Source organism: Mus caroli, chromosome 12, assembly GCF_900094665.2.
Source record: "Mus caroli chromosome 12, CAROLI_EIJ_v1.1, whole genome shotgun sequence".
In the NCBI taxonomy this organism is placed as follows: Eukaryota; Metazoa; Chordata; class Mammalia; order Rodentia; family Muridae; genus Mus; species Mus caroli.
Genome location: NC_034581.1, coordinates 99,789,148 through 99,858,369, shown reverse-complemented (window position 1 = coordinate 99,858,369; position 69,222 = coordinate 99,789,148). Strand labels below are relative to the sequence as shown.

Here is a 69,222-nt window from a genome sequence, read left to right as displayed (position 1 = left end):
CAAGGTGCAGCCCTGCCTGGGGATCCCCCCCCCCGGGACCTACTTTGCTAAAGCCACCAGGGTTGTGGGAGAGAGGGAAGAGGGAAGAAGTTCCCAACACTGACCAGAGTGCGCAGCAGAACTTGAAGGAGCAGAGCAGAGACTCTATGGTTTTAGAGCTTTATTATAGAAATGCAGGGGAGAGAGAGAAGGTAGAAAGGAGGAAGAGAGAGAGAGAGAGAGAGAGAGAGAGAGAGAGAGAGAGAGAGAGAAAAGAAGACAAAGAGAAAGGGAAGAGGAGAGAGAAGTAAGAGAGAGGTGAGAGGACAAAAGAATAAGAGAGCAAGGTGCGGGCTTAGCACCCCTTTTTATGGTCTTCACTATTGCTAGGTACACTGGGGAGGAGTTTAGCCTGAAGATCAGAAGCTTGGGTCATTGGTTACATGACTACTGACCATGCTCCTCTTGTGGGGGCTGTGGGAGGTGGTACCTTAGGCAGGGGCCGGTGTTCCAGGAGCATGAGGGAACACCTACTGTGTCATGTAGGTGAATTATGACCAGCAGGGTTCAGACCTCAGCTCGACTGGAGACCAGCCTGCAATTCCCCATACACCACCACCACCATCACCACCTCACCACCACCACCACCAACATCACCACCACCACCATCACCACCACCATCACCAACATCACCATCACCACCATCACCACCATCACCACCATCACTATAACCCCATAGCCTATTCTCTGCTTTCCCTGTGATAGCGGAGAAGGTACTACAGTGATCGAGTATCATCAGGGACCCCAGTCACTTCCCTCCAAAACACTTCAGGTGGTGAGATGAACACACCACACATCTAACTACGATCTCACACATTTTGACCATTTTGACTACATGAAGTGAAGTTCCATAGGGAAGGAGACCAGGCTGAGCCTCTACATGGACCCTTCGTGCTGGACTGTGTGTATCTTTGGGTCGATGCAGCTGGGTTCTTGCCTCTTCTCCAGCCTCCAAAGGTTAATAACTTGTAAGAAGAGACAAGTGAGTTATGTTTGGTGGCAGCAGCTCTCTGTGGAGCTCAGCTCCACAACTCAGTAAGTACTTACTGTGCACCTACTATGTGTCACACCTACTGTGTGACAGATCTGGTCTGAGCAATGGGAACAGCAGAGCAGGCTTGGTTGGATATGTCCAGAGAGGTATAGTAGAAAAGATACTATTTGAATGTAGAGAGCTGAGCTCGTGGGTCTAGCTCTTTTTCAGAACCTTGCAAACTCGTGTTAAGTTATAGCTCCCTTCCTTCTGCCCTGACTTTTCTCCATTCCACATACTGTCCCCAGCTCCCTCCTTACCTTATCTGGCAGGTTGCACAGTCCCATGGGGGCAGGCAGTGCTCCATTCAGAATCATGGCTCATGGGCAGACATTTGGAGGAGTTTCTACACATCTGGGTTTGGGAACAGAAATGCTTGTTTATAACCTGACAGCCCGCATGGCAGCCTTGCAAAGCCAAGAAAAACTCTTCATTTGGACAAGATTCCCAGGGCAGAAAATCCAGTGGCTAGCGATTGACATAGAAGATCAACAGTCTGCTCCCTGGCAGGCAAGAGGGCCACTGTTGCAAGTGTGTCAGGAGGATGTGTCAGGTCTTCTTCCAATTAGCAGGCAACTGTGTCCTCTGCAGACTTGACTGTACCAGAGACAGAACTAGGCGCAGAGGCATTAGAGGTCCTCATGGGGATGGACTTCTGGGCTTATGACTTCCTGCGTGTAAAATGCCAGGGATGGGCTGGGGGATGCTGAAGAGGTCCTCACAGTAACTGCCTGCTAACCCACAGAGTCGGGCATTTGATAGGAGCGGTAACGATGCTAAATCCTTTGTGTCAGGTGATGCTGGCATGTCTGCGATCCTTTTTTGTGGTTTCTTCCTACAGGGATATTGAGTTAGGAATACATTCATTTACCTTGAGGTTTGCAAAGCACATTTATGTCATTCCCAGTTACCTTCAGTTATAGTTTAGCTGTCTCTAGCAGGAAAAGCTACCAGGAATATTGAGTCTCAGTTAACTGAGTGAGCCGGATGATTATGGACATGATAGATTCTCTGTCTCTCTCTGTCTCTCTGTCTCTCTGTCTCTGTCTCTCTCTCTGTCTGTCTCTCTCTCTCTGTCTCTCTCTGTCTCTCTCTCTGTCTGTCTCTGTCTCTGTCTCTCTCTGTCTCTCTTTGTGTGTGTGTGTGTGTGTGCTATGCACATGATTGTGTAATTTGGGTACATGCATATGTGGAGCCACCGGTTGACAATCTGATATATTTCTCAATGGCTCTCCAACTTGTTTTTGTTTTTGTTTTTTGAGGCAGGGTTTCTCGCTGAACTTGGAACTCACCAATTCAGCGACATCAGCTGGCCAGTGAGCTCCAGGCATCTCCCCATCTCTGTCTTTACTGGTGATGGGATTGCATATGTGCTGCTGTGCATGGCTTTTGCACGGGGCTTTGGTTGGGAATCCAAATTCAGGTCCTCATGGTTGCATAGCAAGTGTCTTTTCCCCACTGAGCTATTTCCTCAGCCACTGCAGATGTGTTCTTAGTAGGCACTTTGTCTGTGCCACCCAGATACCACAGGGCATGGGTGGGGAACAAGTTTGAGATGTGGAAGAAAGAACTTGGTGTGGAAAGCTGTTCTTTTAGGCATCCAGAGTTTCTCTCTCAGACAGTTTTAAACACACGTGAGACTCTGTATTTTTCTTTGTGGTTATAGGGTGCACAGAGAAGATATGCATGGCACACTGTGATATTGTTAAGCCTTGATTTCTCGGTGATGTAGCAAGTTGGAAGCCACAGCAAGGTGCAAGCATCTTTCTTCAGGACACGGGTGTGTATTTGGCATCTCCCTGACTGTGAAAGTAGCCTACATCTGATTGTTTGTCATTTGTGTGTCTCCCTTTGATTATATCCCTGTACTCATATCTGTTGGCAATGAAATATAAAGGGCCAGGTTTTTTTTTAATCACTGAGTTGTAATAATCCTTATATATTATGATTACAGGTCCTTCATTAGATTAACATATTGCAAATTTTTTTCAGTTCATGACTTGATTTTTCAGTTTTCTAATGGTGGTTTTGATAAGTACAAGAATTATTTTTCCTCTCCCTTTCTTTTTTTCTTTTTTCTTTTTTTTTCGAGACAGGGTTTCCCTGTGTAGCCCTGGCTGCCCTGAAACTCGCTCTGTAGACCAGGCTGGCCTCGAATGACCTCGAACTCAGAGATCCGCCTGCCTCTGCCTCCCAAGTGCTGGGATTAAAGGCGTGCGCCACCATGCCCGGCTTTCCTCTCCCTTTCTTTCCTGCTCATCCCTCCTCTTCTTCCTGTTCTTGTCTTGCTCTTCTTCCTTCCTTGTTCCTCCTCCCCTTTGCTCCTCCTCCCCTTGCTCCTCCTCCCTCTTGCTCCTCCTCCCTTGCTCCTCCTCCCCTTGCTCCTCCTTCTCCCTTGCTCCTCCTCCCTTGCTCCTCCTCCCCTTGCTCCTCCTCCCTTGCTCCTCCTCCCCTTGCTCCTCCTCCCCTTGCTCCTCCTTCTCCCTTGCTCCTCCTTCTCCCTTGCTCCTCCTCCCTTGCTCCTCCTCCCTCTTGCTCCTCTTTCTCCCTTGCTCCTCCTCCCTCTTGCTCCTCTTTCTCCCTTGCTCCTCCTCCCTTGCTCCTCTTTCTCCCTTGCTCCTCCTCCCTTGCTCCTCTTTCTCCCTTGCTCCTCCTCCCTTGCTCCTCTTTCTCCCTTGCTCCTCTTTCTCCCTTGCTCCTCCTCCCTTGCTCCTCTTTCTCCCTTGCTCCTCCTCCCTTGCTCCTCTTTCTCCCTTGCTCCTCCTCCCCTTGCTCCTCCTCCCTCTTGCTCCTTTTTCTCCTTTGGTCCTCCTCCTTCTTTCTTCTCATTTTCCTTCTCCTCTACATCCCCTCCTCCTCCCCCTTTCCTCTCCTCCTTAGCTCCAAGTGTCAAATCCAGGGCCTCTAATGTGCCAGGCAACTGTACTATCTCTAAGCTATGTGTCCAGCCTTAGAGAACAGCGGTTCTGAGTTTCATGATGTCTGGATTATCAGTTATCTGGTTTATGGTGAGCATTTCTGTGTCTTCTGTAGGAATTCCTTTCCTACCCCCAGGTTGGGTGGATGTTTCCTTGTGTTTTCTTACAGATTCACCTATGACCTGGTCTTTGTATTAATGTGCCCAGTGTGAGGAAGGGGACCAGGTTCACACATAGTCACCCACCTCGCTCAGTCGCTTCCGCTTTGTTGAAAAGGTTCTCACATCTCCATCATATTGCACTGGTACCTTAGTGAAGATCAATTGTTCTATTAGATATGGGTCTATTTTTAGATGTTCTTATTCTATTTCATCGATCTCTCTCTCTTTCCACCAAGCCCCAAACACCTTGTTTGTTGTATCTTGAGTCGTGAAATTAAATGGTGGAAGTCCCAGCACTGGTTTTCTCTGAACACCTCCCAGCTGGGTTGGAATTCCCACATACATTTTAGAATCCTCTTGTCAACTTCAACCCAGAGAGGCAGCTGAGGTTGGAAGGGGATTTTGCTGAATGCACGATTCAAATGTAGGGAAAATGAATGCTAACGGTAGCAAGTCATTTCCCCTGCAGGTCTGGAAATCCATTCCTCGCCTGGATCGTTTAGAGTCTTAGCTAAGGTCCCTCATTTTTATGCACAGGACTTATCTATATTTTAAAAATGTATTCTTAGTCAATTCATAATTTTATATTGGCATTCTGTTTCCAGCTTTAGGAGGGAAAAGATTTAAATTTTTATAATTAAGAAACTGTTTAAATATACTTTCTGCTTGTAGGTGTGCCTTGGGGTGTCTAAACTGTCCTATTAGGAGGAAATTTGATGCGATTTCTCAGAAGCTGAGATTGAATGCCAGGTGCTGCCAGTCCCTTTTCTGCACCTCGTGTGTGGCCTTCGTGTTCCCTTGCATTCTGTGAACGTGGTAGGCTACAGTGACCTTTCTTCAGTTGTTAAATCAACTTTGCATTTCTGAGAGGGACCTCATTTTGTCAAAATGTATTACATTGTAAATCATGATTTTCTAATTTTAAAGTGACTTTTGTATCTATGCCCATGATAGCTATTGGTGCGGTTGGGAAAATAAAATCATTATATATATATTTGTAATGGGGTAATATTGGCCGTGTGTAATGAGTTGATAATTGTTCCCAATTCCTTTGCTATCTGGGAGCTTTGATGGCCTGTTGGAGTTATTTCTGCTGCTCCAGAGACCCAGTGTGTGCTATGAGTTCTTCTGATGGCTGTCACTCCGCCTCTGTCCCTTCTTACAAAAGCATCTAGGTAAAGACATGAAGGGACAACTCAGCTGGTGGCACTGCCCCCATGCCTGATGACCTGAGGTGGACCCCAGAAACCACGAAGTGGAAGGAGACAACAGACACCCACAAGTTAGCTTCTTACCTCCTCACAGGGGCCATGGCACATGCATGTGTGTGTGTGTATGTGTGTGTAGATAAACAAACAAACAAGCAAATAAATGTTTTAATTTTTAAAGGTACCAGGCAGTGGAGGATCCGAACCCTGCCATAGAGCTCCGGAAGGATGTCTCCAATTTCTCCACCCACCTCACAAAGTCACTTCTGGAATAAGAGGGGGAACCATTCTGCAGAGTCCATCTCTGGAGAGGATTTCCAGCACCTCCACCCTGCAGTGTGATTCAGGGTACCCATACCTCTGCCAACCCCACAAATGTTCTATTTGTTTCCTTTGTGAGTGAGTAGAAGATTGAGCACAAACCCAAGTGTCTGCTGGAGAGCTCACCTCGCTCAGGCTCCCACATGAAGCTACCTCCACTGCCTTCAGACTTGGTGTTTCTATGGCTGACCTGGACAGCACCCCTCAGACTCTGTGTTTCTATGGCTGACTTGGACAGCACCCCTCAGACTCTGTGTTTCTATGGCTAACCTGGACACCATCCCAGGTACGATTCCACTCTTAGGAGACCACCTGTGGAGTTAGGCAGGTTGACCTATGTGGACTCCAGAAGTCAGCACACGCATGATAGCCTACTCCTGAACATGCAGCTGTGGGTGGGCACCCTGCCATCACCACCCGATTGGAAGTCCCAGGGACTAAGCGAAGATAGATAGTTCAGTAGATTCCATTCATGACTTGTCTGCAGGGACAGTCCTTCTGGACCATCCTTGGCTTTTTGTGAGGTGGCAATTCCCCACTCTCAATGAGGCGAGATGAAGAGCAAATAAAGAACTTTGAGATCTCCTCAGAACTAGGGCTGACTTGACTTTGTGCCTGTCCAATACTGACTCCTTAGCTCCTCAGCAGATAGATGCTACCCAACCCCACTGAGAGTCACTACTGCTGTTATTATTGATCTATAATGTTTAAGGCTATTCTGTCATTGGCCCTCTGTTTCCTGAACTAGCCTAAGCAGGACATAGAGTAGTGCTGGCCACCAGGGGAGCAGGCCCAACGGCAAGCTGATCACTCAGGAGTGAGGCCAACCCTCAGCCAGCCTCCAAGTGAGGTCTGCTTGCCTTTATAAAAGGCCTGCTCATCGAGAGGCCCCTTCCTGACTCCTCCATTCTTCTCGGAGGGATGTAGGGGAAAGAGATGTGCCTTTCAAAAGCCTTGAGAGAATTTACAGAGGCTGCATGGTTCTCTTTCTTAGGGCAAAACAGCTATCGTCTGGGAAAGCATGTGTAGATTTGTGTCAAATGTTTATGATCATAAAGTAAGAGGACTCTGTTCCTCCATCTGCTCTGCACTAGAGGCAAGCTCTGCTCCCTTCCATCCTGGTGGGAACGCCTTCCCAACCACATGGGGCTCTTCATGCAGGAATACCATGGCAGAGGCCCCATGGGTAGCAAGGCAGGGGCTCAGGGTATGCAAGGAAGATTTTTAGAACAGGAGTCAGTAACTTAGTCCCTGAGTTTTTCTCTTAGGATGTGGCAGGATCATTACTAGCCTGGGCTTCTGACGTGGCTGTTGGGGAAGCACTTGGATGGATTGTTTTCATGGAGAACAAAGAGGGAGGTGGGCGGGCTTTCCCCTGCTTGAAGGCAGAAGACAAAAAGAGCCAAGCCTAGGTGTTGGTTATATCTAACCTCTAGTCTGGGTTTTAGAGGCAAGGCAGACAGGAGGAGAATTTTATATATGTTGGAGAGAGAGAGCAAGAAGGAGAGTGTGAGAGCCACATGCATGCACTCACACATACATGCACTCACATTTGTATGCACACACATGCATGTACTTACACAATGCACTCATACACGCATACATTCACACATGCACTCACACATGCATGCACTCATACACAATACACCCACACACATGCACTCATGTGCATGGACTCACGCATGCACGTACTCACACATGGATGCATTTACACATGAATGCACTCACACACAATGTACTCACATGTATTTATACACACATGCACTCACACACATACACTAACAAATGCATGCACTCATACATACACTCACACACATACACTCATGTGCATGGACTCACACATGCACTCACACACATGTACTCACACATGCATGCACTCATATATATGCACTCACACACACACATGCACTCACACACATACACTCACACATGCATGCATTTACACATGAATGTACTCACACACAATGCACTCACATTTGCATGCACTCACACACATATACTTACACACACATGCACTCACACACATGCACTCTATGCACTCAGGCACACTCACATACACATGCAATCACACACGTGCACTCACAAACATACACTCACATATGCATGCACTTACACATGCAGGCACTCACACACACATGCACACATACATGCATGCACTCATATGCATGCACTCACACACACATACACTAAGACACATATACTCACACACACATGCACTGCTTTTGAGATTGTCTATGCTCCCCAGAAGGGAGCAGAAGGTGCTAGAGTCAGGCCGGGTGTTGGCTAAGGCTGGGCTAGGCTGACCTAACCGATGGTAAGAGAGGGCTGTGCAGCTCCTCTGGGTCCAATATCTTCCCCCACCCAAAAAGTCAGGTGATGGCTATAAATCTACCCAGTGTGTTTTTAATTTGTACTAAACAGCCAGAGTGGACACACAGGGACTGAGCTATGAAAAGAAAGGTCCCCACAGGTGTCAGCCGTGTGGAGGGCAGTTTTATTTCTAGGTGGTAGATTAGGGCCAGATAGAAGAATGGCCAAGAAATTGTGCAGAGGATGCAAAAGGTGATTTCCCCTCCTTCGCCGCCGCCCCCTCCTCCATAAATTTCTATTTAAAACCCCTGAAAGCCACTGGGGCTTGCCCAGTCCAAACCAGACAGAATTCTGTTTAAGAGAGTGACATTCAGTCAGGCTGTGATGGTCCATACCTGTGATCCCAGAACTTGGGAGGTGGAGGCACAAAGATCATGAATTTAAGGCCATTCTTGGCTACGTAACAAGTTCAAGACCAGCCTGAGCTACTTGAGACTCTGTCTCAAAGTAAATAAATTAGATAAAATACATACAGCCACGGTCAAGTTTTATTAAATCAAACAATTACACACAGGCTCATGAGGAAGTTGGCGACACCAATAGTTTCCCCCACTGCACCTTTATTGTTTGTTTAGTCCACTTTGCAGAATTACAGTTTGTCAAGAATCACACAGCCTGGTAGGTAGCGCTCGCTCCGGGGTGCCTCCCATCTTCCTAACCAGCCTTTCCCCTGTCTTTTATTTGTGTCAGTGTCCAAGGAGTTCTAAGGTTGTTTCCTGTTGTGTGGTGTGTGTGTGTGTGTGTGTGCGTGTGTGTGTGTGTGCTGGGTTGATCCTCAGCAAAGCGACAGGCTTTCCAGCCACAGTCACCATCCTCATCAGCATCCCACAACAGCATCCAAGTCCTCGCTGGGATAAGGAACTGGGCAGGTGAGGCTAGAATCTGACTCCATTGGGTGCCAGGAAACCTCAGGGAAGATTGCTGGTCTGAGCTGTCCTTTCTTCTTCCTTCCACCTCACAGGTGAGAGATAAAGACTCTCCCTCTCACCAGCAACTAAGAGAGCCTGGCTACTTGTGTACAAAGTATACGTCCTTCTGGTGGGGAAGAGGAGACATCTCTGGGCAGAGCCAGGTGCTCATGGGTATTTGATTTATAAAAGAGACTGGTCCCTTAGTGGAGCCCAAGAAATGACTCCTTCATGGTGCCATTTAAGGAAGGGGGCAAGCAGAGACATGCCCCTCCTTAGTGTCATCTGAATCCAAAGGGGGGGGGGTGCTGCCACTTCTGCCCTTGGCAGAATGAATACGGACCCTCTCCTTAAAGCTGTACACTGCATCCAGGTTGGGGCTGTGTTACGGAGCCAGAGAGCAGGGCAAACTTGTATTTATTCAACCATCCCTTCAGAGAAAAAAAAGAGCTTTGTGTGGGTGGAAAAACAGCTTTAAAATGTGCAGGGCTCCTTAACAGAGACCATTAAGTCCCCTCCCAATGCCCTTGAAGGGTCACTTGTCCCAGCAGTGTTTTTACAGCAGGAACTGTGTGTGCACTCTCACAGCGGGGAGGTCTCACTTCCCTCATATCCCACTGACTTCTGAAGAGATCCCACCCCACCCCCCACCTCCCCAGGCAGCTCACCAAGGAAGGGGTGGCTGGTGCACTGAACATTGAGCTCGCCCCGTTCCCATCTCTCACGGTCACAAAAATAAATAAATAAATAAATAAAAAATCAGAATCTGATAATCGGATGGTTACAGGAGCAAATGAGCAATACTGCACTTGAGCTGGTGACTGCTCTGTCCCAAGGGTGGCCTGCAGGCAGGGCTGCTCATCTTCCTCCTTGGTAGTCCCTTTAAAAACTGGAGACGCTGGCCTGCCACTCAGCCCTTGTTCATGCATAATTCTCAATAAAGACAGGGTGCATCTAAGGTCTGCATGCCCACAATCGTTTTATATCTCTGACAGAACAATGAAAAGCTGCTCAACAATCTTGAAGCACACACCAGCCAAGACCACAGCTGGTATTATGGGAAAATGTCCTCTAGACAAGAGGTGAGGAGGAGGGGAGAGAGGAGATGGGGGGGGGGAGGTGGGGAAGGATAGGGGAATTAAGAGATGGAAGGGAGAGACAGGGGAAAGAGAGAGGAGAGAAGGGAGGGGCAGGGATGGGAAGGAAGAAGAACCAGAGGGACAAGGCTTGAGATGAGCTGAGACAACTGGATGACTACAGACAAAAACATCTTGCAGCTGATGGAGCAAAAGCGATTAAAACCAAGAAGAGCTATGGGTCCAGAAGTGCTTCTCCAAATATTTGGTTCATGCTAAAAAATAGAGCACATTTATTAAAAATATAGATTTATAAACCTCGATATGAACAGATACACATATCAAGCCAATGAAAAAGGAAAAATAAGTTATCTCCCATATCAAACAGCTGGAAACATTTGATGAATGCAATGCCTGTCAACGAACCGCACCTAGAGCTTATTTATCTTGCCAGTCCTGGGAGGAGAGCAGCGGAGCTGCGACTCCCCCACGCATCCTCTTTCCAGTGTGAGATGTGGTCAGCACTCCAGGGTGAAGCACTTCCTCACCCTTGTGCTCACCACTGGTGCAGAAGGCTGGCCTTTCCAGCATCCTGCTGGGTCCCCTGTGGGAGTTCCTTGTGGCCTGAAGGAGTCCCACTGGATTCATTGTGCTTCAGAGTGTCTGCTCCTCACAGAAGGACAGGTTCATCAGGTGACCCGTCAGAAAGTTCGAAGGTGCATTGATGGAGCATTGTGTGGTCTTCAAACCTGCTGGCCCCCCCACAGTGTGTGGTCGCTGATATACGGATGCACAGGACCCTTGTCTCGTGGCCATCCTGAGGCCGCCGAGGTCTGAGTGGGGCCTTTCATAGAGTGGTATATATGTATACAAAGATGATAACGATCAGGTTCAGGATGGTCCCGATGATGCCCAGCATGGCCAACACGCTCTCCTCTTTGCTCTCTTTCTCTTGGCCTCCCCGGTCTTCGTCGTTTCCACTCGTGATTACCATCTTGGTTGCAAATGTCTTTATCTTCCTCTCCAGGCTAACCTGTAGTGAAGAGAGACAGAGCGAAAGACAGATCATTTCCCAGCATCCTCGCTGAGGCCAGGGGGGAGGGTGGGGTGACTCAGGACTACGTCATGGGTGGAAGTGACATCCACAGCATCTAACACAATCGTGGGAAACATCCCTCTTGGTCACTGAGAGATGGCAGAACATGGGGACCAGGGAGATGGCTCAGCCAGTCAAGTGCTTGGCTTGCGAGCTCAAGGACCTGAGGTAGATCGCCAGCCCCCATGAAGCGTGCACACGTGGTGGAACCCCAGTGTTGGGGTGTGTACTGGCTGGGTTTTGTGTGTGTGTGTGAACTGTGATACAAGCTGGAGCCATCACAGAGAAAGGAGCTTCCCTTGAGGGAATGCCTCCATGAGATCCAGCTATAAGGCATTTTCTCAATTAGTGATCAAGGATGGAGGGCCCATTGTGGGTGGTGCATCCCTGGGTTGGTGGTCCGGGGTTCTATAAGAAAGGAAGCTGAGCAAGCCAGGGGAAGCAAGCCAGAAAGCAGCATCCCTCCATAGCCTCTGCATCAGCTCCTGTTTCCTGATCTGCTTGAGTTCCAGTCCTGACTTCCTTTAGTGATGAATGGCTATGTGGAAGTGTGAGCTGAATAAACCCTTTCCTCCCCAACTTGCTTCTTGGTCATGATGTTTTGTGCAGGAATACAAACCCTGACTAAGACATGGAGGTAGACACAGGAGGATCCCTGGAGGCCCCTGGCCAGTCAGTCTCGCCTAATTGGTTAGCTTCAGGAAAATAAGAGATACAGTCTCATAGGAGGTGGAAAACCTTCCTCAGGATGACAGCCTGAGGGTGGCTGACCCTTGGCCTCAACGTATGCGCACACATATGCATGTGCACGCATGCATACACACACACACACACACACACAGACACACACACAGATCTAAGAACACAAGTTAAGGATTCCAGGGGTGAGATATTAATAACATAAAGACAATTCACCCTGACGTCAGCCATTGGGCCACCCACTCGGTGTAGCTTACTCTCTCCTTTCCTGGGAAGCAGGAACAGGTGTCTGGCTATTGCAGTCACAGTAAAACTAGTGGGTCAGTCACACCTAGGAGATGGGTCCTTCTCTGTGTTCAGGAAGGCACAGGGAGTATCCCAGTTACATGTGTTCTGAAGGTAGGAACAGGAATAGGCAGGCCAGAGGGAAGGTGATTCTGTTCCCAGAGAAGCTGTAAGCAATCACTGTGAGGTGTGAAGGAGGTGGCCCCACAAGAGACTCCCATGGTTGCTGGCAGGAATTCGTGTTGACACAAGTGCTCTGGAAGATCGCTTGACACTAGTTAGGAAAGCCAAGAGACACAGTGTACAGCTGGGCACCTGCTCTCCCAGCTGTGCACCTGGGGGGTGGGGGAGGCCAGCCTGTGTACCTGGAGACTGAGGCCACTTCAATTCTCCAGATGTAGAAGCAGCTGTCCCAGAAAAGGGCCGGAGGCTGCCCAGGTGTGCGTCAGTGCCCATGTGATACCAGAGCCACAAGGCTAGAATACTGCATGACAGTGAGGTGGCAGAGCTGCTGCAGCTGTCCCTAACAGCATGGAGCAAGCCCAGACACTGGAGGGAGAAAGCACCTCACACTAGCCTGTGTTTAGCCTGCCTCTATCTGTGAAGGCTCCAAACAGCACACTGTTGGACCTCGTGTGTTTTGAGTTCTGTTCCAAGCAAGGAGTTATGGCTGTGAAATTCATGGGTGTGCCTTCCTCAAGCCGTAGCAGTAAGGAACACCCAGGGGACACAGCAGCCTCCAGACATGCGGATCATTTTCTGCTGGGGGGTTTGCTAGTATCACTGTGAACGACAGGTGTATGTTTCTGCCATTCTTCTGTATGCCCTTGTGTATTTTTCGTGGGCAAGACTAATGTCTATACAGTAAGCTAGGTAGCTGGGTCACCCAGAGGTAGGGTCAGAGATTGAAGCCTCTACCCCAATTATACTTAAAATATGGTGACCTGTGGGGACTTAATGGGATGAGATCCGGGGACAGACCAGACTAGACTTCCTCCATGAGGAAACTGCATTTTTTTTTTTTTAGCAAAAGGCTTTCTGATACTTAGGGGTGGCATGGATAAATAATACATGTGCTGGTTGGTTTTGTCAATTGACCCAAACATGGACCTATCTGGGAAAAGAAGCCTGGCCTGAGAAGATGCTCCCAGCCAATGATCTGCAGGCAAATCTAAGGATCCTTTTCTTGATTAGTGACTGATGTGGGAGGGGCAGTGCTACCCCTGGGCAGTTGACTCTCGAGTTGTATAAGCAAGCTGCGGAGAACAAGCCAGTGAGCAGTGGTCTCTCAGGGCCTCTGCTTCAGTCCCTGCCTCCAGGTTCCTGCTCTGCTTTTCCACAATGGCAGACAATCCGCTGAAAGATGAAACAGGCCCTTTATTCCCCAAGCTGCTTTTGGTATTGTATTTATCACAGCAATGGGAATCCAACTAGGACAATTCATGTAGATAGACACATGTATGTTGCTATGTGTACAGACGTGCACACACCCACACACACATATACACACACTCACCACCCCCACACATGCTCACTCAAACATGCTTCCTCACACATCACTGGTTCTGTTTCTAGGGAGATTTCTAAGGTCAAATGATGTTCCAGGAAGTACATCCCAGGAGGATCACCTGGAAATCCAGGTGGTAGGAGTGAGGATCAACCACAAATGTCTTTCCACCTCTTCCATTGTGCATGTGATCCGGTGAATAGCCTGGGCCATACCTCACAGAGCAGTTCACTGTACTGAATACAATATACTGCCTTGGTGAAGGACAGAGCCCATCTGTGAGGCCTGCAGAGACAGGCACTGCGTGGGTGTGTGCAGACGTAAACAAATGACGTATTCCGAAGAAATGCTTTCTATTTTCTTCACAACTGTGGCTGGCTAGACTGGCTTTGAGTGGCCTCTGACCCCCAGAGTGGTAATGGGAAGTTTCTGTTTGGGCTTTCTTTTCTTTCTTCTATTTTCAATGTTGTATAAATGGAAACACTGTGTGTCTATGTGCATTGTGTGTGTGTGTGTGTGTGTGTGTGTGTGTGTGTGTGTGTGTGTGTGAGTGTGTAGCTTGATATACTCTTCAGTGCTAAGATTAAAAATGAGCCTTCTGCACCCCCAGGGGCCTCCCTTGGTGACCCGCTAAGTCACTGTCCTTTCCTCCCTCCTCTTGACAACTCTCCAGTGACTCTTAATGCTATGGGCAGCTTTGCTCAGTTTGGGAATTTTTACGAATGAAATCACACAGCATTCTCCCTTAGGAGATTGGCTTCTTCCCCTCGACATTGCTTCGTAAGACTCTGCCACGTGGCTGGCTGTAGCTCTAGCTCATGCGGTCCCACTTAGGAACAGAGGCCTTTTGGATCATGCAGGTGGTGGATGGCTCTCTTCTACTGCTGACAGGGATTCGAGAGGCGTTGGGTGTGGGACAATTGTGCATAGCACTGCCATGTGGCTATCCTTCCTGTGTTCCTTGTCTCCTGTGTCCTGCGTGCACACTTTGTAGGACAGCGATCTATGTTTAGCAAAGCTGAAGGGCTCTTCCAGTGAGCAGCCGCAAGCTCGCCTGCTCCTCCACTCCTGGGCCCTGGGTTGCCCTTGCTTCAATACACATCTCCCCACTCTTCATTTCAGACCATTTCAAAGCACACCGCAGATCTGAAGACTCTCCCGTTGGATGCTGCTGCATGCATGTTCCAATTAGATTCTCATATCCACTTACATTTTGTTCTGATGTAATGCGCACACGTGTAGTTTCTTCGTAGCTGCATATATTTGGCAGAGGAAAACATGCATGGGGTATGTGGGTGGAGGGCTCTGGAAGTACTGTCAAACAGATTTTCAACGCGGTGATATGAGTTTGCTCGTTGGCAAATGAGGGCGGACTCCCTTCCCCTTGATTTTGACCACTCTGTGGATCAGCCATTACATAAAACCTTTAAAAAATTACTCAGAAGCCACTCCTCATTCTGCTCTGGGTGGAGGGGTCTCCAAACACCAGTGCCGTCTTTACTGGGGTCTCTTGTTTCTTGTCTGTTTTCTTCTATGGGCTGAGAGTCCGGGAACAGGAGTGCTTAACCTGGTACTTTAAAGCACAGTGCCCAGTCATGCTGAGTGACCGAGCTGGTCCTGAGAGGGACCTGGCATCTCCCCATCTCTGCAGGGCGGGAGCTGAACAACCAAGCTGCTCTCAAGAGATGTGATTAGTGCTACCGTCATAACCAGAGTCCCCTCATCTCAGTCACTCAAGCACAACAGAGTGCCTGTCATCGAGGCTGGCTGCTTCGTTTCAAGGCTTAATTTAGCTCCTTCCCTGAGTTAACCCCAGATGGTTCTGACTCAGGAGGAATTGGAGGGCACAATCAGGTCGCCGGTGTTTACATCCCGAGGACTCTGCAGCTAACCAGAAAGGCCTTTCTGACCTACAGGAGAGCCGTAGCCTCAAAGTCCCCAGTTGCTGCTAGGATGTCAGCCCATACATACTTCCCCATAGAAACCACCTCAGGAGGGTGGCTAGACTCCTGGGAGCATAACCGAGGTTCTCACTGAAGGGAATGTGGAGGGCATTGTTAACTTAGGTAATACCTGGGCATAGGGCAGTGGGTGAGCAATGTGGACTGGAGAGCATGAGGGGCTGGAAGCTCAGCCTGGAAACAGGGGCAGCGACAGAAATGGAGTCAGGATAAACGCTTCCCGCCTCAGGCTGCTTCTTGACGTTTATCTGGCCCCCAGGAAGAGGTAAGTGATACACCACATTAAAAGTATGTGAAATTAGACCAGTAGCTCCTCAATTTCAGATGGAAAGCCAGGTGAGGGGATAGCATGAAAACTGGGATCTTTAAGAGTGCAGAGAAAGGAGTATGTTTGCGGTCACGGGGTAGAGGCAGCCGCCTTAAGACAGACAAGCTCAAGGGGGCTATGCCTGAAACCCTGACTATCAGATTACTTCCATAAAAATGAACAGTGGAAGTTGCAACCTAGGATGCATAGATATGGTCAGTGAATGATATATAGTGGTCTATGTTATATAACATACTATATATTTAACACACATTGCATATTAGTATTAAACCAGCAAGATAATGGTAAGCACACAATAGAAAAAAAAAAGTGAATAAAATCCTACCCAGGGACTTCTCTAGAGAGTAGCCACAGAGAAACTGAACAGTCATCAGAGAAATTAAAACAGCTAAGAGGCACCAGTCTGGCAAGGAAGACAGCTCCAGCCAAAGCATCAAAGACAGGGCTGTAGGAACACTAGGCTTCAGGGCCTGTCTGGCTGTAACCTTGGAAACCTGTATGTCACCTGGTAAAGCTGAGCACACTCAGTCCTGATGAGCTGCCATCTACCTCGTGTGACAAACCCTGAATACACCTGCGTATGCACGAGTCAGGGCGCATGGACAAGATCTTATGTTTATGGGCAGTAGATGTCCTCTTGGTGGAACGCTGGACACTGCAGATGGCCACAGGCCTTCATGATCCCTTATAGTGTATGTACAGTGCACACGATGTTGGGCTACCACAGGCACAATGTTGAGGGACAGAGCGTACAGCAGATAGAAGGCCACCATTTCTATAGGAAACCCAACACCACACTATTTGGAAGTATAAACCCGATGACTCCGCAAAAGAAAGCAATGGCGTGAACTCGCCAACACCGGGGCAGTGATTCCCACCAAGTACATGGGGTGGGTTGGTAGTGGAGGATGCTCTGAGGCTCTGGTTCTGTTTCTTAAGCCGCTGCCTGGCACACAGCACTTGTGTGTTGTAACATCATTTCCTGCATATGCCCCTTTTACTTATCCATGAACTAATAAACCAATTACAGATGTTCATAAGTGAACTGGTCAGTTAATAAACAATACCGAAGATAAAAATAAGACATTAATAGAAACAACTCTGTGGGTGTGTTTGCAAGTGGATGTTCATGAATGAATGGACAGGTGTAGGCATGGGGGTGTGTGCGTGTGTGCACATGGATGTGGGGGCCAGAGGTCAACCTCAGGTGTCAATCTTCAGCAGTCATCCACTTGTTTCTGGTGGTACTTAGACGCAGTGCTTGCCCATTAGGCTAGGCTGGCCGGCTAGGGAGCTCCAGCGATCCCTTATCTCTAGCTCCTGCACACCACTGAGATAATGCACACACTACCACGCTTAGCTTTTTACACGAATACTAGGAACCGCATTCAGCTCCTCATGGTTGCCTGGCAAGCTCTTTGCCAACTGAGTCAGCTCCCCAGGCTCCCAAGAGAAACAACACTTAAACAACCATACCATACCTAGTGTCACGTTAGCTGTCCAAGAAGCCCTTCCTTGCCACCAGAAAGAAGGTCATGATTGTGCAAAGACAGAATACTGTTCACAGCCTAGCATCCCTAAGGTGCAAAATTGATGGGCCCCTCACTTTGAGCAGACTCAGCAGACTGGTCCTCTGCTGGGCTGCTCCTGCTAAACACACTGGAGAGTTTTAATCGCTTGCCTAACTGGGATGCCTGTCTTGGGAAATAAGCCACGAGTACACAGTGATACAGTGTTGCAGGGATCTGCCCGTGGACACAGCGGGAGATTAGGGAGAGTAGAAGGGAGGGAGGGAGGGCTCTGTGTGCTTGCTGGAGTCACAGCTGGGCAGAGGCAACAAGGATACTCACAGCAGCTCACAGCATTGTCCAGTGCTCAAGCGTCCCTCTGTCTCAGCATCTCAGGTTTCCTCTGGAAAATTACCCTCCATCGTGGGCGCTGTCAGTCAAGGCACTGAAGGGATGCCCTGCATCCGGATAAGTTTACCAAACAGATGGGTCTCTTTCTACCCTGGACCTTATAAAGAGATACAAAGTGGGGCCACCTCAAATTCTCATTCATCCACACTGATAGCCAATGGAGATACATCCTAGCCACTGTGCCCAGGGGAGAGCCCACTGATGACTGCCTCTTGGAATTAGCCCTCTGCAGAGCTTCACTCATCAGCTCCTTGGGCACCCAAGAGCAACCCCCACATAGGAATACTGTTTGTGCTAAAGCCAGTCGGAACCTGTTGTGATGGACAATTATCCCAGGAAACCAGAGAACATTTTCCTGTCCAGAATGGATATTCAAAGTTATTCTGTTTTGAATTCCTCATTTGATACCTAAAATCTCCTACAAGGACGGCCCGACCTTTTAAGACTGCAAACCATTTTTTTAAATGTGAAAAATTTGTTTTTAAGTCAGTTCACAGCTTTGTGTTGGATTGTCCTCAGCCATATGCAGCTGTACACAGCCTCGTGAACTGTGGGCTGAACGTGCCTGCTAGAACTCGACGGAGGGTTAACAGGATTCTCCTCATCATTCTGCAACTTACCACCTCTCAACCCAGCTGATTCCGCCCTGACAGCTGATTCAGAAACGTTCTCATCTGTCTTAAAATAAAATCTCTTCGCTCCATCTTGCCCCCAACTGGGGCCATCTCAAAAACTAGTCGCTAAGCCAAGGTGAGGCCTCATCACCCTCAGTAAGATCTCTGTTTGTGAAAAATTACCATCAGTAGCTCTGGCTTTGGGTATGGCAGGGACCCTAGCTTGTCTCCATGGCTGAGCAGCTGTGTGATCTGCTCAGGATTCTGGATCCCTCTGAACCTCAGATGCCTCATCTTTAACATGGTGGAGGGGTAGCATGTAGGCTGAAAGATAAAAGATGCACTGAGTGAATGGCAGCTGCCATGCTCAAGGGTGACACTGATGGGAAACTCTTCATGAGACCTCCTTTCCCTAACTCAGCACCTTCCTGCTCCTCACTTATGCAGAGAGCCCAGATCACCATAGCCCTTCTCTCGGGAAAGCTCGCACTAAAACAAGAGATTACACTCGTGTAGGGTTTCCAGTCTACATGCAGGATTTTCTCTTCCTTCTTCTGGAATGTTCTGACATGGCCAACCTTCTCCCACCACATGAGCTTCCCTCTTCTCTCCAGAGTGAGAAGCACAGCTGGAACTCAAGCCTGCTCTGCTAGCAAATTGGCAGGAGAGGCACGGTGGAGGGACGGCCAGTTTCAGTAGTCTACTGTGGTTTGTTCTAGATACTTTCTGTTGCTATGAGAAAACTCTCGAACCAAAAGCAACCTGGGAAAGGAAGGGTCTGTTTCATTTCCAGGTCACGTCATTGACAGCAACCAAGGCAGGGCCTCAGGCAGGAACTGAAGCAGAAACCATGGAAGATTGCTGCTTGCCTTCTTATAAAGCCCTGACCCACCTACGTAGGGCGCCACCCACAGTGGACTGTACTCTCACAAACCAGTTATCTTCAGTCAAGGCAGTCTCTCCTGTATCACAGGCCAATCTCAACTGAATGTCCCCCTTCCCAAATGACTGTAGGTTTTGTCAAGCTGACAGTGAACTTTACCAGCACATAGTTGAGCGTAAAATGCTTCCCCACCGAGGCTCCTGGACTTGAAGACTTGGTGGCCGGGTAGTGGTGCTGCTTGGGAAGGTTACAGAGTTTTTAGGAAGTTGAACCTTCCTGGAGGGAATGGATCAAAGTGGACTAGTGCAGGGTGTGTGTGTGCGTGTGTGTGTGTGTGTGTGTGTGTGTGTGTGTGTGTGTTATAGCTTGGCTCCACTTCCTGTTCATTTTCTGCTTCCTTACTGCTGATACAATGTAACCAACCAGTCTCCTGTTGGATGTCACTGAGTTGGGCCCTACAACCTGGAACTGGAAGCCAAAGTAACCGCTCCCTCCCCTTCTTCAAGTTGTTTTTGTAGGGCATTTTATCACAGCCCCAAGAACCGTAATTACTACAGCTCCTACACTGCTCCTGGCACGCTCTGACCTGATGCAAGGACGGAGTTCTTTCTTTATGAGTTCTCTGCATTCATTTCTCAGAGAAGCTTACTAGGAATTGGAGATCAACCCTAGCAGAACCAGTCAACGATCAGCAGCAAGCTGGGGGCGCAGAGAATGATGGTGTAGTTCTTAAAAAGCAATGGTGGCAAAGACCATGTAGCAATAAGGAAGTCATGCACAGGAAGGGAAGACGAAGGGTATTAAAATTCAGGTCCCCTTTACAAATAATAACTTTAATAAGCCTTACTAATATAGGAAAAAAATGCCCGAGGGGGAAAAAATTCAGAAATTTTCTGCAGCACAGTTGGTTGTTATTTTGTTTGTGTCCCATTCTAAGCAATCGATACCAAGTGGCTAAAACAATGAAGACCCTGAGCGCTTCTGTTTTATCTCAGTCTTAGAAGAACAGCTGCTCCCAGGTGCCAAGAGGAAGGCACTCATTGCCGGTGTGTGTGAGGAGAGACATGCATGCCTGTCTGTGTCTGCTGGCGAGGCAAGAGAGGGTCAGAAACGGGTTGGAGCTGGGTGTGAAAACCGTAAAGGATGAAACTTCTAGGGCTAGGGAGAGAACTGAGCTGGCAAAGGGTTTGTCTTGCAAGCATGAAGACCAGGGTGTCCAACCCAGAATCTACATTTTAAAGGAAAGTTCCCAGACTGAGGAGAAGGCTTAATGGGCAAGAGGGGTTTGCTGTGTAAGCGTGCGAACTGCGGTTCAGATCCCTAGCTCCATGCACCTGGAACACCAGCATGGAAGGGAGGGCAAATGGGGTCAGGTGGGGATGCCGGGCTGTGAGTCTAGAAGAGAATAATGATCTCCATGTCCATGAAGAGATCCTGTCCCAAAGCAACAAAGGAACAAGGCAGAAAGCCATGGAGGACACCTGGCATCCTCCCCCAGCCTCTGCATGTACACAGGGATGTGTGCACCTGAGCACAGACATACACACACACACACACACACACACACACACACACACACCAAGCATGGTGGTATATACTTATAATCTCAGCACTGGGGCATGGGTACAAATAGATCTCTGGGTCTCACTGGCTAGCCAGAAAGTTCCAGGCCAAAAGGAGATGCTATACCAAAAAAAAAAAACCCAACAAAGTATATGGCTTCTGAGGTGTAGCCCTCAGACACACACACACTCACACACACATGCATGTACATGCACACACATATGTATACATGTATGCACATACACATATCTGCACACACACATGTATACACATACAAACATATGTGTGCACTCATATATGTACACACACAGGCACACACACATATATGCACATACACACATTGGTGAATGTCTCAACACTCTCTGGACAAGCAGAACTGTTATCCGGAGTGGGAGTTTGCATCAATATCTTTCCCCCCTGGCTTCTTTTCAAAGCAACGCCCATCTCAGAATTCCATCTCTGCTCCTTGTGTGAAAGGCACCACATGCTCCAGAAGGAAAGGGAGAAAGCCTTGCGCCCATGCACACTCTATCCTCCCTGCATCCTCGCTCTGCAGCCAGCCACCCAGCTTGATTGTCATTCCAAGCACTCCCTGCTCAAGAACACTTCCATACATTGGGATGAGGAAGGTTCATTCTGGCTCTGTTTACAAGGACAATCTGCTGTCTTTATATTCAGACTCTCCGGTTGACGAGCCCAGGGGATGGGGCTGGAGGGCTGGGACAGCATCAGCTTTTCCCTCAAGAGAAGACCTGGGTGGTCTCCGAAATCACTCCTTGAGCATCCTCTGAGCATGAATGATGGAGTTACATGTCAGACAAGGCCTATGTTTCCAGGTCTAAATGCAAGCAGCAGACCATGGAGGCCATGTGAGCTCAGGGCACTGGGGAAACCCAGAAGGTGGAGGTGGGGGGATTCTAACTGCCTGGGATGGCACACCAGGAATCACTCCAGGAAGATGGTTGGTCTAAGCTGAAGTGGAAAACCAGAATGAGATTATCTTAGTGAGTACAGGAGAGAGTACGTGAGTGAGAGGCTGACAGGTTTGTAAGGGAAATGGGACTATGAATACACATGGGGTATTGCAAGGCGAGTCCACAAAGATCAAAGTTAGGCAGGAGGGGCTGGGCTGGAGGGTGAAGCAGGGATCATAGCCGAAGCCCTGTAAGCTTCCGAAAGCCATTTTGGAATTTATTCAGTAGATGCAAGGGGGACACGGATGTTCATATCCTATTTATTTTCTCAGTCACACACATTCACTATTGACACACTCCCCTGTATGCATGAGATATTTCATAATAAAATTTTAAAGCTCAATTAGCTCCTCAAATCAAACCACAGTAAGCAAACACCGCTGGCTGGCTTGCTGGCTAAAACAACACACCTTGCTTCCAGCTCAGCTGGTGCTGCGCACACGGATCTTACTTCCTGCCTTTCTAGCTCTCAGGACAGGAGCTGAGAGTTCTCTGCAAGTGGCCAACTTCCTGTCCTCACATAAGGTCCTCAGAAGGGGTGGGGCAAGAGTTTTTTCAGGGGACAGACTCCTCAACCTGGCTCTGTGCACAGCTCAGGTGGTCACAGAATGGCCTGGTGTTGTAACACAAGTTACCTGAAGGAGGGTGGAAGCCGGGTCATTCTGCAATTGCAACCCCACCCTGACCAGCAGCTCCTGAGAGCCACTGAAGACAGGAAACATTTGTAAGACATTTAGCCTGCTCAACAGAGCATCACAGTTATGACTATTAATTAGAGCTCTGCCTCGCTAATCGCTGCAAAGCATCTGGACCTAGCCTCGTGCTTGGTACGTCTCACACTGTACCCAGTTACTGCTTTCCAGTTACATAAGATGACAAGAGTCAAGGCTATTGAATAAGCAAGAATGTGGACCAGGATCTGTATGGTCTCCCCCATCTATCTACCCAGAAAAGGACTTCAGAATTAAAAATCAAAACGAGAGACAAGGTACACAGTGAGAATTTTTAAAATTTAATAACAGTAGCATCTATAACTGTATTCCAAGAATCTTTAAACATTTATTTAGCATCTATTATATGCCAGGACCCGTTCTAGTACATTAGGGATGCACCACGAGAAGCAGACAAATATTATTCTTATTTTAGAAACAAGGTCTTTGGTCAAAAATGATTTTTTGTGAACACCTACACTGTGCCAGGCACTGTCTGTAAGTACCAGGAAGATCAATGTGGCTAAAGCAAAGATCTCAGCAGAAACTGAGGCAGGAGCTGCACGGATGCCTCCCCCAGCCTGCCCAATGCTTCAAATGCCACACTCTCACCCCAGTGCGGATGCTTGTATACTCTTCTTGACTTACATAACCACTGGTCACTCTCAGAGGTGCAGGCTTTATTCTGGCCACATCTGAGCATCTTTCATCCTGGCCTGTGGTCATCCTTTTACCCGGTCTTTCTGCACTAACCCATGAGTTTGTCTGGGATGGATGATCCATCTCCACAACCTCCAACCCTAGGTCTGCTATGAAGGCACTGTGCTACTCCAAGAATAAACAAGATAATGCACGGATGATAGGTAGGCTCTGATGGTGAGTGGAAGACTGAGTGATGGATGGGTAAGTATGTAGACAAATGATGGGTGAATTTATGAATGGATGATGAATAGGTGTGTATATGGATGGATGGATGGATGGATATATGGATGGGATGATGGATATATATATATATATATATATATATATATATATGAATGATGGATGGATGGATGGATGAATGGGAAGATGGGTGGATGGGCAGATGGATGAGTGGGTGGATGCATGGATAGATGGATGGATGGATGGATGGATGGATGGAAAGAACTAAGGAGAGCCTGGAGAGGTCAGTCCAGGTTATAGAAAAAGCACAGGAACCAGAAGAGCTAGGTGGTGAGAATAACCCAGATGCCCAATAGGGTGCCACTATGTATGGATACCCATCAAAGAGAATCTGTGTCTAAATAGCATGTGCTAGTCCCTGGATCACCAAGCAGGGTCAGCCAGGTACTGCACATGTACCAGAACATGTGTGTGGTAGGGAAGACCTAGGGGAGACAACGGAGTCCTTTGCCTCAAGGCGAGGACTGTCCCTTCTGGCTCTGCAACTTCTTGTGTCTTCTGTTCTCACTATCTAAAAATGGTGAAATCTGTGCCAAACTCAAAGCATGACACGGGGAGCTCAAAGACAAGACTCAATTCCCAGCCCTGCCTGCTCCTGGGGAGAGCCTGACCGATTCCTCCCGGAGGAGTCCATCCTTCCGGACAAGGAGAACAGTTGGGTTGACCATCGTCAAGAGCCCTTGGTGGTCTGGCTTAGTTTCTTTCTCGCCTTGAAGTCTGATGACAAGAAAGGTCATTTCACTGTGTGCTGTACTGAAAGAAAAACAACAAGCCAAAAACCTTGAACAGCACTATATGGAGAAGAGTGAGCTCCCCATACTCACACTTAAGAATAAATTAATCAGCATTTCCCTTACTCAGTGAAAGAACATATTTTTAGGTGTGGAAAATTAATTATACCAGACTAAACTTCCCTGAGGAGTGCAAGTCACCAGGTAGTCCTGAGCCAAGGGCACAGAAGCTAAGCAGGGGACATGAGACCTAGGCTTGAGAGACTGTTGTTCCTCAGCAAAGCTACCCTTCATGGCTGCCACCTCCTCAGGGGTACAGAATCCACTGAGAAGTCAACAGATTCCACCCCACCAGAGGACAAGCAAGACACACGGGCAAGGGTGGGGATTTGCATTCATGCGTGGCTCCAAGGAGCTGGGCTGTAGAAGCTCACACAAGCCAAGGTGGTGATGGCTTCATCAGGTGGCAGGATCCCATATGGTCACCTTCATTTCACACAGATCTCATTGATGGCTAAGATACTAAGACCCTTCTGAGCAACTATAATTTTCACCTCTGACCACAGACATCCAGGAGGAGCAATAGCAGCCTAGCAACAATATGTATGCCTGGTACCCAGCTCTAAGTCGGAGTACACCATTCTCCAACAGAAGCAACCAGTGCTCTTCTGAGAAAAGCCCTGACACTCTGTAGTGCCACAAAGTAACAAAGTGCTCAAAAAGATCAGTGGGAGGGCTGGCAGGGGATGCTAGCGTAAACCTGAACAGCCCTCAGTGCCCAGAGCTGGAACAACATGAACTAGGGGAAAAGTCCAGCATCAGATGGGCACTCGTAAAGTAAAATCCACACCTGCGAGTCTTTATTGATCACATAAAGGAATAAATGTGTGGGCGGGTCAGTTGTTTCTTCCAGTAGAGCCCCAGATGATACCCGCAAAAGGAAACAGAGATAAATGATTGCCACCAGCAACAGCACTATGCAGTAACCATGGACCAGACCCACTGAGGAATGCTGGAACTAGTGAGAAATGTTTGACAGAAAGATTCACATGCTCTTAAGCTTCTCTTCCAGGATTGCGATAAAGAAAGGAAAGATGGCTGCTCTACCAATCTGGTGGAAGGACCTTAACCAAGCAATCAAGGTCAACATTGCCATGGAGATCCTGACGTCTCATACCCTGATATGAGGGACCAAGAGGGACACAGAATGGCTCCAGGGGAATCTGTCCTAAAAAGTTCAACCTTACCCATGGCCAAGTCAAGAGACAGACATTGGGTAAACTTTCTCAGTGCTCTTCTGAAATGCCAAGGTCGTGGAAGATGAGCAGTGGTCACGGGTTGGAGGATACTGAAAAACGCTATTCACCACCTGCACATACAAAAGGTACTGGCGTCATCTGAGTGTGAGCTTGGTAAAATGGCAGACTGTTTTCTCTAAATCTAAAGCCCCCCAAAAGAAGTAGTTCAAGAGATGACAATGTCCACTTCTTGTACAGTCTGTCCAGCCCAGATAGACACCAGACAGGAGCCTCTGTTGCTCCAGCTTTAGGACCATCTGACTCCAGGACATGGGAGACTCATAGGAAACGACCACTGGGTCCAGTCAACACAAGCCACAGAGTCAAGAGAGCTAGTAATAATATTTGTTTCCGTGCCATGCACTTTAGGGTGAGGGGCGGGTTACTTATCAGTGAACACTGGAAGGCAGGCTCAAGGAGGCTATGTTTGCCATCCTAAAGGAAAAGGTGTTTTCTTCAGGCAGGAGTAAGAGATTCTGGTGACATCTGAGACAGGCAGGTTGAAGCCTTCTGAAGAGACTCAAAGAATATGAACCTCAGTTTTCTCATCTGCAAAGTGGGGAGAATAATTCTCTGGGCAGTCCAGCAAGAACTGTGAGCCGAACAAGCTTGCTGGGTTTGTAACTGTATCCTAAGTCCGTCACTATGTATGTAGGGGAGTTGGGGGAGGTGCTTATTCTAGAATCCTGGTGACTTCATGTCTTCATCCTCACAAATGAGATGGTCATGGAGCACTTCTGGGTAATGGGTTTGGTTGTCTCTTACAAGAACTGTCACTACATGCTCCGTGCTAGCTAAGCCACCAGGTAGGCAGGAGACGTTATTCTAAGCACTTCAAAACTGCTCATGCAATCAGGAGATACGAGTTTGTGCATGTGTGTGGCCAGAGGTCAACCTCAGACACCATTCCTCAGGAGCCATCTGCCTTGTTTTTGAGACAGGGTCTCTCCTTCTGGAGCTCACTGACCATGCTATACTGGCTGGGCTATGAGTCTTGAGCCATTTGCCTGTTTCCACCTTCCTAACGCTGGGTTTATAAGCGTACACCATAAAGTCCAGATGTTTTCAAACCGTTTCTGCGGCTCAAACTCAGACCCTAGCAAGCACTTTCTCAACTAAGCTATCCCCCTGCCCCCAGTCCTCTGAGCGTTCACACTTGCAACCATGGGGAAGGGGAGACACCGCCATCGTATTTCATAGATGAAGGATGTCAGCTCTGTAGGAGGAAGATGGAGGGAGATGGCTGCCAGCAGGCCTCCCAGATGGACCCACAGCTGGCAGGGCACAAAGCAAAGACAGATCCAGACCCACACAGTCTGGACAAGCCCACAATCTAAGCGTGTCACTAAAGAGCATCTGTGCCCCCATCTCTCGGCCACAAAATGAGACCATACTCCTCAGCTGGTAACTGCTGCCCACATGAAATAAGGCACATTCCAGAAGCTGTTACAGCCTTCTTCCTTCCTTCCTTGCCATGCTTTATGGCTCAACGTTACACATAAATGCTATCTGCTTCGGAAAGTAGACATTGTAACACCTTAAATCCCCCCAAGGAAAAGGCAAAAGCTTTTAAAGAAATTTTACCCGGTGACCCTGTTCAGATCACAAATCAAAGAAGCTGGAGGGTGTGCAGGGATGTGAAGACCTCAACTCTTGGCAAAGTGGACAGCCACTGTCTAGACTCTTTGCCCCTAGGTTCAAGCTGAGAGGTGGCAACAGGAGATTGGCAGGGATGTGGCCAGACAGTGCACTTAGGCTTCCCACACTACCTCACGTAAGTAGCACTTACGTGTAGCAGGGTCCCTGTTTCCAAACACCCTGGAGAGATCTGGGGTCTGCGCAGAACGGCTTTATAACTGAGATTTCCCCAGTACTCGGCTCTTGAAGAGCAAATGGCTGGGCTGGGCTAGCGCTGGATAAACAGCCTTTATGAATCTCCTCTGCAGGGTGCTACCCATCTGAATTTCACTTACTCGGGAGCATTTACATTTTAATGTGATTTTTTCCGACAGGACCAGACAGCTGGGTGGGTTTTACCAGCTCCTGAGATGCAGGGAAAAAAAAACTCATCTCTGCATATGAATCCTTGCAATCATTTTTGAGTGTGTCCAGGCTGGAAATGGCACCTTCTGGACTTTCTGGATGATAACTTCCTGAAGAAAGAGCTATTGACAGGCAGAGAAAAGCCAGGCAGACAGTTGTGATCCAATGCTTGTCCAGAACTAATAGGGAGAAAAAGGATTTTTCCCAAGTGCTCCCATCACTAAAAAATGCGCACCATGCCATCCCTGTCTACCTACTTCAATTCTGCCATGTTCTCCCTCAGTCAACCCTACATCGATGGTACTGGCATCCTTGGTCTTTTGTGAATGTACCATCTCATGCCCTTCACACTCTTTCTTTCCTCCAGTGGCATGCTTTGTTCAGACCTTCAAGCTGGTGTTTTCTAACTTAACATACAGATGTCACCTTCTGAGCACAGGTCCCCCCACTTCTCTTATCCCCACCCCCATCAGAGTAATGGTTAGTGTTAATGGTCAATCTGACAGGAGTTAAAACAACCTGGGAGAAGGGACTCAGCATCCCTTTAGGGGTTTTCTTATTTGAATTGAGGTGCACCATTCCCTAGCTGGGATCCCAGGCTATACAAATGGAGAATGGGAACTGAGCAGCAACAGGACTTTCTGCTTCCTGATCATGGATACAATGTAACCAGCTGCTTCAAGCTCCTGCCACCTTGAGTTCCCCATCGTAATGACTGTACCTTGAACTTGACCTGGGAGCCAAAATACTTGCCTCCGGATCTGCCTGTCTCCACCTCCCCATCACAGGGACCTCAAGCATATACCACTTCATCCAACATGTTTTGAACATGCCTTCTGGGGGATACTTTCAGGTCCTCATGCTTGCAAGGGAAGCACTTTATCTACTGACGGGAGATCTTTATCACCTGGCATCTGTCGGGAGCCTGATATCCAGGTGACCTCACGGAATTCCTGCCTATAGAAGGCATGAGTGCAGGTGTAGAGGACCCTGGCCCCCAGTGTCAGGAAAGGAACAGATATTAAAGCCATGTGATCTAATTCCTACGGAACCCTTCCTCTTCTCTAGGAATTTCACCCATGGTCACACAGCATTCCCTCAGAGCATCGTAGAGCATGTGGCTGCATGAGTGGAGACTTCTCAAAGCAGCATGTAAGCCACTGCTTCTGACAGCTCTGGTGGGCAGAGTTCTCACAGGGAGTCACATTTGTTTCTGTCTCTCTCTACAGCCCCCCCCCATCCCTTCTAAGGCTGGGTCCTACATCATTTCTTACCCATCACAAGCATGAGGTTTGAAAAGAAAAGGAAATCAATAAATAATTACAGGAAATAAAAAACTGAGAAAGCACACTTTCATAATATAAGAAAGAAAGAAAGAAAGAAAGAAAGAAAGAAAGAAAGAAAGGAAAGAAGGAAGGAGAGAGGGAGAGAGGGAGAGAGGGAGAGAGAGAGGGTAGGGGCAGCCTTCCTCAGCCAGGACTTGCTACACCCTGTTGTCCTGACCAGTGGATGACGGCTCAGCTTGGATGGTCTTATCCTGTTTGAAGGTGTGAACTGTTTGTTAAGGCTGCTACTGTCACAAAACTCAGCATAACTCCCCCTCCACACAGGTCCTTCCCTGGCTACCTACCGTGTGGTCAGTGCTAGGACTTGTCCTAGATTACAGTTTGCCTTTCCCCAGCAAGAAGCCACCACCTGTCAGGGCCAACACAGTCTGTCGCAGCCCTGTGCCTGAGGTGGATCGATACCGGGTCCTCATCTGCCAAGAGCCCCTCATATCCAGCCCAGCCCCAGTGGCCTCTGCTCATGGTACCTCAGTTCCCTGAAACCATTCTGCTCCCTTCAGCCAGCCCACTGCCTTCTGGAGGGGGGTGGGGGGGGGGAGCATGCCCTGCTGTGCAGACATCAAGCTTCTTGTATTGAAAGAGCAGTTTTGTGCTTACAGGGAGATTCCACATATAGCCGCTGCATACATGGGAACATAAGGAAATAAATAAAACATCCAAGGAAGTGGCTCCCTCTGAGGCTCTTGCCAAGCTGGAAGGCTCTGAAGAGCTTCTTAAAAAAAAAAAAAAAGAAAGAAAGAAATGTTTACTGTTTCCTCTCTTCCTGTCAGAAGATTCTACAGACAAAAGTTCTTAGCAGCAGCAGACAGTGAAGGTAACGTGAGTTGAAGTGACCGCTTAATGTTTATGTAACCTTCTCCTAATTCCGTGCTGTGTGGTCCAGATTCTGTGTCCTCACCAAATCCGCGTGTTGGAGTTTTAGCTGCCAAGATGATGGTATTAGAAGTAAAGTTCTCTGAAAGAGGTGATGGAGTCAGGAAGCCGAGGCTCTCAGGGATGGAATGCCAGTGCCCTGATGGTAAGCAATCCAGAGAGAGCCCTCCCTGCTCCTATACCACAAGAACACAGTAAAGACAAAAAAAAAAAAAACCCAAACCAAACCAAAAATAAAAACAAACAAACAAAAAACCCAGGTTAAATTAAAATCCTGTCTGAGAACCTGGCCCTGACCACTTGCAGTCTGACAGACACCCAGTGACTTACGGTGTATTATATAGACATCTGGAGCCCAACTTTTAACAGCGTCCAACCCAAACGGCCAATCTCAAGAACAACACAATCTGTGCTGTAAAATTTACTACTTAACGAGGTGGCAAAGATGTCTCCTCACTGATCTGGATATGGACTCCCCACAAACAGCCCACAGGATAAGACCAGGGAACTTGTCATTAACTGTTGTGAGAAGACTCCCATTCATTCTCAGGGTGTGGTCCCTTCTGTGGGAACTCATATGCTCGCGGCCATCCCACAGTGGATTTTTCAGTAAGTTCCCTGTCTGCTCGTATTGGGGGAAATCCCTTTACTGCGCAGATCACGTGTAGCTAAGGTGTCATTATGATCTGGGAAGCAGTTCCTCACCAGACACTGAAGCTGGACCTAAGACTTCCTGGTACCCACAAGGACTAAGACGTCTATCTGTCTGAAGCCAGAGCCTTCACTGACTATGTCTCGCTGTGGTGGAGATGTCTGTCCACGTGATCCTTGGACTCCAGGAGTCCTTTCAGTGAGTGTGACCCCACAGCAGCCGGCAGGCACACTGGGTTCCCTATGTGGTATTCATGGCAGTGTCTTCTGATCTGAAAGGGAGACACTCAAGCTTCTAGTGGTGCTTGTTAAACATCTGGTACGGAATGGAAGGCCTAGCCTTTGGCCAAGGATGTTGGCTCAGCACAAAGAAACTAGTATGGTAGAATGGGGTCACTCAGCTCCCAAAGGCTGGGAACAACTTAGACTTTGGAACAAGGGGGACACAAATGCCACACTTTCCCAGAAGCCTATCAGCAAGAAAGAACAGCTTTAACAGTCAGAAAAGATGAAGCCCCTCGACCCTAAAATCTACTTGAAATCTATCAACTGCTTTGAAAGACAAGTAGAGTGGAGACTGGGAAGTCTATCAGCAGATGCCCATTTCCTCCTTCTGTGACTCTGGCCAATGATGAGGTCTTCCTGAGCTTGCTGTCAGGCATACTTGGTAGATATTGGTAGCTGGTTCCAGGATCCTCATGGATATAAAAATTCACGAGTGTACAAGTCTCACACAAAAATGCACAGTGTTTTCTTTCAGTCCACAAGCCTCCTACCTACTTCACACTGTCTTTAAATTTCTTATAACCCTTAATATGATGTGAACTTCGTTTAAGTCATTCTAGGGTGTTCAGCAAATGATGGTTTGAAAAAAAAAAAAAAACCCGCACACATTTGGTGTAGGTGTAGGCTGTATCACTACAGGCCTGCCTAACCATAAATAAGTACCCAGTCTGCAGCATGGACTCCACAGAGACAGAGGTGGACCCTAGCCATTAATTAGACTGCTCTCAACCCTGGATGAGCAGCATATAAGGAACCAGAAGAGTATGTAGAGGGAGATTAAAACAAACACAGAAACTGACCTCCGAGGAAAGAAAAAATAATCCTTAGCCTTCCACAAAGGCACAGGCACTCCGGAACCGTATGCACCTGCAAGCATCACCTAACAAGAGTCGCTTCCAGGAAAAAGGGTGTTTAGAGCAAGACAAAGCTCACAGGAAAAAAAAAAAAAAGGAGAGGTGATGGTGATGTGTGTGTGTGTGTGTGTTTTAAGGTAAATTAGAAAACAATGCCAATAAAATGTACAAAAAATGGGGAAAACACAGAAAAGGTACACAGAGAAATAAATAAAGGTCCATTCTGTAAGTTCTTAGGGATGGCAAGTGCATTCAGAAATGAAAAACGAAAACCAGGATTGCTTCAGTTTTAAACCATATGCACTAGAATCCTTAAAGCCAAGGGGACCTCAGTGTGTCCAAAACAGTGTACTATTCTCAATTAATGTCTGCATACTAAGGATAAAGAAGAATTCTTTAAGCCTTCTAGGAAAAGAACACAGATTTTCCACTCCTGTGAGGTTTTCAAAAATTTGGAGGAAATCATGTGGACCTGGAAATCCACCTTCAGTGTGAGTGTAAAATACAGGCATGTTCAGGTAGCTCACCGTCCAACGCTGGAGCAGTAGAAGCTCTCATGGGGAACAATGACAGAACACACGCTGACCTGTGGAGGCACTCAAGAACACTTTGGAAGGGGGACAGAAAACATCCCAGGAAGGAAGGAGTTCTCTAGGATGCAAAGGTAAGGCTTGGCAGAATAGGTAGAGAGCCCTGGGGTGGAGCTCATTGGGTGGAGTGTTTGCCTAGCATGTACAGAGCCCTGGGTCCTATCCCCAGCATCACATAAGCCAAGCGTGCTGCTAACATGACAGTAATCACAGCACCAGGAGGTGGACGCATGGGGGTCGGAGGCTGAAGAGGTCATCTGTGATTACAGTGAGTTTGAGGCCAGCCTAGCTTAAGTGCAAACCTGACTGAAGAAAGAAAAGAAAAATAAATAAACAAAAGAACCTAGAAACCCTAGAATACAAAAATCCTGGTCAATCGAGTTGCAATCTACACTAGTTACTTTGTGTTGCTGTGATTGCAACATCATGACCAAAAGCGACTTATGGAAGAAAGGGTGTTTCTGTTCACAGTTCCAGTGGGGAGAGTCCAAGCTGGGGGGGGGGGTTGGAACGGGGAGAAGACATGACAACAAGTAACTGAAGTAGGAAGCTAAGAGATCATGTTTCAACCACATTCAGAAAGCAGAACCACAGAGTGAGCTAGAGAGGGAGGGAGGGGAGGGGGGAGGGATATAGGGGGGAAGATCTAGAAGTGGGTGATGCTGTAAACTCCCAAAACCTTCCCTTACTGATGTACTTCCTCCAGCAAGCCTCCCCTTCCTAAAGGTTCCGTGCCCTCCCCAAACAGTACCACCAACAGAGACCAAGTGTTCAAACATGGGAGCCTGTGGCCTGTGGGGGACACTGTCTGGCACCACATGATCCAAGTAAAATATGGTAGGATGCTAAGACACTGATGAGGGAGCAGAAGCAAAGAGAATGTTCCAGGCCTTTCTGTTTCACTGGTCCAAGGCTTCAGGTGTCCCAGCACATGGCTGACTCCAGCATTTGACACTTCCGTTGTAGTACAGCCAATGGCAGTGATACCTTCTGCTTCCAAGTCCTTTGCCAAGCTATGGGCAATAGCTATGGAGAACTTAGGACAAGGCACCTAAGTGAAGGATTCTGATGATAGTGGGTGACACTGAGGCAGAGAAAGGGAGGTGGGAGAAAGAGTAGGACACCAATGCCCTTGTCTTACAAAACAAGAAGACATAGGCACTGCAGAAAGGACAATGGCAGATTTACAGATTAAAGAGCAACCCACAGAAGGGGCTGGGAGGTGGCCCAGTGGTTAAGGGTCCACTGCTCTTGCAGAGGACCCAGGTTCAGTTCCCAGCATCCACATGGCAGCTCACAGTCATCAGTAATTCTAATTCCCAGAGGATCTGATGTTCTTTTCTGGCCTTTAGATGTACCAGGTATGCATGTGGTATGTAGACTTGCATACAGGCAAACATACACATAAAATAATAAAATTAATTAAACTTAAAAAAAACCAAAATGATAAACTTTCCACAGAAAAAGTAACTAGATGTGCCTGAGAAAACACAGAGGAGTCTGGATAGCTAGAACAGGGCCAAGTCTTCCTTTTTTCCATTAGGATGCCTGTGGCAGGCACACAGGGGCTCCCTCAATCATGTGGACAAAGAGTCTTAGCGTCTGCAGCAGGCGACTGGGCTGCAGAGAGGAGTAAATGAGTTTATCTGGGAAATGTCTCAGGACAGTGTAAGCATTCAATATGTAACAGGAGTTCATTGTATGCCTGTCTGCACAATTTTATTTATCATGTGAATGTGTTAATTAAAAAGCAATTTTAATACAAAGTAAAAAAAAAAAAAAGCCAGGCAGAGCAATCTGAAGGAGCAAATGGTGAGAAGTGTGTGACTGAGGTCCCAGCAACCCAGGAAACTGAGAGAGGAGATGTCTTGAGCCCAGGGATTCAAGACTCAGCCAGGCGACACAGTGAGACCTGGTCTCTAAATAGCAGAAACAGTGGGGGCAGACAATATGGCTTAGCAGATAAAAGAGCTTGCCATGATACCTGATGGCCCGAGTTCAATCCCCAGGTCCCACAGATGGAAAGAAGGAACTGACTCCTACCTCTTATACACTGACCACTGTACCCTCCACCCAGTGAATACGTAATATCTAATTTAAAAAATAACAGTGAGCTTGTATTGAGTCACGAGGAGCTTGTTACTGCTTTAGAGGCAGCTAAGGAGAATGAGGTTGTAGTGGGGATGATGGATGGAGGGCAAGGCGAAGAAAGACAGGAGGAGGGCTGTGGAGAGGGGGCGTCTCAGGGAGGCCTGGGGGGAGATGCTGCCACTTGCACTGTAGAAGGCAAACTGTGGAGTGCTCTGCACAGTGTACCAGCGCAGCATAGTGTTTTGGCTGTTTTGCAAACAGGAAATAAGAGAAATCACCTTTGGGGAATCCCTGTGTGCTTCTGCAAACTGCATCAGACAGGATCCACGCTTTTACCGCACCGCTGGAAGGTGAGCACGACAGGACCTTCCACCCGCGGCTGGTGAAGTGAGGCTGTGGAGGGTTAAGCTCCAGTGAGCCTGCTCCAGCTCCCAGCCTGTGTCCAGACCCTCCATGGAACCCCTATCAGGACAGGAGTTGTCATGTCCCCTCCCCAGAGAGCAGGCTGAGAAAAATGTAACTGCCATAGCTGAGGTCTCCTGTGGCACAGGATAATGTCTGTCCGCACACTTTACTTAGCTGGCTCCAGTCAGTCTCTGTTTCTGGGCTTTTGTCCGTTTCCTGAGAGAGCCTGACCAACAAGGCCCCGACGTGATGCCTGGTTTAACCCAACACTCTCTTGCTAGTAAGCAGTTTCTGGGATGTTTCTCTTGTTGTCAGCTATCGAGTTCTCACAGTTCAAGAACAAAGGCCGGGGTTGTGTGGAGAGTCACAGCCGTGACGTCTGCCACTCGCTCAAAGTATGATCCTCGAGCACCAGCCTGGGGCCATGTACCATGCTCAAGGCTGGGGGGCGGGGGTCAAGACGTACACAAGCAGGCACTGTAGCTTCGCACAGCTCAGAGACGTGGCCTGCAGGTGAGTGTCATAGGTTAGGGAGAGGCTGACAGCTGAGCCAGGAGCTGAAGGAGGAGTCTGTGCATGCTGTGGCTCCAGGGAAGGAAGCACCCAACCCAAGAGAAATTCTGAGATCCAGGATGCTAAGAGCCAAGCAAGTTTCCAGAAAGGCCCATGGAAGGCGCCAGCGTCACAAGAGGCTCCTGGCAGCACTGGGGAGAGCCTGAGATGTGGGGGAAATTCCAACTCTATAGAAAAGAGGCTTAGGAGTCCATGATGGCAGAGGGGCTACCCCAGGTGACCTGGTAGTGTCGTGGGTTGGGAACCATCTTGTAAGGCACAGGTTCATTTGTCTGTCCCATGGCCTGAATTTTGGTTAGCTCCACTCTGCATTTCTTCATATTCTCTCCCTTCTTCTCATGCACACCATATATGTAAAGTGCATACACCCCTAACAGCTGCCAACACACAGAAACAAAACACATAGACACTCATACACAGACATAGACACACATACAGAAACATATAGGCCCACATAGAGACACACAGAGACAAACACATAGAGACAGACAGATAAACAAACACACACACACACACACACCACTTTGCTAGGCCAAGCTCTTTGAATGCTGGAACGAGGTGCTAGCACTTCTACTAAATCCACACTGCATACAAGACTGGGTGTGTCCCTGCAGTCCTGGGCTCCAGCCCTCCCTTCCAGCCTGTGCCAAGTCTAAGCAGGCCTGGCCTCGCACTGCCCTCCCTGGTTTGGCCACAGACCTGTTCTCGAAGCAGAGACCACCCTCACTCAAGGCATCTCCCCTCTTCAGGAGCAGCTCAGAATCACCTGCCCAGGATGCAGGCAGGTTATGTGTGACTCAAGGTTTCTCTATGTTATAGATGTGTTCCTATTCCCCCAGTGCTAGCTGTCTAGTCTGACTCCCCTGTCTGGACCTTCTCTGTGCCCTGGGTTACAACCCAAAAGCATCAGAAGAGACACACTAGGCAGATACAGGCAGCAGGGTGGGCATTTTATTGAGCAGAGCTGTCCTAATGCGCTTAAGTTGTCAAACAGCAAGCAGAGGTTTGTGGTGGTAAGAGGTTCCCCTCCCTACCCCCAGTCTCTGTTGCTTCTCTCTGTGACTACGCTACTCTACCCAACGCCTCCACAGCCATCTAGGTTACTGCGAGGCTGGCAGACTCATGGTCCAAGAAGCCTCGGTGTGCTCAGAGAAGCAGGTCAACCCATGGGGCGGCTTGTTCTCTCCAGGTCGGCCCTGGGGACTCTCTGTTTTATGTAAAAACCTAACAATCTATCGACCCACCACTAGGTACCTGCAGAAGGTCATGGGCCTGGTTCCAAATCTCCTTTCTCAGCTGACGGTGAACGGTTTATACCAAAAGAAGAGAAAAATGCTTTGATGAGGGTGAAGGCTGCCCAGGGCCCCAGGCACCCCAAGCTCTAGAGCCCTGGTCCTGAGGGGTGAATCCTACCCTTCCTGCCTCTCTCCCTACAAACCTGTTCCTGAGGGTTAAACAAAGGGGGACCTCAAACATACTGGGCTCTAATGGGGCATGGCTCTGTCTAATTTGTCGAATCCATTTAGGGTCCCCAAGCTGTGGCTCATAGCACATGTTCAATTCAAACTCATTACTAACAGAACTGCCTCCTCCCCAAGGAGAGAGATTTCCTGCAACAAAAAAAATATGTCATTTTATTTTATTTTTTACCAGTTTGGCTTCTCTGCTCAGCTCCCCGGAACAGCAAGAAGCCGCACTCATTGCAGGGACCCAGTGCTTCAAAGCAAGTGGAGGAAGGAGGTGTTCGCTTTGGGTTGAGTTTTGAGGGCTGACACCATGGTGGTGGGGAAGGGTGGTAACCTTGTAACCATCTTAGGGCCGTTGGTGCTCGCTCACTTTCTCCTTTCTATTCAGTTCGAGGATGGTGGTGTTACCCACATTCAGCCTGGGCTTTCTCACTACAACCAACTCAGCCGAAAACTTCCCTCCAAGTCATGCCCAGAGGCTTGTTTTCACAGGGACTCTAAATCTCATCAAAGCCTGAATCACAACCAATGATAGCACCTATCCAGTTGGGACAGCAGCAGCAGGCATGCAGCCTTGGCTCCACTGTAGCCAAGGGCTTCAGTGTACCTGGACTCACTGGACTTTCTATACTTCTCTCTGCTAGTTGGGCCTCTGAGCATTTGCCAATAAAGAAACAGGCCCATAGAGATAGGGCTAGCATCCACACAGCCACTCATGTCCTAGACCTGCTGGTGACATTCAATTTTAGATATAGCACTCATGGGAACTTTGAGAATAACTGGTCCCTAGATCCTACCTCAGACCCACTAGGCCTTCTTTAGGCAATGGAGGAGCCCCTTCAATGATACCAGCACTTTCCAATGGCCACCTATTAGAATGTTCTGGAATGCCTATGAATTGAGACTTGCAGTGCCTGTGCAGGAGACCTCATGTACTGGGGACTCTTTCCTTCTTCAGAACCAGCCACTGTCCCCAGCAGGCACATAGGCAGCTCTGGAAAAGGAAGAGGGAGCCACACTCCCAGTGCTTGAGACTCTACCAAGGGCAGCCACCTTTGCAGTGCGCACAGGGCCACCGTGGAGTCCTCTGTGCAGCAATACTTCTCATAAAGACCCAGGACATCTGTGGTTTTAGCGAGAATGCCCCGGGTCCCTGCCTCCTAAAGCCCTGATTACCACCATCACCTCTAGCTGTCCCAGGCAGCTTCCTGTCTTGCCCAGATTCCTTTGCTGCCTCCGACCCCTCCCCTCATCTCATCTCGATTCCTCTCCTTGAGTTTCCTGAAATCCTTGAAAGAAGACGCCCTTAAAAAACTCTGGAGGAGCCGGGGGGGGGGGGGGGGGCGGGGGGGTGCACACGCCTTTAATCCCAGCACTTGGGAGGCAGAGGCAGGTGGATTTCTGAGTTCGAGGCCAGCCTGGTCTACAGAGTGAGTTCTAGGACATCCAGGGAGGATCCCTGTTCCCTCTCTCCGCTGCCCTCAAGTGAAAAAACCTCCTTACAGGAAGGGTCAATCTCTGCAGGCTGACAGGCTGGAGAATACAGCGCCCCCCTCAGGCATTCACCTGCAATTGTGACGAGTTTTGTCATAGAGCCACCTCTTCCAGACTCAAGCTTTGGAGTGGTTAGAACAGGCCCACATCCCCACCCACGCCTCCAGGAGACATATGGGGACATCATCTTCCCATGCTCCTCAGCCAAGCATATCCCAGGCTCTAAGGCGAGTGGCGGCATACTCAAGGACGAGGTTTTAATAGGAATCCTTTCAGGTTGTAGCAATCCCACAGAGTGAGGAATCTGCCCAAGGGAGTCTCCCATGGCCCCCAGGAGGCAAGAGAAACCGATGACACACAGCAGTTCCCACATGCATGAAAGTGAGGAGAGGACACAGACTCTGCTGTCGCTTGGTGAAGGGACCTGGATCAGTTGACAGTGTAAGCCTCAAACCCAAGCACGGCCGCCCCTCACCCACACGGGGGTCGATGACACCCTGACCAGTCAGGGGCTGCCAAAAGCCCCGAGGAAACTGACACACACAGCTGGGGCTGGGGGGGGGGGAGCCTTGCAGACACACACTGCGCCCAAGCTGCCACCCACTCGCCGTGCCAGGAGTTGGCAGTGGCCCCAAACAGATGCCAGAGCAGCACAAACTGTCTCCATGGTTCCAAGAAGGCAGCAGCAGGAGCTATGCCCATCCTGGCAAAGGGACCAGGGGACATCACCAAGCTGACCTAAGCAGGAGACAGTGAGGCCCCGGAGTGGGGCAGCAACCACACATGGAACCTTTTAGCTGAGAGTGTGATGCCCCCCCCGACCCCCAGAGGACCTTAGGCACACACCCCGCGATAACGTGAGCTTCGTCCCTCCACTAGCTATGTCCGAGTCTTAGCTAGATCATGCTGGGTTAGAGTGGGTCCTATACCTGAGTCATGTCATGATAAGAGAAAGAAATGGAAAGCTGGCCAGAGACACGCAGGGAGACCGTGAGGACAGCGGGAACAGAATGGTTCTGCACGCCAAGTTCAGCAAGAGCTGCTGGCCACCACCGTGAACTGGAAGAGGCGTGGAGTGGAGGGGTCACCCTCCCCTGAGACCAGCAAGGACAGCAGGCTGGCCAATTTGGCTTTTGGTTTCTCATCCCTCCCCTGAGACCAGCAAGGACAGCAGGCTGGCCAATTTGGCTTTTGGTTTCTCATCTCCACACTAGGAGGCAGTATATTACTGTTGCCCCCCCCCCGCCCTCCTGCCCGGTTAGTAGACTGTGTAGAGTGCTTCTAAGGGAGGGCTGGGGAGATAAACCCACCTCTGTGTGTAAAGAGGTGTGAGGGCCTGAGTCTATGTCCCCAGAACTCACAAAGTTAGACAAAATGCTGCCTATCATTAATGTCAGTGCACCTACAGTGAGATGCAAGGTGGAGACAGGCGATGCCCTCAAAGTTGAGGGCCAGTTAGCTTGGCAACACAAAGCAAGAATAAGCAAGGAGAAAGGGGAGGACTGAGATCAGGGATGCAAGCACACACGCAAGAGTTAAGAAGGAAAAACCCTCCCACAGCTGGGAACAAGGGACTGCCAGAGTCTCAGGCGAGTACTGTCTCCACTACACAAGAGCAGGTTGCCCATGACAAGGTGACAGGCTTCTTAGCATTCTGTCACAGGTAACTTGACAAGAGGCAGCTCTGATCCACACTCCTGCCCCACTTCTTAGGAGCCGAGTGACCCAGAACAAACTCGCGGTGCAGTCCCAGCCTGTTTCCTCCTTTGTCATCTGGGGCCATCGTGAGTGGGTCGTACAAACAAGGTTCACGATAGCAATCTAGCAAAGAGAGGACAGCATTCCTTCTGAAGAAACAGGGGTTTTCCCTCAGAAAGGACTCAACGATCAAAGCCAAGGTCACTCCCACATCTTTGTAGCCTGCTTCTGTTGTGTGTTTGTGTGTGACGATGTTTTGCTAGATAGATAGCCCAGGCTGGCCTCAAACACGCAGAGGTCACCTTGATTCAGCCTCTCGAGGGCTTGGATTATGGACATGCACCACCATGACTGGCTCAGCCTGCATCTCTTGACTCAGAGGTGGGTACTGGACAGAGTGTTCCAGACACAGGTCTCTCGAATTGCCAGAGGCTCTCTTTCTTTCTAAGCTACTGGCTGGAGGATATTATTTCCCTATAAGCCAGCCTTGGCCAGTTCTGAACACGAGCCAACTCTTCTTATGGCTGCCAGTGTCCAGACTTTAGGTTAAGTGACCTCCAGGACTCCTAATGCCTTCAGTCCCCAGTGAAAAGTCCACAGACACAACTCACTTGAGTCTACAACCTAAACCTGAGCTGGGGTAGAAAAACCAAACCAAATCCAAACAAGGACAGCACCTGTTGACCGATTAACTTTATTAACTAATTAAAAGGAATTACTCCAGATAAATCCTAATATCAAGGTCTCCCTAGTCCTTGAATTATTTATCACATTATAATATTAAACCATACACTGGTTTCTCAAGGATGCTTACCAGCAGTCCGGAAACTGCCACCCTAAACCAGGAAGCAGTCCCGAGACAAAGGACATGTCACCTCCAAAGGACTCCCCACCCTGTATGCCCTTTCTGGGGGAACATATCACACTTACAGCCCCATGAGGTAGCTCTCCTCACCATGAGACCCAATGACTAGCCACAGCTTCGTGGACTAGGCATGCTCGCCCTGGAAGTCCATTCAGCTTCCTAGAGGAACCAGTGTGCCCAGGGAGACTGAACGAGTCAGGTCATTGGGATACAAGATGAAGGCTGCCATGATGAGGTGACTGTCATTTGACTATCTATTCAGAGGAGAGAGGGAAAGACAAAGCCAAGAGAGATGGGGGATATAGGAGACAGCAGCACCCAGGGCTGGGGACAGAAAACACACTGATTTTCTTCAGATGCGTATCTGGTTGCCATTCTCTCTCATGCAAGCAGACTGAACTCACTGCTCTGAATTCTGAGAAACGCCAATCCCTTATCAAAACTCCTCTCTGTTGCTTGCAACCGTTTGTTGTTTTTTCTTGTGTGCCTTTTTGACACCGAGTCTCTGAGGACAGAGATGAGGCAGCCCCTGTGGAAGGCCTGGCACGGAGCATCTATGCAGTACAAAGTGGACAGAGGCAACATGAGGATCAGATCCTGGTTTGGGGAAATCTGTCTCTCAAGTCAGGGAGACCCAGCCAAAGCACCAACAATCCATTGCCCTTCGGGGAAATAAGAGGGTCTGCCAGAGCTCTGCTCTCAAGAGACCAGCCAGGAGCCAGGGAAGAGAGCTCTGAGCTAAAGGAAGCCCTGTCCCTAGTGAAGGACCTGAAGAGAGGAGGCTCCCAGTGGCGGGAATGGACTGGGACTTGTTCAATGATGCTGAGAAGGGCTTCAAAGATTCAGGTTGGGAGAGGACATGGCCTGAAAGGGGACCAGGAGGGCAGAGGATGTAGGAAGGAAAAAAATGCAATCCAGACTCCTCTCTCCATGATATGTGCCAGGCACGGTGTCTAGTGTCCACACAAATACTCCATTTTCATGAGTGAGAGTGAGAATGAGAGTGAGAGAGAGAGAGGAAGAGAGAGAGAGATTGATTGATTGATTGATTGATTTAGAGAAAGAGAGATTTTTTTGATATAATTTTTCTGTGTAGTCCTGGCCATCCTTAATCAGGCTGGCCTCAGACTTAAGAGATCCACCTGCCTCTGCCTCCCAAGTGCTGGGATTAAAGATGTGTGCCACCACTGTCCCTCAATGAAAGTGTTTTAATACAGCACGATTGAAAATTCCTCTTCATATTAACTCACGTGTCACAAAACACAGGCAATATAAAATATGAGTGTATAACCCACACATCCACTCTGAAGGTACCCACGAAGGTGAAAGTCTTCAGGACCCCAAAAAGGTACAGATGCAACTGCAGGCTGAGGAAAGGATGAAGAGATGGGATGGGAAGGGTGGTGTGTACCAGGGCTGGACTAAGAGCCCTCTAACCGAAAGGGGCAACAGTGTAGATGTGTGTAGAGCTCTGGTGATGTGGCCTGCCACAGGCATCACCAAAGTAGTCCATTTAGCCAAAAGTTGTACTGCAATTCCTTCTACACTACTCTAGGCAAAAGACAGAGTCCTGCTTTTCTTTCTCCCCCAAATATTAATGACTTGTTTCTAACTCTATGTCAGAGGCGATGCCACACGATTTCCAAGGCTGACAGAAGATGCAGATCCTTGGGAGACTTCTGTGCTGTGCCCCCAGCACCTCAGCTGTACATGGGATGCACAGATCTCCTGCCCGCCTCTGCCAACCAACATGGAGTGCCCACAAAGTGATGGAGGAAGGATCATCCCCCATTCACACACTGACACACTCCCTCCCCGAGATCTCACCTTGGGCTGTACACCTCTTCTAAGTCCAGGTGCCAGGCCAGGAAGACGATGTCTTCCAGATGGTTCCAGCTCCAGCCTCTATCTGAGTGCAGTCTCTCACGAGGCCCTAGCAAGAACTACCTTATCTGAACAAAATGGACAATTACTAGAGGCGAAAAGCACTGTTTGGAGACGTTTTGCAGGCAGAAACAAATACTCCCCAGACCCTAGTTCTTCATGTGAAATGACACTGCTAACAAAAGCAGCTGAGTACTTTGTCAGTAGGGTCTCCTCCTAGTTTTCATTTCTGTTGCTGCAACAAATACCCCAAGAACAAGACATTTTGAGGAGAAAGGGTTTGTTTAAGTCATAATTTCACATCCGTGCTCATCATTTCAAAGAAATAGAGGCAGGAACTCAAGCAGCTCGTCATATCACACTAGTCACCAGCAAAGAGAGATTAAACATATTCTCATTTGCTGACTTGCCCTCAGCTAGCCTTCCTTTCTCTCATACTGTTCTGGACTCCATGCCTAGGGAATAGCGCCACCCATGGTGGGCTAGGTATTCCTAAGCCAATGAACAATTAAGACAATTCTCCAAAGAGCTACCCATAGACCAAGCAGATCTAGGTTAATTCCTCATGAAAATTCCACTTCTCGTGTGATGATTCTAGATTGTGTGAGACTGACAGTTAAATCTGTACCCATGGTAAGAAGTTAGATAGAAAACCTACACCTCTCAGTAACTTCTGGATTGTGCCTTTTGCTGAAGAGGAAACGATGCTTGTAACAGCTAAAGAGAACTATCCAAGAACCAAACACACACACACACACACACACACAGAGAGAGAGAGAGAGAGAGAGAGAGAGAGAGAGAGAGAGAGAGAGAGAGAGAGAGACTGAGGTGGAGGGGGGTGTTGGGGGAGGAAGGATAAAGCTGGACTTAAATCCAGATCCGTGCAAGGCTCCAGTTTTCTCAGAGAACAGCTTCAGGCAACAGGTGCAGAGCCCTGGAAGCGGCTGTGACAGCGTGAAGAACCTTGCTAGGGAACTGTCACTCCAAATGTGGGATTTCAGGCAGAGGAGCCATCAGCCAAGTGGAAGGGAATCTGTAAGTGGCCCAGTCCTTGCCCAGAAAAACAAGCTTAAGAAAGATCTTCAAAATGTCTTTTTTGGTTTCCTTCCTTCCTTCCTTTTATTTTTATTCTTGAGACAGCATCTCACATATCCCAGACTGCCTTTACACTCACTCTGCAGCCATGGATGACCTTGAACTCCTAATCCCCCTGCCTCCACCCAACAAGTACTGAGATTACAGTCATGTGCAGCTACAATAACCTTCACCCTAACCCTAACCCTAAAAGCCTGCTTGACACTCACACTTCTTACTATTGCTTTAGTGTAACCTTGAATTCTTTTTGGGTTTCCACTATTTTGGTTTTAATAACTCTGCTCTCCTTTCTTTAAAAACAGGAATCAATAAAGATGGCAAACCGGTGCCATTCAGAACCAGGTGGATCACATCTACACAGAACTGCAGTAAGCACTGGACCTGTCAAGATAATTTACCTAACACCGGATGGGCCAAGTTTGGGGATAATGACGTGGGAATGCTTACAAACCATTCCTTCACTTTCTATATAGCACAGGGACAGATACTAGATGGGCGGGAACTGTAGGTACAGATATGCCCAGCAAGGTGTTGGCTGTAGTCAGCTGGCAGAAAGGACATCCAGTGTTCACACACATGGGAGGATGCATCTGAGAAGGCTCATGGCAGCACAGAGAGCCAGGTCACTGACAAAGCCCAGCTGAGATGCCCATGAAACCTAGCACCCGTCACTCAGCCATACTTGGTAGACAGCAATTGCTAAAAGTGTGAATTATGTTTGTCCCAGGTACTGGAGAGAAGAAACCTACAAGTAAAAGGGTAGCCCCTGAGGGCGATGCCCACAAATAACTCAGGCAGACCTTTGGGAAGGTGTAGGGGCTCTGACATCTCCAAACCCAGGGGTGCAACCTGAAACTACACCACAACCTCAGAGCTCCAACACAGACCACAAACCCAGCTCTTACCACACACAGGGTGTGATGGTTTGTATATCCTTGGGCCAGGGAGTGGCACTATTTGGAGGTGTGGCCTTGTTGGAGTAGGTGTGTCACTGTGGGTGTGGGCTTTTATACCCTAGTCCTAGCTGCCTGGAAGTGAGTATTCTGCTAGCAGCCTTCAGATGAAGATGTAGAACTCTCAGCTCCTCCTGCACTATGCCTGCCTAGATGCTGCCATGCTCCTGCCTTGATGATAATGGACTGAACCTCTGAACCTGTAGGCCAGCCCCAAGTAAACATTGTCCTTACAAGTAAATATTGTTGGTCATGGTGTCTGTTCACAGCAGTAAAACCCTAACTAAGAACCAGGGATTTTTAGCAACTGGTTCTGTTTTAACAGCTGATTGCCCAGTTCCCCTCTTCGCTAGCACTGAAGACCCACACAGGCTTCAGAAACCAAGGAGTGAATAAACATCCAGAGAGCCAGAAAGCTGGGGATACGTTCCACAAGGGAGAAAAAGAGCAGGAGTTACATGCCCAGGGCCCGTGGCCAGCACAGCTGGGTGAGCATGCCTGCCTATTTTCAGGTAGACACAAGCCAGCTGTGCGCCCCAGCCAACCTCAGTAACTACACTGGCTGCAAAGTGACTGAGTCCCCCTCATATTCATAGTCCCTAGGTGACTGGGCTAGTTTCTTCCTACCTCTCGTCTTTTAGTTTGTTGACCTATAAGGGGGTCTTGTTGATGACTACAGCTGTGTTTCTTTCTCCAGGTCCCCAGCAGGGGCGGGAACCCTTCAGAGGGCACCTCTTCCTGTGCCTGTTATTCTTGGCATGGCAAGCTCACCGGCCTGACTTGAAGAAGCCTCTCTGCCAGAGACACAGTTCCCAGAAAACCCCACGTGACTTGTCCACTGGCGAGTAGGGCTTTGGGTGGGTCGGTGGGAAAAATGGAGGGACCATGAGTGTAACCACCTGTGACCCAGGACTCGCTTCCCCCTGGCCTAGCTCTCCAGCCTACTCGGCATAAGCCGCCTGCCCCACTGAGCATGCGCACTTCAAATCCAGTCTTAGTGGCTGCGGACACTGACTCTCTCTTCCCACCCGTCATGGCCACTGCTGGGGCAAAGCTCTGGGAGACTGGTGCCCTGGATTCTCTCAGCTGTGGACGTGGATCTGGGAAGCTGTTTTCAGGCCAGAAGCATCTTGACTGCATTTGCAGAGACACGGGGAGCCCTACGGCTCAGTGAATCAGGCTGGGACACTGCCCACTCCATTTCCTGTTGGCCAGTGTCCACAAGAGCTGGGCAGCCCGGGCTGCAGCCAGCGTCTACCTGGTTTTCTGGGCAAAGTCTGGCAAGGTCAAGGGAGCCAGGGTCCGTGCAACAGGACCTTCCTGGAAGGTCAGCTGGCGGGAACAAACGGCGCAAACAGAGGGGCAGTGCTGGCGGTCATACCTGACGGTCAAGCTTGCAATGGTTTTTCTGCAACATTCCACACGTTGTCTTTGCTGTTCTATGCTTAGGTGGCAGGGTACCAAGGATCAGGAATGCCAGACATTGTTTTAAAGCCTAAACTCTTGTTCAAATACCTCCCATGGTTCCCTGTCACCTGTAAGATAGGAGACACCCCTGAACCTGGCATTCAAGACCCAATCCCATCACTACAGGACTGGCCCCTCCTTCTGCCTGAGTAACCTTGGCCCAGCACCATAGCCTACAGCAGCACTGGCCACCCCCCATCCTTTACTGCTTTCATTCCTTCCTTCCCACCAACCGGAAATGCTACCCCTCCCTTTCTGCTTGACAAGGCATCATCTGCATCCTCCCTAGACAATCTACACTCTCCATCTCTGTCCTCTCTGGGCATGCCAGCCACTCTGATTAACTACAGATAATTACATATCAGGCTTCTCCGAACTGTCCCCGAGTTTGTTGAGAACAAACATCACCTCATTTGCCTTCATCCTCCGTAGCCTCCTGCCCCTGGTCTCTCAGCACAAACAGGGACCACGTTTGCTAACTCAGAGAAAATCAGTGCTAAGAAAGACCCATGCTCCGGTGTAGCTCCGCCCATCCCCGGGATATCCACGGAAGACTCCGATTTGACACACCACAGAGACACCCAGCCACCCCTGCTTCCTGCGACACCACACACAGCAGCTGAGACACAGAACCAGCCACGGTGCCCCTGATCTAAAGGAAGGGTAAAGAAAGCAGAGAGTATGGTTGGATCATAAAATGAAACTGCGTCATCTGCGAGAAAATAGATGGAACTGGAGATCGTTCAGTTAAGTAAACTGAGGCAGACTGGGAAAGACATATATACACATTTTCTTTCCTATGTGGAATCTAGATTTAAATGTATGAATGGGGAGGAATACAGTCACGTGTGTGTGTGCCATGTGCATGCAGTATGCCCACAGAAGCCAAAAGAGGCATGGGATCATCTTGCACTGGAGTGACAATCTGGACTGCCATATGAGTGCTGGGAATTGAACCTGGGTCCTCTGAAAGAGCAGCCAGTGCTCTTAGCCCTGAGCCATCTCTCCAGCCCCTAAAACATGACTGTATTTGGATGAACAATTTAGAATGACAGCTCCTATGTTCTCTCTTGGGATCGTGTGTGTGTGTGTGTGTGTGTGTGCATGCATGCATGCTCGTGTGTGTGCACAATAGGTAAGGGTGGGAATGTAAGAAGTTGACCAGGTCCACGGGTCAACGGGGTCTGCAAGAGAGAGAGTGGGGACTGAGGAGCAAGAGACTCAAAGAATGGAGACAACAGAGGCTATCGTCTCAAGTCTCGTTTATTGGAAGGCAACTATGGGTATATATGCACTTGCTGGGGAGTGCAGCTGGAGACACTTAACCACAGGTCCAGGATGTGTAGGAGAAAAAAAGATGCTATCAGAGTGTGTTCAGCTGTGGTGGGCTTCTTGCAAAAACATCAGGCTAGGAAAACAAGTCTCTCATCGGGGTGGAAAAGTACCACCTGTAAGTAAATAGCCCGAGATGGCTGCAGAGATGACAGCCGCTTTCTGCTAAGAGTCGGCTCCCAACAAGAAGTCTCTGTGGCCTTTAGGGGATGCTGGGTGGGGAGGCTGGCTTCCAGGCACTAAACTGAAGCTCCACGGGATAGCCACACGTTCCACCCCGAAGACCCCATTTTCCCAATCATAGGCTAAGATCCTTGAGTCCCATCTCTCAGACAGTCACAAAGTGGTAAGGCCGAGTGTGACTTGCTCAACCAGGATACCAGGAGGGTCTGGTGATGAACCAAATGGGGGGAGCTCTCTTTATGATGGAGAAGAGATAAAGCCACCCAGAGAGGGACACTGTTGACTTGCCTGAAAGCAAGAGAGCTGGCTGACTAAAAACTTCAGACTAGTATCCGGGATCCACGACAGTGCCTAGATGTAGCAAGGGACCTGTGAGTCAGGAACGGAGAGCAAAGATGGGGCCTCGGGGGTCTAAGACAGCTGATGAGATAGTCTAGCCCAAGAGAGACACAGTCTATTTCTAGAAACTCCTCCTAAAAGACACTTCTACAGCCACCCTGGCAATCCAGCCCTTGTAATGATGAGTCATTCCATAACACCATGCCGGAAATTACAGGAGCTACTTCGAAGTCAGCCTTTGCTGGGATGGTGAGGCGGAAGCTCAGGCTTGTCCCAGAGGGGCAAGAGAACAGGTTCTGTGGATTTTCAAACAATGGGGCAGAAGACAGCAGTTCCTGTCTGATGACCTTACCCGGGATCTCAGAGGGCACACCTGGGCAAACAGGTGGAGTAAAGTCTGGCCAGGAAGCCAGTGTGGCTGGAGGGCGGGTGGGGGGCGGAGGGGGGTGGGGAGAGCAGGTGAGACTCAAGACCAGATGGTGCAGAGCCTTACAGGGACACAGCAGGCACTGAGCCAGCCGAGGGGTACATGGGTCCATTGTGTGGCCCACGGGAACAAGATGTAGCGGGCAGTGAGGAAGAGAGGCTGGGGGGGGAGCTGGTGTAAGGACGGTAGAGGTGTGGTGGGGACGGGAGTGGGGACGATCCCACCTATGGGACGTGTTCTAGGAAGAGCATTCAGAACAGAAATGACCAGTGCCTGAGGTGACACTGACAGGGAGGGTGTTCTAGAAACCAGAGCCTGCACGGCCCAGGTACCTGGTCACATTTGGAAGATGACACTAGGCAGTGGCAGCCTCCCGGCCTAGACGGGTACAGAAGCCCGTGAAGGGCACGAGTAGGATGCTGGCTTGCCCTAGGCACCTAAGGCACATGAGAGAAGAAGAGCTAACAAGGGAGCCCCTAACTCACACCTCACCCACTCTCACCCGCCTGCTTCCAGCTCCTACTGTGACAGCTAAGTCCTCCAGGCTTTAGATGGTGTCCCTGACAAAGGGCAGGGGTAATGTAGATGTGCACACACGCTGAAGGTATATGCGTCTACCATGGTGGCTTCGCATCAAGCAGAGCCTGTGCATGCTAAGTTATCACCAAGCCGCTGACAACAGGCTTGTGTCCGAAAGGAGGAAGATGGTGTGGTCTGCTCATCAGGCAGTACCAGAGTGGGGGCATGCCGCTGGTGGAAGAGATGGTGCCAGGACTGCACAGATGGACACCGCAGCTCCAGGAGGTGCCACAAAGGTGTCCTCCAGCAGGCCTGAGTGTAGAAGCTGCACCCAACCCACAGGGACTTTCTGGACTGATGCGATGTTGATCTTGTCAGTAAGAGTGGCAGAGGCACAGGCTCCAGTTCCCCCCTTTCAGAAAGCGGGTGGATTTTTCCACTCCCGCCTTTCAGACCGAAAGCCCAGGATGTCGGCTTCTGACTTCTACGTTCAGATTTCAGCACTGCAGAACAGGGCTTACTGTTTCGGAAGTATTCAGTAAAGCAAGCGGAAGGGATGCCCCTACATTCACAAATCATTCTAAGCCCACGCATGCGGTGCCTTGCTTAAAATAAAGCAAGTTTGCTTCATTTAAAAATCTGAGAGCTGTCACTCTCATCAAAAGACAATGATCACCACTGTCATCCACTTTCTGAATTAAAGAAGCCCTGGCGTGGGGGGTGCAGGCATGGCAAGGCCAATCTGAGCTCTACCAGTTTCTCTTCCGCTGGATGAAGCGTGAGCCATCGGTGAGATCCCCTGATTACATTAGCAGATCCAGGCTGAGACTCGGGGCTGATGGGAAAATGCCCTGGGCATTCCCTGTTTGCTTTTTTGCTTCCTGATGCTAAATGAGGTGCACAGGGCAGCAGCTCACCACCGCAGATCAGATTATTAAGAAACAAAACCCACTAGGACTCCATCAGTCCTCAGAGATGCCACACTCTGACCTTGAGATTCAGGTTTCCATCACCTAAGTGCGTCAAGCACCAACACACACCTCTCTAGCGGGAAGGGCCAGACCAGGTGGAGGCTTAAACCCAGAAAGTCACTGACATCTGTCTGACGGCCTGCGCAGGCAACATGAACGTCTAGAGTGGCTTAGCTGAAGGAATCCTGTGATCATGTTAGACGTGAACATTAAATCCAATCAACTTAACGGGTTCTGCGTAATTCCCAATGCTCACACGCTCTGATGCGTCAGTAACTTTCTACAAGTACCAAAAAATCTCACTAGGGCTACCAGGCACCCATCTGCTCTCTCAGAGTTTGAACTCCTCAGCTCTCACTGGGATCAAGTCCTGGAAAGCCTCACTTAGCAAATAAAATCTCCACGCTGAGCGGCGGGAGACTGCTGCTTTTTATGGACCACAGCTGAATCACCATCAAGTTTTCTATCTCGTTCTGTTTGGCTCCACCCCCACCCCCACCCCCCACCGCACCCCATGAATCACCTCTCATGAAACTTAAGGCTTCTGGCACCGGAGCAGCTTGGCAGTCCAGAGGAGGTGGTGTGTGTGTGTGTGTTCTTTTGTTAAGACATCACTAGGAAGACACCGGTAAAACTGACACCAGAACTGGACGTTCAGCTGCTGGAGAAAATATCCAGACTGAGTTTTCATTCCTAGAATGTAAAGCCACATAGCCAGTGACCATGTATCCCAGTGATCTGCCTTCAGTCTCCATAAACTGTGGGTTGCAGGTGAGACCTGGCAGTCTCCAGTCCTGGGGGGGGAGGAGGGCTGGTCAGAAAAAAGTTCTGCAAATCCAAAGCCAACAGAAAAGAACGAAGACAGCTCCATTTCCAAGGCCGGCTTCGACGGCTAACCCACCACCATGGTCACCAAGTCGGAACCCAGGCTCCCAGAGTCCTGAGCTTCCTCCACACTGAAGGTGGACTTTGAAAGCCTCCCATTTATCCCCTGCCTGTGCTGTTTGGAAGGATTAACTCACTGGCATCCGGGAGAGGCGGAGAAACCGACCTTTGAAAGTTTCTGTTATGTAACCTTTAGTCTGTGTCCCTTGTCAGCAGGTATAGGCTTGCAGTGCCTTCTAAAGAGACTGGGGTGTCATCTGCCTGCCACTTCCCACAGAACCCCAGGGGCATGTGGGACCTGGGGAAGTTATTTTCGCTCTTCCCCCAAAGAACAACTGGCACCAACCTTTTTAAGGTTACACTCGGCTGAGTTCTGACTCTCTTTGGGGACACTCGCAATTTGACATTATTCGGTTAAAAGAAATCTGACATCCTTTTTTTTTTTTTTCTAAAGTACAATTCAGAAGTCTATCAATAGCTAAATCACTCCATATGGTCTGTACATCAAATCTTCCACGTGCTTTTTTTTAGTACAGTGGTATTATTTAAAAATTTGGAAGGAAGGGCACACTTTGGTTAGCAGACAGACACACTGCAGCACCAGAGGACGCGAGCTACAGTGTGAGGTGGTTTATTCCCCCTCAAGGGTCCTCTCAACAGTGGTCTAGGCCGTGCTACTTTGATACCTCAGTTAGCTGAAGACTCACCTACACTCTGAGCCCAGCTGTGCACTCTAGCTCAGGAGCTAGACAGTGTAAGAGCCAAGGTGTTTAAGGTCTGGTGGCTGCTTCCTCTCACTCTAGCTGAAAAATGACTTCAACAGGAAGTCTTGACCCCAGTCAACATGCTACCTACCCATAGGACACAGGAGGGCTGACTGCACAAAGATACTGACAGAAATACCAAGCCACTGTGCCTCACCACTTTGAAACTTCTACTGAACTCAGGGCTCTAATTAAGTACTTTGCATTTTCAAAACAAATGCAAGCAGTAATTACCATCTTCCCTCCTTACCTTCCAGGAATAGCCTGGGAACAAGGCAAAATCCCCAAGTCCCTTGACTTTGAGGCTCTGCATCTAGGACTTCATGTTCTTCCTACCCCACTGACCCAAATTACATAACCCTTCTTGTGTCTCCTGCCACATGGATCCCAGAGAGGGTCACAGCTCATTCCGGTGTTCTCAGGTAAGTTTGAGGGAACCACGCGTGTATCTCTCAGGATGAGAGTTCCATCATCACGCACCCAGGGCACCGAGGCTTCACTTCAGCCAACAAAATGCATCTTTTAAAGTGACCTGGTCTTCATTGTTTGTATGGATGCCTAATTGAAAGCGTTATGTAACCCGAGTGCACACAGCGTTCCGGATCTATTAATAACCGGCTATGGCCAAACTCTAAGGATTCTTCGAGTTGAGAGTCGAAGGACATCATCCGTTACTAACCATACGCATTTATGTAAAAGAATAAAGCAGCATCATAGAGTCAAGACCAGGAAGGAGGGAATAAACTGTCCCAGGCTACAAAGCCAAGTTCACAAGAGGATGAATGCCAGTTCCCCAGTCCCTTGCTCTGCTCAAGTACCTCGATGTGACAATCACTGTGTAGCACGGAAGACCTCAGAGACCTCACAGCTCTGAGCATGCCTTGCCAGCACAGAAGCCAGTGGCCTCGTTCCCTGTCAGACAAGTGAGCCCATAAAGGAATTGCCTTCATCTTACTTATTTACACACCATACATAGCCTCTTGCCTCGCCACAGAAATCCAAGCACCTCAGACATACTTCAGTCGGAGGTCAGCCTAAGGTACTGTGTGCTCGACTTTCGAGAAGTTCTAGACAGGAAGTGGATTTAGCGGGGCAAAACTGAAAAGGGAGACTCTACTGTGTGTTGTCTACTTTCATGGCATGTGTGTGTGTGTGTGCGCGCGCGTGCGCGCACACACACGCGGGGTGGGGGGAAGCACAGTGTGAGATGTGAGAGAAACGGATGAAATTAAAAATTAAAATATCAGAACGGGGATCGATGGTGTACTGTGTGATCCAGTTTTGTGTGCTAGCGGCATGAGAGAGGATCCAAAAATCGTTATTCCATAATTACGTTGTCATCTTCGGGAGTAACTAACTTAATGAAGATCCTTTCTCTGCACTCATTTTTATTCAAAACTGTACCCGTTAATCATGAGAACCTAAAACACACAGCACTGAGAGATTAATGCCACCCCCCTCCAGAAGCACCGTCTTCCCTTCACAGAACCCCACGAGCAAGCACGTTACAAATAAAGGAAGCTTTTCTCTGGCTTTGTGACTCTCAAATACCCACCAAACCCTGCTGGGAGCTGAGGTTCTGGGAAAATGTGGCGGGTGTCCATTCAGGCTGGGATTCAGTACTGCTTTAAGAGGTTCATTAATCTACATCTTTAAAAAGACCGATGACAACCCATTAATGGCCCATAGGTCAACTTGATGCGTTTAGCTCTATTAGCAGCCCCGAATAAAATGCAATCCAGTGAGGGTCTGAGGAGCCAGCCGGCCACCCTTCTCCTCACGGCTTCTTTGAATGCTCTCTGTGGACTCCACCGGTCAGTAACATAATCACCAGAGAGCAGAGCCAGGAGAGCAAAGCATCACCCTGTTCTCACTGGTGGCTCCGGCTGGAGTTCACTCACAAACTGTAACCGATCCTTTTCAGAGGGCAGCAAGGCCTGTTGGCCATGTTGCTTCCCAGCCTGCTGTACTTCAAGGTGATACACTGAATTTTATCAGTTCTTAGAGGCCAATGTCATCATCTCTTCCACTGAAATGCCTAAGTTATCCAATAACCCCAGTCTGGCCCCTAGGGACATTTTATAGCCATTATTTAACCTAGTAGATAATGCACTATGGCTGAGACATCACCTCCTTTGGCTTGAACCAGACTCTCACCGCTCTTTCGTCAGGGAGTACTGTTCCTGGAAACCAGTTGTCTATTCAGTTTACATATGTCCGTGTCTGATGGACCCCCAGACCCTAGCTCAGGCCTGTGGCCCACTAGTTCTTCTACTCACAGAGTCCTGGATCTGAGAGGGATCTGAAACATCACCCAACCTAACCCTAACATAGGCATTGAGTCCTCTGTGGCAGAAGGTCTGCCCCGGCTCCAACACCATCACTTTCCACATGGTGTAGACAGACGAATTAAACACTCAAGCCCTTAAGCAAGTGCTCAGACAAGGACCACACGATTCCCCCGTGGCGATCTTGATTAGGACCATCTACATGCATCTGGGCGAAGAGTCACGTGCTGCACAGGTGAGCAGAGAGGCTCATATCTGTATTAAAGCTATCCCTTCTCCCTCTAGGTGAAGAAGTGTGAAGTTTTGCTGACACACAGACAGATGGCAACTGTGAGTCAGGACCCAGGTGGCGCTTGCCTTATGGCCATTTGGAATCAGCCCCCAGCCCCTGTGAAGAGGCTATTTCTAATACCTGCACAAGCAGCCTGGGCGGTGCTGATGGGTTTTACCCACGGGAAAAGGCTGAGTGAGGGTGAACTTGCTTGGGACACACAACACAGAAGGAAGACACATGGGGGTAACTGAAACGGTTCCGCATCCTCCAAGGACCCTGGAAAACAGAGCCCAGAAAGAAACCACAAGGAAAATGTAGTAACGACGCCTCCATTCCTTCCAACTGAACTAAGATGAGGCTTCTAAGGATGACTGCCATCGCTAAAAGGAGAAGTGATCAACACATACATTCTACTAGTAATTTATTCCGTCTCGGCCGTCATTGGAAGGAGTAGTTTCCCACACATGCAGCGGCTCTTGAGACGGAAGCAGCTAGTGGAGGAGATAAAGCCGGCGTGTGTGTGACCAAAGGATCAGTTTGATGAGGTGGTGAGCACCTTGGTTCCCACCTTGTGACCTTGATTAGCACATTCAGTATCTCTGGGCCTCAGTTTCCTCCTCTGAGATATGGAGAGGGGGGACCCTACTTCCTTGGAGCGGTTTGGAGATCCACCACCCAACAATGACTGAACACTCACCAAACATCCAGTTCCCCCTGGTGACTAAGTCCGAATCCAGGTTGCACACATAGATGCTTATCTAGACCAAACAGGTCTCTTGCCTGCCTGCGCGTTAAGCCCGCTGCTGTCTCCCAGAGAACCCAGGAAAACACACCAGGTCTTGAAGGCACCTAGGCAGTTCAGAAGTCAGGTAGGGTTTGGGGACAGATTCCAGGCACTGGGTAGTGATTGGAGAGGGGGCTCGGAGGCAGCCTCCGAATCCTGTGAAGGGGCTTTGTTCCCGAGGCGAAAGGCCTGGCTTACCGAGAAGAGCATCCGGAGGCAGGTGGGGGGCGCGCAGGGCACGCAGCAGAGCCACAGCCCGGCCCGGGTCCGGGGAGCGGGAGCCAGAGGAAGGCGAGGAGAAGGAGGAGAGAGAGGTTGCCGTGGGTTCCTGCCTCATTCTCCCAAGCAGCGCAGAACCACTGGCCGCCTCCGGCTGAGGCTGGCCGCTGGACACCGGAACCCAATCATGCTGTTCATGTCCCTGTCAGCGACTGGCGAGGTGTGCGCGAGGCTGGGTTGTCTGCAGGCGACACCCAGGGGCTCCTCATGCCCCGCGCCTGGGCTCGGCGGGAAGATCTCGGAGGGTGGCTGCGCCCGGGAAAGGAGAGAAAGAAAGCGTGAGAGAGCACACTGAGCTGCGCCCCGCGGGGGCCGGGGGCGGGCAGCACCGCGCGCCCCACCCACCGCGCTCTGCGCCCCGCGCCGCGCACCCGCCGGGCAGCCGAGCCCCAGAAACTTTAGCACATGGCCGGTCCGCCGGCCGCTGTGGCCCGAGCCGCTCCGCTAGTGGCGTAGTCCCCGCCCCAGCTCCAGATCGCAGCTTACCAGCAGCCACCGCCGCAACCGCAGCGGAGGGTCGCCTACCTGGCGGTGCGGAGAGTGGTGCGGACCAGCGTGGGAGGAGAAGGGGCGGCGACGTCGGGGTCCCCGCAGGGGAGGGGCAACTCCGCGATGGCAATAGCCACCCTTAAGGCATCCAGGGAGGGGACTGTGAACCAGCTGAAGGGTCTGCAGGCTCCGATAGGGGAGTGTCAGTGCGTCCCCCGCCCCTCGGCGCAGATGCTGACGACGCGCGCGGGCTTCCCTGGCCCGGGTCTGCGGAGCTAGCCCTGTTACCTAGCGACTCGCTCCGGGAAGCCCAGGCTGACGCGCTAGGAGCTGGGCTGCGGCAGAGGGGAAGGGCAGGGAAGGGAGGGGAGAGAAGAGGAAGGATAAGGAGGGGAATGAAAGAGGAGAGGAGGGGAGCTCTAGAGGGAGAGGGGGCAGGGGAAGCTGGCGTTGCCGGCAAAAGCTCCTCCCTCTACCTCCACGTCGCTGCTGGGGAGTGGGCCGGGGAAGACGTGGCCCCTGCCTGGTCCCGAGGATTTGGAACCTGCTCCTGGGTGAGGGTGGATGGAGGGAAAAGGGTGATGCAGGTTCCCCTGTGCTGGGGTTACAGCAGCAGGTGGCGGCTATGTGGCCCATGGAGGCCTGCCGCTCACAGGAATGCAGAGGTGAGCCAGCGAATGTGGCTGTGGGCGTGTGGGTGTGGGTGAGACGCCCCCACCCACATGGAGTATTTGGAGACCCAGGGACCTGGGTGAGAGAGGCGCCACCCCTTTCCTGGCCTGCCTCTCTCCTTCCTGGACATTTTGTTCTTGTGCTGTGCTCATCATGGAAGCCCTGGACTATGTCACCGAGCTCCTCCTACCTCTCGGGGACCAGGGGATGGCTGCTAGGTAGTGACAGCTTTGTCCCTCTCCCCGTGGTGCCCGACCAGTGATCAGGTGTCTAGTTGCAGGAGGTCAAAAACCTGCCTCCATGTGCCTTCCTCCTTAAGGATTTGCAGCCTCTTAGGCCAGACTGGGCCTCAGGCCCAGGCGTGCCTAAATCTTTACAGCTTATAGGACGTTTCAAAGTAACTTAACATCCTAACCAAAATAGAGTCTTCATCCCCAAAAGTCAGCTAAGAACTGATCCCTGGGGTACCTAAATATGAACAAGCGTTTTCTGTAAAGTGTACTGTAACTAGGCTTTCTGTAAGGTGTCTCTTGGTTCTCCAGAACCTTTCCAAAATGCACCCCTAAGGCCCACAAAAGAGCCCTTGTCAAAGCAGACAGGGACCACAGCCTCCGAAGATGGTGAGGCAAACTTTCAAATGCAGTGGGTACCTCTAGGTAGAACCCAGACCCTTGGATTCAGCTGGATACAAGGACTCTGCCATCTCTAAAGGACTCTCAAACCTGCCAAGATCCTGCCCCTTCCTTAATGCCCCAGAGCAGGAACAGCTGCCTCCTCCCTGAGGACCGACCAAGCCTCATCCTTCACTCTCTCCAAGGCTGCTGTTCTTGTCCTGGCTGGGGTGACTATGAGGAGGTGGAGGCAGAAGACCGACCTTCCAGAGAATCGCACCTGCCCAGGACCCACATCCCCGTCTTAACCCAGTATCTCTGCAGCGAGGAGCCCCTCCCTCCAGGAGGACTTTGAGAATGGGGGTGGGGGAGGGGCCACTGAGGTTTTTGTTGTCAGGGGTGGCCCCGAAACAGGGCTTTTCTCTGTTCATTTATTCTTCTATATTGTTGAACCCACTACTAACCCTTCCAAATAGAAACCAGCACCCTCTCCCTACAGCATTTTTTTTTCTACAGAAAACGGCTGTCATTCCTAGCCCCTGGGGCAACAGTTATATTCTGACATTTCTCAGCGAGACTGGGAGCAACACCTCTGAGTTTGCCCCCAGTTTTTATGGGTGATGGCAGCTTTTCAACCGGCTTTCTTCAGCGCTAACTTCCTGCTTGCAGGAATAATCTGACATGTCCCTTGGCCAGGGAGTCCAGTACTTATAATACCCAAACCTCAGAGAGTCTCTTCTATGCCCAGCCATTTGCAGGCCCCACTCACTATTCCAGAAGCCATAGAGCTGGGGCAGGGGAGATGGATGATTGATTAGTATGTCTGAGAGTCAGGGCAGGGGAGATGGGTAATTGATTAGTTTGTCTGAGTCTCTGTCATAGTTTTTAGTATCACAGGAAAAAAAAACATGGTGTGTGTGTGTGTGTGTATGTGTGTGTGTGTATGTGTTATATGGTGCAGGTATGTGTTCATATGCTGTATGCATATGGCATTGCATGTCCACATGTATGCAGAGGTCAGAGGCTGATTGGTCAAGGCCTGGTGTCTTTTCTCCAAAGCACTTTGCCTTTAAAATTTGAGCCCGGCTCTCTCAAGGAACCATAAGTTAATCCGTTTGGCTAGAACGACTTGGCCGACAAACTTCAGAAATTGCCCCCCCCCCCACACCACCACCCATGCAGACATGCACCACTATGTCTGTGTTTTTATGGCAAGCACTTTACCACCTGAGCAAACTCCCTCCCCCAGATCCTGAACTCAGCACACTGATGAGATAGATCCACACGACCACGTTCATGCAGCAGTATGCGCAACAGCTAGGCTATGGATTCCATCCAAACGTTCCACAACAGATGGATCGACTGTGGAACATAGACACAAGAGACCACTATTCAGTTGCAAAAAAAAGAATGAAATCTTGTCGTACGAGGCATCCTCGATGAGTCTGGAGGACATTCTATTCATTGGAATGGGCCAGGCATAGTATAATAATCAGGGCTCCCTAGAACAGCAGAACCGACCGAGAGGATGAGCAAATATTAAAAGGAGATTTATCAGATTGGCTATGTAATATGGTCTGAGTAGTTGAACAAGGACTATCTTAGGCCAGAGAGACTGAGACCCTGGTAGTTGCTCAGTATATGAGGCTGGATGTCTCAGCAGCCCCAGTCTAGTGCTGAAGGCCCTGATGATTTCTGGAGGGCTGGTCTCTAGTCCACATTGGAAGCCCAAAGCTGGGACCTAGTAACAATGAAGGATGCAGCAGAGCCAGTAACAAAGTAGATGCACTTGCCAACAAGAGTGAAGGCAAGCAGGCAAAAAGAAACCAAAACCAAAACCAAAACCACTACCACCACCAATGGAAGGGGGTACTAACATTCAAACTAACTCTTACTACTTCAATAATCTGATGAAGAAAATGTCTCACAGGAGCACCCAGTGGCCTCCCTTTCAGTTGATTCCAGGTTCAATCAACCATCACACATAACGAGGCATTGACCTCCGAGGATAGAGAACAGAATAGCACACAACAGACAGGGCAGGAGAGGAGAAGGCGAGGAAATCCTACAGGTTCAAAATCACAGTCAGGAGGAATAACTCGGAGATCCGTCACACAGTTGCAAGGGCACGCTTAACAATATCACAATGAATATTTCAAAATATGTGGAAGAGAATGTGGGCCTTACTTCCTCCACTACCCCCACTTCCTTCCTTTACCTCTCTCTCTCTCTCTCTCTCTCTCTCTCTCTCTCTCTCTCTCTCTCTCTCTCTCTCTCTCCCTCCCCCCCCTCTCTCCTCTCTCTCTCTAGACCATGTCTTCCCATCTATCCCAGGTTGGCTTAGAACCCCTGATCCTCCTGACTCAGCCTGCTGAGCGTGTGTATCAGGAGAGAGAATTTCAAATATGTTTTACTACAAAAAAATGTTTGACGTGGTGGATATGCAGTGTCATGCACGCACACACCAGGAGACACCCTGAGTAGTACACCTATGCTCAATGATCAGTAGTCAGTACAGCAAACCGGCACAATCAGGATCTACCTGTGATGACTTTCATTCTTCAGGGCTGCCATCTTCCCACTGGCTTGCATGGCTTCTGTCATACATGTTGAGTAGGTGGAACAATATTTCAGTCTCATACCCAACCCCAGGGCAGCGCCCCAAACATGATTCTACACTTCTGCCTGGATGCTGTGGCCTTTCCAGACCACCCTCCTGAGGGTCCCTTGATGCCCCCATAACTCTGGCTTCTGAGGGATAGGTGCCACAGGGAGATGTGCAGAGCACATGCTAACCAGAAATGCAGAGTGACCGGCAGGGCTCATCCACACCAGCTGTATGTAACCCTTCATCTCATAGAACGTGGAGCATTGTGGGAAGTGATGGGACATGGCCGGCAGAGGAGATGAAGCAGAAGGAGGCCATCGTTCTATAGGAAAGCAAGTGCTGGCCTCCACGGTCTTCTTTTGCAATGCTAGCATCAAATGAACTAACCTCTTGACGTCATCACACTCAGAAAGAAGCAAGAAGCACCACCCACTTCCAGGGCTGTCTTGCTGGGCCCACGTGGCCCCTACAGGTCAGTCCAGGCCACCGAAGACATGGCTGCACTTTTTTTTCAGAACAAGGAAGAATACTTTTATGCTAGAGCAGTGGTGGGAAAATGACACTTCACAGGCCACATTCTGCTCCACAATGGCTTTGTTAGCCATTGTGTGGGTTCACAGGCTGCATGTTCGTTTAGGTGGTAAAGCTGGGTACCGAGATTTACTAATATCCAGTCCCAGCTTAGAGAAGCCCAGCACCAGATGAGCTGTCTTGGTGGATAATGAGTTCCCTGTCACCTGTGATATGCAATCAAAAACCAGAAGATCTGGCAAACTATGACTGGTGAACCTGGTCCCCAGGAGAACTGCCTTGGAGACTGTGAGAATCCAGCCTAATGGGAGGTGTTCAGGTTTCCGGGCTGTCTGATCATTGTGCCACTCTCAGCGATAGATGAGTAGCCTTCCAGAGAGAGCACATTCAGGAAGACCTGTCGCTTCCCAGACTGCTATCTGATGCCTAACATTATATGTACTGGCTCCCCTTTCCCGCTTCCTGGGCTACCATTATACCCAGAGGACTCAAGTGACGTCCCCACGGCTGATTTAGTCTCTATGTCTTTGCAAGGGGTTAGATTTAGTGTCAGGGAAGTCAAACTGATTTGACTTGGATTTCTGTTGGGATTGCTAGTGACATCATTCAGAAAACTCAGCCAGACTCTGCCTGGACAGAGGACCTGCCCTTGGAGACGTGGTCACCTGGGCCCTGGACAGCATGAGCAGGTTGAGATGATGACTTGAGAGGCTCTAAGGCAAAGGAGATACTCAGCCAGGCACGTCGATCCAAGGAGGCTGACTCCAAGTACTATCAGCAGGAATGTGCTTCCTTCCCAAGAGGGATGCTGTGATCTTTGAGGAGAACCCAAAGTCTGCGGTCATTTTGATCCCCTTTAAAGCTAGCCTGAATACAAAATAGGCTAAGTCTCCATCGCGGTATGGAAGACACTGGGGTGAGGGAGAGATAAACCAGCTGTCTCCTGCCATAATCTGTGGTGGGTGCAGACTTCTCAGCCAGCAAAAGCAAATGTCCCTTCATGAATAACCTTGGCAAAGGCTGACTTGATTAGACTAGCTGGTGCTGTCTCTGAGCACAGCCCACCCACGCCGCAGTGAATTCTAGGTACCAATTTTTCTACAGCCCTTGCTGCTTTGAGGATTGGTTCCCCCCCCCCCCTCATCAAAGTAAAATGGCAGAAAAGGGAGTTTAGTCTACTTTGCAATCTACATTATTTTTGCCATAGCTATTCCCAGGTACTAGAGAGGTGCTTGGCCCCTCGGATGCCCCCAGGGTGGGGCCTTTCCTCCTGAAACCTATTCTGACTCTACTGCATCCGCTCTCTGCCAGTTAATCATACTCCATACCTACTTAAACTGAAGGCATGGCTTGCTCTCTAGCTAGGAGACATCTTAATGTTACCTCGTGCGTCATTAGAATGTCATAGACTACAAAGAATAGCAGGGGTTTCCACCCAGCAAGGCTTAAACCAAGGGACACGGAAAACATCTCCAAATGCCCTTACAGAGACCCCCCACCACCACCTCAGCCAGACATGCCAGTGTTCCCATTTGTCTGTGACAGCAATTATCTCATTGCAAAGCTGGGATGTCACCTCTAGCTTCCCCCTCCCAGGATACATTCTTCCTGCCTGCTTCGTGCTCACATTTCTCACGACCAGAGCTTGGACAATGTTAAACTCTTAAACAGGAGTTGCTTTTTATTTTTCTGTTTATTTTTCCCCTCACGATAATGTGTGGTTTGAGAAATAAAAGCCTTGTTGCCACTTAATTACAAACAAAACCCGTTCCTGCTTATTTTATTTATGACTACCCAGAGTCAGCATGCTGGGTTTGGGTTCTTGAGGTTAGATTGGAAAATATTGTGAAATTAATTGCTGTGTACACAACACCCTCATTATTCCCTTTCAAGGATTAATATTAGCATGGTAAATTCGGGTCTGCTGGAGAGATTGTTCCGTAAAATGAGCATTTCTGTAAAACTGCTAATGATGTGAATGCTGTCACTACCCCTCATCTCTCCCACCAGACTCAACTGCCCGTAATAATTAATTGCTCTAAACCCTGACAAGTGTCCTCGGATGATGGAGAAGCCTCAGCAATGACGAGACAGCGCGCCATGGAGCTGACATATGACCTGAAGTCACTTAGCAGACCTGCCCCCTCCACCACACAAGCCCAGCTGACCATGCCATCTGGGGCCACCAACAGGAGCTTCCAGCTGTCACCTCGGTCACACTTACAGAAGAGATGTCTTGAGTACAGGGAAGGCAGAGGTTTTTTTTTCACCTTGATTTTCTGCTCATGATCTTTACAAAGGCTTTTATTTTGTCTAACAAACCGGCCACACCCAGCCTGCCCCGTGAGAGATCCCCTTTAGGGATAAGAGAGGAAGTGCATCTGGATTGCTTATAGAGAGCCAGCATCTCCTGAGAAGAGAATGTTGGGCAGCTTGGGTGATTGTATTGATAACCTGTTCTGGAAATCTTCCAGAGATGCGTCACTGAGAGAAGAAAGCCGAGGCCTGAGGTCAGGATGTGTGCATCTCTCGTGACAGCCACCATCACCATCATCACCGTCACCGCCATCTCCCACATTAATCGGGTCGTAGGTCTGTGTCAGCTACTCTCACCTACAGTTCACAAGCAAGGACACTTCATTACCTGTGTGAGGGACAGAAGCACAGCAGTCTCTAGAGCCCAACACCCACATTCTAACGTACCAGAGGACTGTGCCAGACACCGACCAGTTATTAATTGAATGCTAACAGCACCACATTTATATCTTAAAAGTCAGGGATATCACCGACAAAACCCAGGCTACCACTTAAGGAACGTAAAAAAAGAGCATTTAAAAAGAACCTCTCCCTCTACTGAGGGAAAACAAAACAAAACACCATGGCTGCAGCAACTGTGGCTAAAAGGCCAACCTTCTGTCCCGTCCACTGGCTGCCACCTTCAGATCTCTGCCTCTCAGAACGCTGGGCCGCTGCACCTACTTTTGGATGAAGAAAACGTCTTTTTCCAATTCTTCTCTGTCTTTATTTCCTCCACCATTAATTTTAGTTATACGGAACCTTGTTAAACTCATAACTGGTATGTCCTATATTTTCAGGGATCACTGAAAGTACACACCATAGGGCTGGCAAGATGGGGGAAGGTGCTTGCTGCCAAGTCTGATGTCTCGAACCTGTGTGGTTGAAGGACAGAACAGACTCCTGCAAATTGTTCTAGGACCTCAATGTATGCTGTGGCAATGCTTTTGTGTGTGTGTGTGTGTGTGTGTGCGTGTGTATGTGTGGTGTATGTGTGTGTATGTGTTTGTGCATTGTATATATGTGCATGTGTATATGTTTGTGTGTGTATGTGCGTATGTTTGTGTATGTGTGTGTGCATGTGCACTTGTGTGCAGGTGCATGTGTGTGTGGTGTATTTGTGTGTATGTGTGGTGTTTGTGTGTGGTGTATTTGTGAGTGATGTGTGTGTGTGTGCATACACTCAAATAAAATAAACAAACAATTGTAAATTTTTTAGAAAGGAAAAGGAGACCCTGGGCAATGGCTCAGTGGGCAAGGTGCTTGTCCCACAAATATGCAGACCTGAGTTCAGATTTCCACAGGTGCTCCACTTTCCTGTCACAGTGTCACTAACTCAGAAGGAGGGCACTCTTGCAGGTGTGTGCATGTGTGCTCATCCAGGCTAGCTCACTAACTCAGAAGGAGGGCACTTTTGCAGGTTTGTGAATGCACCCTCCACACTCAGTCAGATGGCTGGAGAAAGCAAGCGGTGAGGGCTGTGAACGTGAGCACAGGGCGCAGGCAGTGTTGGGTGATGACTGAGCTTTACAGATAAAGCAAGAAACAGAAGGAAAAGACAACACAAACTTGGTGAAATCTGTCCTACAGACTGCAGCTTGGTTACGTCAGCCAAGCTTCTCAGGAAATGCACTCGAGAATTCACTCACCCTCTTCATGTTGTCTCACAACTGCCAAGTGACTAGCACCCACCAGCTGTCGTGTTGAAAGCTGAGTAGAATGGAGGTGCAAAAAAGGAAAACGCAGTGCTCTGAGAAACATCTGAGCAATGGCTTTAGCTCAGGAATGCTTTGAGAAGTGGCTCAAAGCTGCCCTTCTCTTCCCAGGATGAAAGATAATGAATTACCCTCTTGCAAGGACTCAGGAATTCTTTGGTAGGTGGAGTCAGACTGTGCTGTGTGCACTCCTCTCAGAGCCTACAAGGGGGTAAAGCATGGAGCTCTGCACCCCCACCCTGGACTGTAATGTATAGGAGAAGCCCACAGAGCCACAAAGATCCCTCCAATAGTGGGGAAACAACACAACTTGTAAAAATCTATTGCCCTTGTTCTTCCTTCCTTCAGGGTCGATGGAGACAATAACTGTAGTGACCATAAACTCTGCAGAATGCTGGTATCCACAGCTTGTCCAAACCTGAGGGGCGGACCACTTGGACAGTTTACTTACAAAGAAGAGTGCACAGTTCAAGGTGCTCAGGACACATCTGAAGCCCCTTGTATTGGTTAGCTATTGCTGGTAGCCACAACATGTAGTGACTTACAACATAAAATTTGTGTCGGAGAATGTGTGTGGGAGTGCGTGTGCGGGTGATATATGTGTGTGTGCTCATGCATGTATGTATGTGTGTGTATGTGTGTGTGTTCATGTGTATGTATATGTATGTATGCATGTGTATTGTGTGTATATGTATGCACACACATGTGTGCATGTGTGTCTGTGTATGAATGCATGCATGTGTGCGTGCACCTATGGGAAGGACAGAAATTGATGTCAGGTGTCTTCTTCAATCTCTCTCCACCTCATTGTTTGAGAGAGTGTCTCTCACTGACCATTGATGTCACCAATTAGGCTGACTGGCCAAGTAATTTGAGGAATCCCCCAGTTCCCCAGGAATGGGATACTATGAGTTTGCATATGGCTACTGAGGATTAAATTTAGGTCCCCAGGCCTGCACAGCAAACACTTTACCCACTGAGCCATCTTCTGACCCTAACAACACACTCTACTACCTCACAGTCATTGTGTGTCAGAGACAGATGCCCATCATTGTTGGGTCTCCTCTCAAGCACGCTAGCCAGGGCTGCGATCCCATCAGAGGGCTCTGTGAGCTCATATCCACCCCCAGCCATTGCTCATGGCATCGTTGGCACAGTGGTGTTCCTTGAGGGAAGCTGGCCTTGCCTCAGCACTTCCCAGCTGACTTTTGGCCAGAGGCCACTCTCAGTTCCGTGCCATGTGGGCCTCTCCATCAGCTTGCAAAATGTGCAAGTTGAGAAGGCAATAAAAAGTCTGCTGGGGAGATGAAACCATCATCTTACATAATCTAATCACCAGCGTGGCATTCTATCACCTTTGCTATGTTTTATTGATTGAGAGCAAATTACAGATCGTGCCTGCAACCAAGAAAAGGAGATTTTACAAAACTGTGAAGACAGAGGATCTGGGACCTTGGAGACATCTCAGGGTCTCCCCAGCACCCCACCATCTGGTTCTTATGACCCTATCCCCATCTTACCTTCCAGCTTTCTCCTCCCATTTTCATCTCAGCAGACCCTTCTGTTCTCAAAGGCCCTTGGCTCTAGCCACACATTCCTCCTGGGACTGCATTTAGCCACTCCATCCTTCTTTTTCTGGCCTTCTAACTTCAACAGGAGCAGACATGGCAATCACTCAACTCACTCACTGTGACTAACCTTTTTATGTGGAGCATGCTGTGTGGACTCCCAAGACATATCTCTGTGGGATACACCTCATGCCATAAACCATGCAGCTCCAGGGTTCTACATGGATTCTACTAGGTGGAGAAGGAGGGTAGAGTTATGAGCCCAAGGTCACCATACCAACTGGAACACCACTCTAATAAGCTTTATGTTGGAGTTTAAACAACCACACTCAGCAGAAGATTAAAAGCTAGGTCATAGCCGGGCGTGGTGGCGCACGCCTTTAATCCCAGCACTCTGGAGGCAGAGGCAGGCNGGCAGATTTCTGAGTTCGAGGCCAGCCTGGTCTACAAAGTGAGCTCCAGGACAGCCAGGGCTACACAGAGAAACCCTGTCTCGAAAAACAAAAAACAAAACAAAACAAAACAAAAAGCTATGTCAGAGAACCAAGGTCACACATTGTCATTAGGTTCCCCCATCTTTCCCAATAATGTACTATTTAGGGGGACATGCATTTAAAATTCTAAATTTGACCCTATAGCCCAAAAAGAATCCTACAAAGATGGTAAAACTAGGAATCGACAGGTCTGGGAAGTAGAGTAAACATCCTGCCTTCTTCTGTGGAAGCTCCTGTTTGTGTGCCTTCTCGCCTTCACTCAGGTGTATTTCATTATTCAGCTATTCCATTATTTCAGCTACTCAGGTTTCCTTGTCTGAAAGCTCCAACAGGCTCACATCTGGCTCAACATCTGGCCTCTTGGCCTCCAATCCATTATCCACTGTGTAGGCTTATACAAACATACACGCATGCAAATGCATGTACATATGCATATGCACACACACTCGTAGCCACATGCATCTACTCACTTCACATAGACTATAGTACAGATATCACCACGGTCTAACTTAGTAAAACAATGAGTTTTATTGGTATTTTATTACTTACAGGATCTAAGATGTAGTGGTTTGAATAAAAATGTCCCCCATAAGCTCAACAGTTTTGTTTGGGCTTCTGTAGACAGCTCAGCCAGTCTCACCTTGGCCTGATTGAGACTCTTCTTTGCAATTTGGTGAGTCTTGGAAATCTAATGAGTCTTAACAAGCTTTACTGTTTATATACTCTTGGGGAGGGCGGAGCCTAGGGAATCTGGTCTGTTTCAGGGACTTCTGATGCTACTTTGAGTTGTTTACTTCCTTTCTAAATGAGCTTCCTTAGGAGATGGAGTGTTTCAATCTGGAGGAAACTGCTGCACAACAACTTACCAGGCCATAAAACTATCTACATCATTCCTTGCCCCTGAGCCAGAATGGTTCTCAACTTCCCTAAGGCTGCTACCCCTTAATACAATAATCTCTCATGTTGTGATAACCCCCCAACCATGAAATTATTTTCATTGCTATTTCATAGCTATAATTTTACTAGTTAGTAATCATACTATAAATATCTGATATGCAGCTGAACTTAGGCAACCCCTGTGAAGAGTCATTTGATCCACAAAGGGGTAGTAACCCCCTTAGGGTAGAGAAATGGTGTCCTAATCCCTCAAATTGGTGTCTCCATGGTAAAACCTTTGCTGGTTCATGAGGACTTTACAGACAGCATCATTCAGTGATGCTCATACTTTTTAAACAACCTCTCCATACTGACAGTGTCCACATCCCATGGTGTCTGTGGTGGTTTGAATGAACTTGGCCCCCATAGGTTCATAGGAATTGGCACTATTAGGAGGTGTGGCTTTGTTGAAGTAGATGCAGCCTCATTAGAGGAAGTGTGTCACTGGGGTGGGCTTTGAAGCTTCAAATTCAAGCCAGGCCCAATGTTTCTTTCTTCCTGCTTCCTGATGATCCAGATGTAGTCTCTAAGATACTTCTCCAGCACCATCTCTGCCTGTATGCCACCATGCTCCCCACCATGGAGGCTATAATAGACTAAACCTCTGAACTCTAAGCCAACCTCAGCTAAACACTTTCCTTTATAAAAGTTGCTATGGTCATGATATCTCTTCACAGGGGGAACAAAACCTAATGAAGACAGTAGGAATGAAAAATAGCATTAGTAAAACTTCCCAACCTCCCACAGGTAGGATGCAGGTGTGCACTTGTGATCTTTCTTATAAGATCTCTCCAGCAAAAAGCAGATGGTGAAGTTGGATGAACCCCCTCCCTAAAAAAAAACAAAAACAAAAAAGCAGCATACGTCAGAAGGTAACACCCCCAGCATACATCAGAAGGTACACTTCCATCAGGTATACAAGGCAGAATATCTGCATCCCCTGAGGTGGCTTCTGGTATCCAAATCAGGACCACTGGCCACTGTGCTGGTGTGGTGAGATGTGTGTTGGCCGTGGCTGGCTGCATGTGTCTGTCTCTCAGTGGAGTCTGCTGTCTGTCATCAGGCACCCTGACTAGTACAAGGTCTCTTATTCCTCTTATTCCTTGCTCTAACAAATGTCTTCAGCCTCCCCCGGACTTTGCTACACGTTCCATACTGTGAGCTCACCGTGCCACAGACACTTGAAGTCCCACCAGACATCTCCCTCTTCCTGTACCTCCTGGGCTTTTCTACAACACGGCTTTTGTGTCAAGACACTTAAAGCTTTTCCTTGCTTGTCTGGATTACTCTTGTTCAGTTTCCAGTCTTAAAGGTTTTGACACTTCCTGCAGCAAACATGACTGCATTTTAATTGGCAATTAACTTATCTACCTTTGTAGGCAAGAAATGTGTTGGCCTTGTTGGCCATTTACTGTGGGAAGCTCATGTTTTGCCTGTGTATAAGCTTGCTAGGAAATATCCTATCTGATTCTGTTAACTACTACTGTAAGAGTGGCTATACTGCCGACTCTACTCACCTAACATCCCCATTGGTTGGTGAAGGAGAGTGCCTGACACAAGCTGAGCCAGTCAGAGCCTCTCATTAGATCCCTAAGTCTAATATGTGGGCCCAAGAACTTTGGGAGTCATGCCTGTGATGTTACTCACTTGCCATTGACAATGTAACACAAAACAAATTATTTGAGTCACGTGGTCCCCATTGCTTCTTTGAGTCAGGAATCTGGTGCACCTTTTGTGCCCCCAAGTGTCTTGAGAAAGTTGTAATTGAGAAGTCAGCTGTAGTCCCCACCTCATCTCAAAGTTCAAATGGGGACAGACGTCCTGCCAAGGCCACATGAACACACTCTATAATCTTTGTGTGTTGTTTGCTGCTGTTGGCAGTAAGATTCCTCCAGTTCTTTAGCTGGTGGTTGGCCAGAGGCTGCCCTCAGTTCCCCGCCACATGGACACCTGTAATGTGTCCACTAGTTTCAGTAAAGACAACAAAGAAAAAAAAGTCATAATCTTTTTTAAAAGAATTGGAGAGAGAGAGAGAGAGAGAGAGAGAGAGAGAGAGAGAGAGAGAGAGAGAGAGAGAGAGA

General features: G+C 49.0%; 1 long non-coding RNA gene across 1 annotated transcript; it reads right to left on the bottom strand.

Moving 5' to 3' along the window:
* Positions 1 to 8,520: 8,520 nt before the first annotated feature.
* Positions 8,521 to 56,110, bottom strand: LOC110307483. The gene is made up of 3 exons (XR_002379399.1): positions 55,748 to 56,110; positions 55,142 to 55,471; positions 8,521 to 11,067 (listed from the first exon to the last, which is right to left on the bottom strand). It is a non-coding gene; the product is annotated as an uncharacterized LOC110307483 (long non-coding RNA).
* Positions 56,111 to 69,222: the final 13,112 nt, after the last annotated feature.